At 42.9% G+C, this 72,089-nt stretch overlaps 1 protein-coding gene, 1 long non-coding RNA gene and 1 pseudogene across 3 annotated transcripts; 2 read left to right on the forward strand and 1 right to left on the reverse strand.

Annotated features, from left to right (window-relative positions):
* Positions 1-596: 596 nt before the first annotated feature.
* Positions 597-15,436, reverse strand: LOC310748685 (annotated as a pseudogene). Its single transcript, XR_014552309.1, has 5 exons — positions 15,321-15,436; positions 14,759-15,129; positions 3,338-3,381; positions 1,222-1,319; positions 597-1,135 (listed from the first exon to the last, which is right to left on the reverse strand). The product of XR_014552309.1 is annotated as an uncharacterized misc_RNA (transcript).
* Positions 15,437-28,378: 12,942 nt separating this feature from the next.
* On the forward strand, positions 28,379-32,259 carry LOC310747073 (plasma membrane calcium-transporting ATPase 1-like). Its single transcript, XM_083581381.1, has one exon. It carries the CDS (start codon positions 28,901-28,903, stop codon positions 32,228-32,230), a length of 3,330 nt encoding a protein of 1,109 aa, XP_083437507.1. The 5' UTR covers positions 28,379-28,900; the 3' UTR covers positions 32,231-32,259.
* An 8,041-nt stretch (positions 32,260-40,300) lies between these two features.
* Positions 40,301-49,747, forward strand: LOC310747217. The gene is made up of 2 exons (XR_014540909.1): positions 40,301-41,233; positions 48,164-49,747. It is a non-coding gene; the product is annotated as an uncharacterized lncRNA (long non-coding RNA).
* Positions 49,748-72,089: the final 22,342 nt, after the last annotated feature.

The raw sequence follows: 72,089 nt of genomic DNA on the forward strand, positions 1-72,089 counted from the left end.
AGTATAAGCTGAGGGGGGCTTTTTCAGCAGAAAAAATCTGCTGAAAAAGCCGACTTATACTCGAGTATATACGGTAATTAAGCAACAAGTTTGGTAGAGCCTTCCTGTGATGTCTGGGAATCCCAAGTCAGATCCTGGCACGCAGGGGAGTGCCTGCCCACAATGAGGTACACTGCAGAGGGCGAGCACACTTCTCACAGTATCCTCTCCCCCCAATAGAAATTTCAAAGAAGCTCTTTAGCGTAACCAATAGAACAAGCTGTGGTGTGTGGCTGGTTGTGGTGCTTGTGTGTAGTGCCCATTGCAGAATGTTTGATGGTCCTTGGTGTAAATTAAAGATTCATAGAACTGATCCAGACACTGAAATCACCATTTGAGGCCCTTTTTTCATGTTCCTCCTCCACATGATGTCTGGAGGGTGAGAAAATGAGAAGGAGCCTTTTCTGCAATGGCTCCCTGTTTGTGGAATGCTCTCCCCAGTGAGAATCGCCTGGAACCATAACTCAGAGGTGTGACCAGACAAAACACACATAATCATGTATTTACAAAATTCGATACTGATTTTGCAGCAAAGTCCCTTGATACAGCGTTGTACTGATCCACATTTTTCTATTTCTATTGTGTGTTACTTATGTAGGTTTCCATCAGTATAATCATTTCTGGATTAAGTTACAGATTGAAGAGGCAGGCAGTTTGGATGTTGTTCCGCATCATCTGTGGAATGTAGAATTGCTCTGTCAAAACTTTCACAGTCTATTTGTTTATAGAAGCAGGACTTCTACTTTTTGAACAGGGCCCAATAGGCTTTGTCTCACTGTGTCTTCTCGGGCACAGAAATATACAGCGGAGTCTGCAGCTGTCAGGGAGTTCAGCTGGAGGGAGAACTCATTCTTTGAGGCATCTGAAGAAATGCTTGCTCGGCTCTTCAGAGAAGGGGCATATCTTGTTTCTCCATTATAGGGGTATATCCATGCAATCCATTCCAGACCTTTCCCAGGAGCTTGACGGATCCAACTCCACCAATAGGACTGAGTAGAGATGGAGAAACCTGTGACTTTACAAAGCAGGTTGAGATTCTCTTCAGGTCTCACTACTCCTGGCCCAGATGATACAAGCTGAATGTCTGAGGAGACCCCTTGGAAAGAGAAAAGATGGCAATGAATGGGTGTTCGTCATCTAATGGCCCCCTGAAGTAAATTAACATTGCAGAACTTCCCTTACCTTTAGAAAACACCACCAAAGAAAACAAGAGCAACAAGAGCTCCATAATATTGATGAATAAATGTGTGCTAGCGATACAGGAAAGAGGGGACTGTGGGCTGGGAAGCAAGTGAAGATTTTATATTCAGGGCTTTTCATCTGAAACTACTCCCAACTGGTGGTATTTACATGAGACCTCCCCAGTGAGGCGCAAGAGGCAGATAAAAGCCATTTTGGCGATCAGGGTTTGCTCCTGGTTTCCTCTTTGTCCCCTGCACACACACAAACACACACAGGCAAATGCACACAGAATGGTGTTCTAATCGAGGGGGCATAGATGGAATGCAAAATTCAATCAAAGACGTTGGTGTTGGAGGAAGGTTTGGAAGAGATTCATGTACTGGGGATGGATTTTTATATATATACTTTAAAACTGCTGGTTGTGGTGGAAAGTTAACGGGAATGGCATTTATTTATTTATTTATTTATTTATTTACTTACTTACTTACTTACTTACTTACTTATTATTTCATAGTCAATGGAAAGAGACAAAGTTGTGCCAATCCCACCCACCCCTCTCCCTTTTGCTTGGTGAGGGGTTGACTGACAAGAAGTCATAAGCAAGCAAGGGTTGTGGTTCAGGATGTAGCAGGAGTGTGGAGGTTGTCTGGGTGAATTAAGAAGAAGTCCTCCTCACCAGCATTTGTCTTTGGACAGGTGTGGGGAACCCAATGCCATTCCAGTTATTGCAGATGGAATTTTCTGTTCTTCACACCATGGCTGCCCCCTTGTGGGCAGCAGGAAGAATTGTAAATGGATCTTGGTTTCTGACTGGAAGATTAATTTGCAAAATGGCATTTGGCATAGATTTGTGGTTGTAGCTTTTAGTGACATTGGGAAGAGCAAAGCAGCACCGAACATGTAGTTGCATCAAAAACACATTTCAAGTTTTAGATCTTGATTTTTAAAGTTATTATTCTTTCAGTTAATTCACCTGTTAGTATACCACAGAACACACCAGTGCCGAACATACCTGTCTAACCATATGTTTTCCAAATGTGATTCTTCTCTTCACCACAATGGAGAGGTAAGTGTGTGGACATGAGTAATCTGATCAGCTCCACCAACTTGACTGTGGTATGCATGCATGCATGCACATAAACACCATTCCCATGGAATTTATTCTATTTATTCATTGTATTTTATCCCAGATTTTCCTTCGAAGAATTCAAGGTGCTATACATTATATCCCTCTCCTCATATCCTCACAACACTCCGATATCCCCCTCCTCATATATTCTTCATAACACCCCAGTAAGGTAGGTCAGGCTGAGAGGCCGTGACTGACCCATGGTCATCTAGTGAGCTTCATGGACAAGTAGGGATTTGAACCCGGGTTTCCCAGGTTGTATGTGCTGCAGAGGAGGTTTCATGCCATTCCAAGGGACGATGGGATGAAGAAAGGCAGAATGGCAAATTCACAATTTTGTTAAAAGTCCACATTTCTACTTGAGGTCTATCGCAGCCTGAAACATAGCTCATAGTTATGAGCAGACAAAACACAAATAACAAAACAGGATATTGATTTTAGGTGCTAGGAGAAAATGTTGCAGCAAAGTCATTTTGTAGAGCATTGTACTGATCCACATAAGTCTACTTCCATCGTGTATTCCTTCTGTAGGTTTTTTCATCGGTATAATCATTTCTGCATTATATTACAGATTCAAGAGGCAGGCCGTTTGGATGTTGTTCCGCATCATCTGTGGAAAGTAGAATTGCTCTGTCAAAACTTTCACAGTCTATTTGTTTATAGAAGCAGGACTTCTACTTTTTGAACAGGGCCCAATAGGCTTTGTCTCACTGTGCTATCTTGGACACAGAAATACACAGCGGAGTCTGCAGCTGTCAAGGAGTTCAGCTGCAGAGAGAATTCGTTCTTTGAGGCATCTGAAGAAATGGTTGCTCGGCTACTTAGAGAAGGGGCATATGCCTTTCCTCCATCATAGGGGTATATCCGTGTAATCCATTCTAGACCTTTCCCAGGAGCTTGACGGATTCAACTCCACCAAGAGTACTGAGTAGAGATGGAGAAACCTGTGACTTTACAAAGGAGATCTAGATTCTCTCCTGGTCTCACTATTCCTGGCCCAGTTGATACAAGCTGAATGTCTGAGGAGACCCCTTGGAAAGAGAGAAAAGAGGGCAATGAATGATTGGACATCATCCAATCACCACATGAAGTAAATTAATACAGTAAAGCTTCCCGTACCTTTAGAAAAAGCCACCAAAGAAAACAAGAGCAACAAAAGCTCCATGTTGATGAATGGATGTCCTAGAGATATAGGAAAGAGGGGACTCTGGGCTGGGAAGCAAGTGAAGAGTTTATATTCAGGGCTTTTCATCCGAAACTATTCTCAACTTCATGGTGGAATTTACATGAGACCTCCCCATTGAGGCAGATAAAAGCAGTTTGGGGGAATCAGGGTTTCAGCTGGCTTCCTCTTTGTCCCCTGCACACACACAACCACATAGAGACAAAAGCACACAGAGTGGAGTTTTAATGGAGGGGGCATAGATGGAATGCAAAATTAAATCAAAGACGGTGTTGGAGGAAGGTTTGGAAGAGATTAATATACTAGGGATGGATTTTTCTCTCTTTTATACTTTAAAACTGATGATGATGATTTCAGCCTCTCTTCCCCATGCTCCTATAGAGATGCTGTTGGTGTGTTGCAATTATAATTTCAGATGCAGCTTGTGAAAAAATTAGGCTGGGAGGGAGCTCTGCTGTGGCAACAGAAGAGGATTTTTTATGTAAATAAAAGAAAATGTAAGATATAGGTACTGCCTTTATATTCACAGCCCAGTGCACCCTTCCCCCACCCCTGGAATGCCCACCACCCTCCCAAATGCAACACTGTAATTTATTACCTCCCCTCATGAAATCCCATCAAGAGTCTTTTTTTGGGGGGGGTGCTTGCACTGCAAGGAGCGAGATATTTCAAAGTTTCCTTTGGATAAATATTTAGAATAATCCTCTACATTTGAAAGGAGGGTGTTCGCCTTCATAGGCAAAGGAAAGAGACATAGTTCAGCCAATTCCACCTTCCCCCCCTTTTGCTTGGGGAAGGGTTGTCTGACAACAAGTCATAAGCACACTAGGGTTGTGGCTAAGGATGTCGCAGGAGTGCAGAGGTTGTCTGGGTGAATTAAGATGGAGTCGTCCTCACCAGCATTTGCCTTTGGACAGGGGTTGGGAAACTCATCCAAAGTTTTGGGAGTCCAACGCCTTTCATCCTAGGGGTAGCCATTGTGATGTCATCCAGTAGTTATTGGTCTCCAAGTCACATCAGTCTTGCCATCAAAGCAAATTATCAGGGTCAGTAGGAGCAGGAGCCCAGGAACATTTTCAGGGCCACAAGTTCCACTCCCCTGCCATTGGATAAAAGAGAAAGACTGCCAATTTTTTGCCATCTATGACTGGAGGCAGGAGTGGAAAAGGTCTGGAAGTAGTTTGAGGATAGGCTCACTGTGTATGCCAGGCACACTGCTCCTACTTTTCCTTCTTGGAAACAGATTTCTCAGGTTCTCCACTAATCTTCCACCCCCTGCAGTCTAGGCTGAAGATAAAAAGACCCTAGGATCCCAAGAATCATGATGAGTAACCATATCACAGATTATATTATGAAAAAGAGGGTCCGAAGCAAGAATTATACTAGGCAATTCTGAGAGTCAGGGTCACACTCTGTCATGCAATAGAGATGTCACCCTTCCCCTGATCTAATGTCTAGCTGAATATTGCAACTGAGGGCTTATCCACACTAAGCTTTCCTTCGCATTTACCAGGCACAGTCCGTGATTTAAAGCTCTGTGTCCAAACACTTCTTTTCTGGCTCCAAATTTTTCCCCATGAAAACCTGCTCTTTGAAGCTGAATTGGAGCAAATGTCAATCCTCGGAAAACCTGAATCGACAATTGCTCCTATTCAACTTTAAAGAGCAGGTTTTTGCGGGGAAGTTTCCAGAGCAAAAAAAGAGTGCTCAGACAGAGAGGTTTAACTGCAAGGGTAGATCAGCCCTGAGAGTGACATGAAGTGTAGGGGAAATACATTCCCACCAACATTTCTTTGATGGAAATAGGGACATCATATTCCATAATAATAATGTTACTATTTATACTCTCCCCCCCCCCATCTTACTGGGTTGCTCCAGCTACTCTGGTCAGCTTCCAACATATATAAAAACATAATAAAACCCTAAACAATAAAAAAACTTCCCTATACAGGGCTGCCTTCAGATGACTCGGGGGGTCAGGTAATTCCATACCCTCCAACATTTCTCTGGGGGAAATAGTGACTTCCTATGGAAAAGCGGGACATTCTGGTATCAAATCACATACAGAGATGGCTTCTGTAAATCCAGGACTGTACCTGGACAATAGGGACACTTGGAGGTCTGGAAATAGTAGGAGCCTCAGGGTACTGCTGGAACCTGTGCAAAAACATGACTTTCAATGTGTTTGAGGGTCTCATAGACTTACATGCAAAATGTGATGGTGAATTCTGGGGTGCAAAAGGGGACATGAAAATATTTATCTTCACTGTAAGTTGCAATGTTTGTTCCTCAAGATTGTAATTGAGAGCAGCCATGAGAAAAGTAGGGTTTTTGCTTGGCTTCAGATTCACTTCCTCTCACTGTGTCTCTTGCACAGTAATACACAGCTGTGTCTTCCGATTTAAGGCTGTTCATTTGCAGAGAGAGGAGGCTGTTGGAATTGTCCCTGGAGACGGTGAATCTTCCCTTCACTTTATCCAAGTAGGAAATTGTACCTGAATTGTAGTTTATGTAGGCCACCCATTCCAGGCCCTTCCCTGGAACCTGTCTCACCCAGTGCATGCCATAGTCCCCAAAGTTGAATCCAGAGGCTCAACAGGAGAGGCGGAGGGACTCCCCAGGCCTTTTCACGTCTCCTCCAGACTCCACCAGCCGGACCTCCGATTGGACACCTAGAAAGAAAGGCGTTTTAAGAGTTCTGCTGCATGTTGCTAACACCCAGAATGTACTAGCCTTCTTCAACTGAAAGGATGATATTACCTCCCCAAACTGCTGCAAAGCAAACTAGCTGAAGCAAAGCTATCATTTTCTTTATTGTAATCCTTTGAAAGGTTGAGTGAAGTGTTGTCCCAAGTATGCAAGGAAAGGGAGGATGTCTGACTGCTTTAAATAGGAAGCTCTCTCTGAATATTTACATAATCACCAGGATAAATGCACCAACGGAAACATTTGGCAAAACAGGACTGGAGGCGTGTCTGGATTTGCAAAAATCTCATTCTCTGTACTGTGTGCACAGCTTCTTGGAGTGGTGGATGTGTGTATTCCTCTCGTGTGAAATGAGCAACACAGGCTTTTGGAAACTGTGTCATTTTGAACATGCACAGAGCTTGTACAGTCATACCTCATGTTACGTTTGCTTCATGTTACGTTCTTTCAGGTTACGTCCCACAGTGACCTGGAAGTACCGGAAAGGGTTACTTCCAGGTTTCGCTGCTCGTGCATGCGCAGATGCATAAAATGACATCACGCGCATGCGCAGAAGCAGCGAATTGCAACCCGTGCCGCGTCGCTGCGGGTTGCACTCTTTTCATGTTGCGACCGGGCCTCGGAACGAATCCCGTTCACAACCAAAGGTACCACTGTACTATGGAAGATGGTGTGTGTGTGTGTGTGTGTGTGTGGTACTTTCCCTGGAAGAAATACCAATTTCCTCCTAGAGAAAGGGAAACAGACTCTCGAGACAAGGCTCAACATAATTTACATAGCTAAATAGAATCCAACCCTTTGGCTTGCACCAGAAAATAGGGTGGATTGCTGACATCAGCAAAGCAAATCCCATGTACAATTCTGAAATATACTCGGAGTCGAGAGTGGATTTCATGCTCTTTATTCAGCTCATAGTGGTGAGGAGGAATGGAAGTTCCCCAGGATGTCTGCTTTATATACATTATTTACACAATGGGCCCCACGTGATTGGCTAATTCCGGGATTCTCCTGTAGGCCAATTAGGTTGTGGATTCACCTCCACCTGGAGCTGGATTGGGTAGCTCCTGCGGACCAATCATACTGCTGCATTGTTCTAGGACCAATCAGACTGCTGCATTCTGTGTCCTATTGTTCTAGGACCAATCAGACTGCTGCATTTTGGATCCTATTGTTCTAGGACCAATCAGACTGCTGCATTTTGGATCCTATTGTTCTAGGACCAATCAGACTGCTGCATTTTGGATCCTATTTGACTCAGTACATAACAAATTCCAAATGCAACACCTGTAGCTACTTCCATGCACCCAAACCACAAAAATGATCTTAGCTGGATTTCTTCTGCAGGCTACTTGTTTTTTTCCTGCCGATTCATTAAAAACCCAAGGGTCTACTGCCTATTATTCCTCAGCGGCCAAACATGCAGTTCATGAGATAACAAGGCCCTGAAAGGCCTTGAGACTTTCTAATCAACAAGCATAGAATTGTAGTGTTGGGAGGCACACCAAGGGTCATCCAGCCCACCCCCTGCAGTGAAACGTGCTGCAGCTTTAATCTAACAATGGCGAACAATTCCTTGACATAGTTGTAGGTAGGAATTGGGCTGCAGCAATGTGAACGCACGAAATGGGAGGTTTATTTTAAAAGTTGTAGCCTGGCAGAGAAAGTAAATGCTTGTGGAATGTCCTCCCTTAGAGGTTTCAAACAAAATGATAGCTGGAGAGTTTGTGCATAAGTATATTGTGTTAATGTAGGAATATTAGAGCATTTGACAAGTCATTCTGATTATTCCTTGTTGCTGCACTTCTCAGAGTATGGGGAATCCTGTCTTATAAATGAATGAGCAAATATAAAAGCTGAGTTTGCATCAAAGACTGCCACCTGGGTGCGTGTGGGTGCAATTACATCTAAGGGAACCTTCCCGGGTTTTCATATGGTCCCCTCCCCTTGACTAAAATTAGAATTTAAATAATCATTTTGTTGTATCTAATATATAGAGTGTTGCATGTGTTTGGTTGCAGTGCTTGTGGGTGGTGCCAATGGCATTTCCCCCCCTGATTTTCAAACATGCCCAGGTGTCTAGATTAACAGCCCCTGGTCTATATAGCATTGGCACTTTGTCATCTAAAACATATTACTATAGGTATCTCTAAAGTAGAACTAGGCACAAATTGCATATATCTTGTTTACACATAATCTTCTCCATGGATGGATTACAAAAACGTCATATGCTCATGCCCTTGGACGAATCACCGTGTTCTGGACTTCTCTTGCTTTTATTTTGATGCTCACAATCCAGAAATCACCCAAATCACGCCACAAATCCCCCCTTAATGAATTGTTACCAGTGGACTGTCAACATTGAGAGAATAGTGAGAAAGTTTATCAGGGACTCAAAGTCTCAAAGGGCTTGTACAATGTTAGTTCTGAAGGAAATCTCTGAGGAAATAAGTAGCCTCACAAGTGAAACCACCACGAGCACCACGAGCACCATCTTATTTCAGTCATGCTGCATGGTTTTTCTGTTCTTCAAGCCATGCCTGCCCCCTTGTGGGAAACAGGAGAAGAGAGTTCTGAGTCTTGGTTTTATGACAAATTGCTTATTGTGTGAAATGTTCTTTATCAGAGATTTGTGAATTCTCCTTCCACCGAAGGGGAATGCTCTCTCAAGGGAGGCTTGCCTGGCATCTTCATTATGTTGTTGTTGTTGTTTAGTCATTTAGTCATGTCCGACTCTTTGTGACCCCCTGGACCAGAGCACGCCAGGCACTTCTGTCTTCCACTGCCTCCCGCAGTTTAGTCAAACTCATGCTGGTAGCCTCAAGAACACTATCCAACCATCTTGTCCTCTGTCGTCCCCTTCTCCTTGTGCCCATCTTTCCCAACATCAGGGTCTTCTCCAGGGAGTCTTCTCTTCTCATGAGGTGGCCAAAGTACTGGAGCCTCAGCTTCAGGATCTGTCCTTCCAGTAAGCACTCAGGGCTGATTTCCTTAAGAATGGATAGGTTTGATCTTCTTGCAGGTCATAATGGAGAGTTTTGACCAAACGTGATCCACCTGGAGGAGGAACTGGCAAGCCACTCCAGTATCCCTGCCAAGAAAACTCCATGGACAAAGACAACAGGTATCTTCATTATACACCAGGGGAAAAGGGTTCCTCTTCAACCAGGTCTTTGGCTGACTAACAAGCTATATCCTTTGTGGACGAGGGGGTTATTGTTTCGTTTTGGTTCTTGTTTTGTCCTTTATTTTGTGGGTTTCTTTTTGTTATGCATTTTGCGCATGGGTCCATAATGAAGGTCCTGCAGGAACAGGCAAATACCCATGTAGTCCAGCATTGTGTTCTCAACTGTGGCCAAACAGATGCAGAACTTGAATGCAAGAGCCCTTTCCTCACTTGTGCTGTCCACTGACTGGTGGTCAGAGACATGCCGCCTCCTAATGTGGAGCGAGGACATAGACATTCTGATTCAGCAAGGGCCACATTCATACCATACATTTAAAGGGCTATGATATAGAGTCTTGGGAGCCGTAGTTTGTTAAGGCTGTTGAGAGTGTTTAGGAGACCCCTATTTCCCATCCATAGCTACCATTTCCAGTGTTCTGCGGAAAGAGGGATTGATTGTTAAACCACTCTGAAATCATAGCTCTGTGAGGGTAATATGGCTCCCTTAACAACTCTCATCACCACTGACAAATTGTGTCCTCCAAATCATGGAGAGCAATGTGTTGTGGTGAGATCACCCAACTGCCTTCTTGTTGCTGGGGCAGGCCTGTTTGAATGACCACCTCACATCATTGGTTACCCATTTGTTGCTGGGGAAAATTTTCTGTCAGCTGGGGTTTGATTGGCAACTAAAGGGGCTGCACGAGGTGAAATACTTTCTCTTTTGCATCGTGCAGTGGATCTCCCACCCTCCCTCCCTATAATTTAAGGTTGTGTTTTTGTCCTTGCAATGCCTATCTAGGGGTCACCTGTTTTTGGAGCAGGGTCCCAGTAGGAATTTTGCCACTTGGCTGATTGGCTGGTGCCATTTGGTTTTGCCTACCATGTAGCAAATTGTCACAACTTTCTAAGGTTGGTGATTAGGCATTGGTGCATTCTTTGGTGGAGGAGATTATGGATTGGCTGTGCCTGCCCCTCATTTTTGTTGCTGCTGCTAGGGAATTCTGTTAAATGAATCCAGGGGCTCAATTTGCTCTGTCCGATCCCGTCTCAGGGGTAGGGCCATGCCAGAGTTCCTGGGAGCATCTGGCGTGAACTAAGAGGCAAAAATCCACCTCTGTGCTCCCCCAGTATGTTTTGCCTTACTGACCTCTGGAGGTTCCAGTTGTCAGTCCTGTTCCTGCCGGTGCAGGTTCAGGTAGTCTGACCCAATGCCTAAGCAACCAATCACATGCTGTAATGAATAAAGTTGTGGCCAAATTAATGCCAAATAATCTTAAACAAATATTCTGTGTCCTGTGTGATTTATTTCAGAGGGGGCTTGGGAGTCTTCACACACAAACTTCAGCTCCCATAATGCTTGTGATTTATTTATTTTTTGTCTTCTTGGTTCCTGAGCTGCATCAAAGTGTTTTAAATGTGTGGTGTGAATGTGGTTTTTTTTCTCTTCCAGCTGGACCTCACCAGAACTCAGTTCCAGCATCTCTCAGGTGGGCGCCATTGTTATTCTAAGAGAAGGAGAGATGCATTTATGGAGAACTCCAACACCTCATTTTCTAGAAAAATAGCACTGGTCACTCCACAATGGTGGCCACAGAGCTGTTGCTATACCAAAGTGAGATTTCCTCCAAGGTTAAATATCACAAAAGCCTAATTAGTCAGGTTTGTGCAGTTTCAACTATATGGCTAATTGTTTCTTCACTTCTTTCCTGGAAAACTGATGTTGTAGTGAACTTCTGAGGTCTTGACTGAGGACCGTCCAATATTCATTATTAAAAGAAAGTGACAGCCTTAATTCTCATAAATTTCCAAACACGACTGCTTACAGTTTAACAAAGAGATGGAGAGAGTGTCTGTGGAAGGCCAGTGTGACACTTTTATCTGTATGTAAATGTAGGGTTAGCTTCCTGTTTAAAACAGCCAGACACCTTTCCAGCCATAGCTAGAACCCTTTGTAGATACAGGATCACTTTCAGTGAACCCCTCTCAAATCCCAAGTGGGGAAAATGCTACATATATTTCCAATTCTTTTCATTTTAGTCATCTTGGGAGGTGATTTTTTTCTCAGTTCCAGTGCAGATTATTGGTCTAAATTATCTGAATAATTTTTTTTCCTGTCTCTTACAGCTGGATCAACTCAGAGAGCAGCTATGAGCAAACGAAGGTTTTTGCCAGGCTTCAGATTCACTTTCACTCACTGTGCCTTTCTCTCTCTTACACAGTAATACACAGCCGTGTCCTCAGGTTTAAGGCTGTTCATTTGCAGATAGAGCAGGCTTCTGGAATTGTCCCTGGAGATGTTGAAGTGTCCCTTCACTTTATCCAAGTAGTAAATGTAATTTGAAGTGGGGTGTATGAAAGCCACCCATTCCAGGCCTTTCCTAGGAGCCTGTCTCACCCAGTGCATGTAAGTGTCCCCAAAGTTGAACCCAGAAGCTTGGCTGGAGAGGCGGAGGGACTCCCCATGCCTTTTCACATCTCCCCCAGACTCAACCAGCTGGACCTCCAATTGGACACCTAGAAAGAAAGGCATATTGAGAGACCAGATCCATGTTATTAACACCCAGAATGTACCAGCTTTCTTCAACTGGAAGGGTGAATTTACCTCCCCAAGCTGCTGAAAAGAAAACAAGTTGAAGGAAAACTATCTTTTTTCTTGTCTGATTCTTTGAGAGACTTGAGAGAAAAGCAGTCCCAAGTATGCAGTAGAAGAAACGGTGTCTGATTGCTTAAAAGAAGAAGATCTCTCTGAAGATTTGCATACCTATCAGTATAGAAGCAACAACGGAGAATTTCAGCAATGGAGGACTAGAAACACAGCTGGATGGACTTTGTAAAATAATAATAATCATTCTTTGCTGCTGTACAGTTTGCACAGTGCTTTACAGTAGTGTGTTTATGTATCCCTTTCACTATAAAAGAGCAACACAGGGTTTTGGGAACTTTGTCACTTTATGCATGCCCTGTGCCTGTACTCTGGAGGGTGAGGAGTAATTTCTTAGCGCACCTGGGCAGGAGCTATATGATAAAATCAAGTGGGAGAAAGTATAGATTAAAAATTAAGTAATAACATAGCTCAGCAAAGAAAGAAGATTATTGTGGAATGGATAGTTTATGCATAAATATCTTGCTTTGAGCAAGAATATTAGAACATATGGCAAGGCATTTTGACAGTTCCTTGTTTCAGCCCACCTGAAAGCAAGGAGAACCCTGTGTCCTAAAATCCTTCAACTGCCGAAACTTTGTTTCTATTAAGGGTTGCCCATATAGCTGCAGAAACCCATTCCCTGCAGGCTTGAAAAGAGCACTCTTTTGTAGGTTAACAGAATACCGTATTTTTCGCCCTATAGGACGCACTTTTCCCCCTCCAAAAATGAAGGGGAAATGTGTGTGCATCCTATGGGGCGAATGCAGGCTTTCGCTGAAGCTTGGAGAGCGAGAGGGGTCGGTGCGCACCGACCCCTCTCACTCTCCAGGCTTCAGGAACACATCCACAGCCTAGACAGCCCTGCGGGAGTTCCCACAGGGCTGTCTAGGCTGCGGATAGCAGCCTGCTTCCCGGAGCGTCGGGCGCCCTGAAAGCAGAGCGCCGGCTGCTTCGGGAACACATCCGCAGCCTAGGCAGGGCAACCTCCCGCAGGGCTCCCCACGCTGCGGATAGCAGCCTGCCGCCCAGCGCGAGAGGCGCCCTGGAGCAGAGCGCCCCTCGCGCCGGGCAGAGATCCGCAGCCTGCCACCCGGTGCGCCCCGCGCGCCGGACAGACATCGGCCAGCCCCACAAGCTCGGACGACAGCAAGGAGGCGCAGCGCCGCCATCCCGCTGTTCCTCGACCTGGTTCAGTTTCCCCGACCTGGTTTTGGGGGGGAAATAAAGGGGGGGGGAAATTCCCTTTATTTCCCCCCTCAAAAAACTAGGTGCGTCCTATGGGACGGAGCGTCCTATGGGACGAAAAATACGGTAGGTCATGTAGCTGGCTGTTTTGCCAGCAATGGGTGAGGCAGGAAAAGTGCTATAATGGTTTCCAGCTGACGTCACAATTTATGGTGGTAGCTCTCCAAAGTGGGGAGGTTTTGGCAGGAGAAAGCCAGGATTTATGAGGTAAAATTCCTGGCAATGCTCCCCTATGGGTTCTGGGGAGTTCACTGCATACAGCTGTGCCACTTAAGCCCATGTCTGCCAACTCAAATAGCAGAGCGGGTGTGACCTGTGAGTGTGTTCCTGCTATGGTTGAACCACCAAGAGATGAAGTGGCTACAGGAGGAAGTGATGGACATATGTTTGCAACAGGAGCGGGAAACCTGATATCTTTCCTAAGAAATTGTATTAAATGAAAGTAATTTGGTCCGATCTGTAATAATTTGGAAAACCAATAAAAAATAATATAAAAAATAGAAGTGCTATAATGCTCCTTTCATAGATGAAGAGGGAAATTCACTGCCAGCTGGGAAATGAGAATGGATGTGTGAAGAACTTGCCTAGAGAGATGCAGGAATGGCCACCCTTTTTTGAGAGGAGGTCTGGAAATGGAGTAATCAAACCCTTCCTCTCAGTTGTTGTCAATAGTTTTATTCATTTCCTTGCAGTGAGCAAATGAAGCTTTTTGCCTGGCTTCAAATTCACTTCCACTCTCTGTATGTCTTACACAGTAATACATGGATGTGTCCTCAGGTTCAAGGCTGAATCATACCTTCTCTTTATCCAAGTAGCTTGGTTTATGTGTCCCATGAATTCTGGTCCCCTCCCTGGACACTGTCACACCCAGATCATCCAGGGAACCCAGACATGTAGGGAGAGTAGACCTCAGATTGAACACCTATCTGGAAAGTGGTACATTAGAAGGCCTTGTTCAGGAATTGAACAGCCCCCCGTTCTGAAAATGAGAAGGAGGGGAGGAAACTGCAAAGATGGCTGGAGGGGAAATTGAGGGAAAGGTAGCATTTCCCCCACTTGTGCTTCTAGAGGCATTTACTGAACATTGTCCCAGGTCTCACAGAGAGTTCTGCCTTTCACTGTAGCAGTGGCTGAGAGGGAGTCTGCCTGATTTAAACAGGAAGATGACCCTGTTTACATACGTCTCTAGATAATAATAATAAAAAAAATCACAGGTCCAACTTTCACCACATACCATAACTGTATCAAAAGCAAAAATGTTGGTGCCAATAATACACACACACACACACACACACACACACACACACACACACACGTAACTATTTGGAGATACCTTCATTAGGTCAACCAAAATGCTGCAACCTAGCTTTCCCTTCCCCGGCATCAGTTGAGTTTAGAATTACTCTGTTAATTGTCTTTATGCAGTAGAGTTTATTAGTCTTTGAATAGAAGCAGGGATTCTACATTCTGAAAGCTTCCTGTTTTTGCACACAACTCAATAGATCTTGATTCACTGTGGTATTCTCGGACACAGAAATACATGGCTGAGTCTGCAGCTGTCAGGGAGTTCAGCTGGAGAGAGAGCTCATTCTTGGACTTGTCTGAAGAAACAGCTGTACGGCTCTTCAGGGAAGGAGTATACCACTTTCTCCCATCATTGGGGTCTGTTCCTGCAATAAAATCAAGACCTTTCCCAGGTGCTTGGCGGACCCAGTGCCACACGTAATGCTGAGTGGAGATGGAGAAACCCGTGACTTTACAGAGCAGGCTGAGGTTCTCTCCTGGTCTCTTCATTCCTGGCCCAGACAATTCAAGCTGAATGTCTGATAAGACCCCTTGAAAACAGAGAATTTTCCAATTAATGCTTGAACAGCATTCAATCCACACATGAAATGAATCAATACTGTACTTGAAATAAATTAACACCCCTTGAGAACAGAGGTTTCAGTGAGCACTTGAAAAATCATCTAATCACCACATGAAATAGATGCATATTTCTGGACTTCCCACAGTTAAAAACACTTACATTTTTGAGAGGCCACCAAAGAAAACCAAAACAACAAGAACTTCATCATGTTAGCACAGTAATGCCCTAACAAGAGAGGAAAGAAGGGATCTTGAAGTGGGAAGCAAGGGAAGATTTTATATTGAAGTGGATTCTTTTTTAAAACTCTTGGAGATATTTGCATGAGGCCTTCCCCCTGTGACTCCTAACATAAAAGGAGGTACTAGAATCAATTCTGGTTATAGGGTTTGTTGCTGGCTTCCTCGCTGACTCTCCTCCCTTCCCAAAGTTGTAATAGAGGAACTATTTGCAGAAAGCAAAACCCAATATTTACAATTGAAAATGGCTGGTTGTGGCAGGCTTTTCACAGTCATGCTTTCATCTCACTGCCCAAATTACCCTGAGGCCATATCCAGACCATGCAGTTAAAAGCACTGTGACACCACTTTAAACAGCTGAACCTTCTCATAAAGCATTATGGGAGCTGTGCATTGTGAACGGTGCTGAGAGCCGTTAAGAGATCCCAATTCTATTCCCAGAGCTACAATTCCCAGAATGGTTTAACAATTGGTCCCTCTTCCTAGGAAGTCAGGGAATAATAGCTGGGGGAGGGAGTAGGGGTCTGTTAACAACTCAGGCACATTTAACAACCATGTACAGTGGTACCTCCATTTATGAACTTAATGCATTCCAGAAGCCCATTCTTAAGCTGAAAACGTTCTTAAACCAAGGTGTGCTTTCCCCAATGAAGCTTCCCATCACCGGTGCCCTTCCATCGGTCAGCTTCCATTCATCTCTTGGACTTTCTTCGCCAACCAAGTTTGCGCAGCGACTGGGGATACAGAATAAAAATGTGCCCGCAATATTTTTCTTGCTTTATTTTTAAATAATAACCAAACAGCTGCAACTCGCAACTCTACACCAGCCAGTACCATACAAAGCATTTGGTCAACTTAAATACAGTTTTCAAAATAATCAATTACCGTATCACATTGCTGCATTCGGTGCAGCAGGTAAACTCCCCCTGCTAATTAGTTAAATTGTTAAAATACTACAGGTGTGTTGAATTGTTAAGCGCTCACAGATGTGCCACCATGCAGGTTATAATTACAAACACACACCTCTGAGTAGCACCATTGACCACATCAATATTAAGAAAACTCAACATCGTCTTCCGGGGCAAAGTTCGCTAGCCGGAACACCTGCTTCTGGTTTTGCGGAATGTGTTGCCCGAATCATTCGTTAACAGGACTGTTCTTAGACCAAGGTATCACTAAGCACAGGCTGAAGAAACAGAGACAAATTTGAGAAAGTCTCTCAGGGAGTCAACCTCTCCTGGGATTTGCACATAAATAGTTATCAAGGAAACGTCTAAAAAATAACTAGACTCACAGCTGGAAACAGCAACAGTACTTGGATTGTGGTTTTATTTCAGTTACAGCTGAAGGCATCTTGATTTCTCCACACCATGCCTGCCCCCTTTTGAGAAACAGGGAGAAGAAGCAAAGAGTTCTGAGGCCCAGTTTTGGGAGAAGATGCTTAATGTGTGAAATTATGGGTTAGTAGAGATGGATGAATTTTCTGTCCAGTGAAGTTGGGCAGGGTGGAGGAGCACCAAGCATACAGCTGTACTGAAAACAAATTTAGATAATTTAACTTTGAGCTGTTGATATTTTGAATGAGGAATTGGAGGGTGGGAAGAGAGGTCTAATGAAGTTCCTTTAATGATTCTGAATGTTTTCTGAACAGGGAATTCACTTGTAGTGTGGAGAACTGACAGGACTTTCATTATGCTCTTATGCTCATGTTAAATAGTCTTGGCATTCCTTATTACAAAAGCCTAGATATGTCAATTTTTGTTGCAGAATAAATCACCAGCTATCTGAGAACCACTTCCCCAAGATGGGAGCCATGGGCACACACATAGCGAATGTCATAGCTTAACAGACACTGTTGTTTTCCACCTTGGTTCTTATCCTTGAGTTGGGCGAAGTGGTGAGTGGGTGGGAAATGTCACACATGGCTGTAGTACATAGACACATAGACACACTAACAACATCTGAATAGACCTGTGGAATCCCCCAACAGGTGTGTGTTAAGCTGCAACCCCAATTTACTCCAGAACAAGGGTCCACAGTTCACCAACCATAACACCCGTCCTGAAAGACCTACACTGGCTCCCAGTATGTTTCCAAGCATAATTCAGAGTGTTGCTCCTGACCTTTAAAGCCCTAAACGGCCTTGGCCCAGTATACCTGAAGGAGCGTCTTAACCCCCATCATTCAGCCCAGACACTGAGGTCCAACACCCTCCCTGGGAGAAGTGAGGTTACAGAGAACCAGGCAAAGGGCCTTCTCGGTGGTGGTGCCCACCCTGTGGAACATCCTCCCATCAGATGTCAAGGAAATAAATAACTATCCGACTTTTAGAAGACTTCTGAAGGCAGCCCTGTTTATGGAGGTTTTTAATGTGTGATGCTTTATTATGCTTTTAATTTGTGGGAGCCGCCAAGAGTGGGCGGGATATGTATATATGTATGTATGTATGAATGAATGAAATAATTTTACCAGAGTTCAACCTCAGCTTTTGAAAGATGGTATCATTTGCATCTCCAGCTAGATATGGAGAACAGACATACTGGTTTCCTCCTCACCCATCATGCATAGCATAACCTTTTTAAAGTCCTGTCATTTGATGAAGGAGAAAGGCCAGGACCGCTTTTGGTTTTGTATATTTGGATTGAGAGATTGGGGAATGATGGGAGAAGTACCATAAGGTTTCTTTTATCGCTTTGTTTTCTGAAAAGCATTGTGAGAGTGTTCTGCACCTTTGTGTTTGAGAAAAGCAGGTTGCGAAAAGAGAAGCACAGAAAGAGGAGATGTGAGATGTGAGAATTGTCATTCTTGATGCCATTCAGATGCCCAGTCTGAAAGAAGAGCATCATTGTGATGGCAGGATTTGCCCTGACAAAGAATTTCCATTGTAACTTGACTAATGACAGTCCACACATTTACAGCTGTATCAGTGGGTGGATATCTCTTTCTGAATGGGAACCCAAGAAAAGACAAGATCAAACTTGTCTCAGTTATCTGAATACAGTTGTGCCTTGGATCCCGAACACCTTGTGAATCGAAAGTTTTTGCTTCCAAATGCTGCAAACCTGGAAGTGAGTGTTCTAGTTTGTGAACGTTCTTTGGAAGCCAAACATCCAACGGGGTTTCCACGAGTTCCAATTGCCTGTGGGAGCTTCCTGCAGCCAGTTGGAAGCCGCATGTTGGTTTCCAAACATTTTGAAAGTCGAACAGACTTCCGGAACGAATTCCATTTAACTTCCGAGGTAACCACTGTAGTTTTCTCCGGTCTCTTGCAGCTGAATGAACTTAGCTGCCATAAGCAGAGGGCGGTTTTTGCCTGCCTTCAGATTCACTTCCTCTCACTGTGCGTCTTGCACAGTAATACACAGCCGTGTCCTCAGGTTTCAAGTTGTACATTTGCAGATACAACAAGCTGTTTGAATTGTCCCTGGAGATGGTGAATCGTCCTTTGAATTTATCCAAGTAGGTAATGCTGGCTGAATCTGGCTGTATTTCTCCCACCCATTCGACGCCCTTCCCAGGAGCCTTTTTCACCCAGCTCATCCAGTAGCTGCCAAAGGTGAACTCGAAGGCTCGACAGGAGAGGCGGGTAGACTCCCCAGGCCTTCTGACATCTCCTCCAGATTCCTCCAGCCGAACCTCTGATTGGGCACCTAGGGAGAAAGAGATATACTATTAAGACCCCCTTCATGTTAACCTCAAGATCTGGACACACCCCTAATAGGGAATGGAGAAAAATTACCCCCAAAGATGGAAAGGAAAACAACTGGAAATAAAAGCAGCATTTTCCCAACTTGAGCTTTGAGATGCATTGACTGAAAGTGATCCTGTATCTACAGAGCGTTCTGCCTTTTGGTGTAGCTCTATCTGGGAGGGAGTCTGGCTGATTTAAACAGGAAGCTGACCGTGCATTTACATATACCTCCAGATAAAAGAGTCAATCAGGCCTTCCACAAATGCTCTCTGTTTTTATACAGTACGTATAAAATGTTTTCAAGTATAAAATGAAGGCATGATTTCAGGAATGGCAAACAATTTCTCATGAAATCTACAGAGCAAAGCTGTCAACGCTTCCCTTTTTTTAAAGGGAAATTCTCTTATTCCGGATAGGGTTCCTCACAAGAAAAGGGAAAAGTTGACAGCTATGCTACAGAGAGCTGTAGGGTAGGAGGTGTGAGTTCAATGCCAAAAATGGCACTTTTAGGTTCCCAATTCATTAGAAACTATGAGGAATAGTTCAGCAATGAAAGAGAAATATTATTGTGGAATTGTCTGCCAGTGGTTGTTAACAAAAGGAAAGATGGACATTCACCACAGATTCCTGACACTGATGCCAAAGATTTGGTTGTAAAATGCTGGAAATGTAAGAAAACTGCTATATGATGATGCAAGACAGCAACTGGAATAAAGCCTTACACCAGGGGTGCCCAAGCTTTTTTCCAACAAGGGCCAGATTTGATGAAGTGAATGTGCATGAGGGCTGACCAAAGTTCTTGAGCTTCTTTTAGGATTTTACCCCAAAGTTCTTGAGCTTTTTTTAGGATTGTACTTGTTGAGCTTTTCTAAGGATTTGACCCCAGATAAAACCAGCCAGGGAGCCGGATTAGGCCCCCCAAATGGACTTTGGACATGCCTGTCTTTCACAGAACAAAGTTTGACTCCTGGGTGCTTCATGGGGTTTCCGTCGGTACAAATATTTCAGCAAATGTGTCAGTTGATAAATGGCTTGTAGGACAAGAACATCGTTGGAGCAACTTGCACAATAGCAAGCAGTCTTTAGTTCTTCATCAGGCTGCATGTGAAGTGGAATACGGATGGAAACATTTAAAAAACTGGTTGGTGTTAAAAGCGTCATGTTTCTATTGTTATTCATCTGGGAATCAAGTTTTGATTAATTTGCAATCTAATTGCTGCCGTCATTTTGGCCAATTCAAGGAATTCACAAAATTTAATTGGCCATTCTGCCACTGACGGGACTTTATCTAATCGAAACTTAATAATAATAATAATAATAAATTTTATTTATATCCCGCCCTCCCCAGCCGAAGCTGGGCTCAGGGCGGCTAACAACAATCAAAATAATCCAACATTCTAAAAACATTCATTATAAAATTAATTAAAATCAAATTAAAATCAAATTGATGGCAACCATTAAGCAAAATTCTGTGCAGATTGCCAGAGGAGGGGGTCAGGCTGCGCCCTGATCAAAGGCCTGGTGGAACAGCTCTGTCTTGCAGGCCCTGTGGAAAGATGTCAGGTCCCGCAGGGCCCTAGTCTCTTGTGACAGAGCGTTCCACCAGATTGGAGCCGCGGCCGAGAAAGCCCTGGCTGTAGTTGAGGCCAGCCTAACCTCTCTGTGGCCTGGGATCTTCAGGATGTTTTTATTTGCAGACCGTAAATTTCTCTGTGGGACATACCAGGAGAGGCGGTCCCGTAGGTACGAGGGTCCTAGGCCGTATAGGGCTTTAAAGGTTAAAACCAGCACCTTAAACCTGATCCTGTACTCCACTGGGAGCCAGTGCAGCTGGCATAGTACCGGATGAATGTGGTCTCACAGCGAAGACCCCATAAGGAGTCTCGCCGCGGCATTCTGCACCCGCTGGAGTTTCTGGGTCAGTCTCAAGGGCAGTCCCACGTAGAGCGAGTTACAATAATCCAGTCTGGAGGTGACTGTCGCGTGGATCACAGTGGCTAGGTCAGGGCGAGAGAGATAAGGAGCCAACTGCTTAGCTTGGCGGAGATGAAAAAAGAAAGAATGGGAATGTGTAGGTGAAAATATGGTAAAACAGTTCCAAAAGAATGATATGTTTAGTCTGAAATCCACAAAGTTATGATAAAAGAGGTACAATATGTTATGGTTAATATTTTAAATATATTGTTTAAACAAATTAAAGGATACAGTAACAAACTTAATGATGCCAAACACAGGTGGAGGGAAGTCACAGCAGTGGCGTAGCGTGGGTTGTCAGCACCCGGGGCAAGGCAAGTAATTTGCACCCCCTAACCCGTGGATTTGCACCCCCTAACCCATGGATTTGCCCTAACCCCCAGATGTTGCGCCCGGTGCGGCCAGCCCCCGTGCACCCCCCACGCTACGCCACTGAGTCACAGGGATATAAAAGGGTGAAATTAATCAAGGGTAATTGGGGGGGGGGAGAGAGAAAGAGAATGTAATGCAAAAAATGTTAAAAGATGGTTTTTTATTGTAACATTGTAGTAATGTAAGAGTAAAATAAAATAAATGGAAAATCATCATCATCATCATCATCATCATCTGGGAATGTGAGGAAGCTGGCTTACTTGATGGAGCTCTGCTAGCTCCTACAAATGCAGTTTTGAGGTTATGCCTAATAATGCTAAGGCAAAGAAACACACAGTCCCAAACACAGGCAGAAGGAGTGGTGTCGGAGGATTGAGGATGACCATTGTATGTGAAGTCTCTGAGAGTGGGGCTTGTGTGCATGTCCTTGCCACTTCCCTGCTAGGCTTTGGGTCCAACATTCACCACATCTCATAATTTCATCGAAAGCAAAGATGTTGAGTCACATAGTAAATGTTCATACCATGCCTTCATTAGGCTAATAACCAAAATGCTGCAACATAATTGTTCCCTCCCCAGCATCAGCAGAGCACAGGATTGCTCGGTTAAGTATCTTTACACAGCATATTTATTACTCAGCAATTACAAGCGGGGATTCTGCATTCGGAAGCAGTTCCTCCTTTTTTATACACAGCCCCAGTAGACCTTATCTCACTGTGGTGTTCTCGGACACAGAAATACACGGCCGAATCTGCAGCTGTGAGGGTGTTCAGCTGGAGGGAGACCTCGTTCCTGGATTTGTCTGATGAAATGGTTGCACGATTCTTCAGAGAAGGGGCATACCACTTTCCCCCGTCATAGGGGTATGTGCTTCCAGTCCATTCTAGCCCTTTCCCAGGTGCTTGGCGGACCCAGTGCCACACACAATGCTGAGTGGAGATGGAGAAACCTGTGACCTTACAGAGCAGGTTGAGGTTCTCTCCTGGCCTCACCATTCCTGACCCAGACAATACAAGCTGAACGTCTGAGAAGACCCCTAAAAGCAGAGAATGTTTCAATTAATGTTTGAGCATCATCCAATCATCTCCAATACTTCTCAACTTTCCACCGAAAACACACTTACATTTTGGAAAGGCTGCCAAAGAAAACAAGAATAAGAAAAACTTCATAATGTTAATGAAGTAATGTCTTAGTGATTTGGGGAGTGGAAGCATGTGAAACTTTTATATTGAAGGAGATTCTTTTGAAACCTCCTGGAGATATTTGCATGAGGCCTTCCCCCCAGTGGCTCATGACACATAAAGAGGGTATCTGGAAACAGATTTGACATGAAGGTTTATTGATGGCTTTGCCACTGCTTCAATGCAAACGCGTGCATAGAGATAATTTGTAATGGATGGTGTATGGGTGGAATGTAAAATCCAGTATTTTGGATGTGCAGGTTGCTTTGAAAGGTTTTTGGTACTAGTGACAGATTTTTATTTCCTTTTTTATTTTATACCTCAGACCTGCTGATGGTGGCTGGCCTAGGTTTCCAGCCCATTGCCCCATACCATGAGGCCACACTCACACCGTGCAGTTAAAGCACTGTATCACCATTTTTAAAATGCATTGTTGTTGTTTAGTTGTTTAGTCGTGTCCAACTCTTCATGACCCCATGGACCAGAGCACGCCAGGCACTCCTGTTTTCCACTGCCTCCCGCAGTTTGGTCAGACTCATGTTTGTATCTTTTTTTTTCTTTTTTTTTTAAAGTAATATTTATTAAGAGTTTAAAGATTACAAAAAGAAGAAAAAGAGTTAAACAATGCAAAACAGTACAATACAATACATAAAAAACAAAAAAAACCACTACTTATCTTAACAAAACAAAAACAGAAACAGAAACAATTAAAAACACATCCAATATTTCCATATCTTATCTTTCATTTACTTGTTTCGACGACCTCCTCATACGACCTCCTTTTTTGTATTCTAGTTCAGTTAGCTATTTCAGCAAATCCTTTCCATCTTTCTCAGTTTTTGTCCTATAATTTACCTTAACACAATCTAACCTTATTCTTTCTCCTTTGGCCCATTAACAGTCTATTTTTACTTAATTCTTTATAACATTTCTGCTAAAGCCATATAACTTCATTCCAGCATCCTTCTAACATTCATTAATTTTACAGTGTTTCTGTGAATAGTCTTTAAATTTTTTCCAATCTTCTTCCACCGACTCTTCTCCCTGGTCTCGGATTCTGCCAGTCATTTCCGCCAGTTCCATGTAGTCCATCAACTTCATCTGCCATTCTTCCCGGGTGGGTAAATCTTGTGTCTTCCAATACTTTGCGATAAGTATTCTTGCTGCTGTTGTAGCATACATAAAAAAAGTTCTATCCTTCTTTGTCACCAATTGGCCGACCATGCCCAGGACAGACTCATGTTTGTAGCTTCGAGAACACTGTCCAGCCATCTCGTCCTCTGTCGTCCCCTTCTCCTTGTGCCCTCCATCTTTCCCAACATCAGGGTCTTTTCCAGGGAGTCTTCTCTTCTCGTGAGGTGGCCAAAGTATTGGAGCCTCAGCTTCACGATCTGTCCTCCCAGTGAACACTCAGGGCTAATTTCCTTAAGAATGGATGCATTTGATCTTCTTGCAGTCCATGGGTCTCTCAAGAGTCTCCTCCAGCACCATAATTCAAAAGCATCAATTCTTCGGTGGTCAGCCTTCTTTATGGTCCAGCTCTCACTTCCATACATCACTACTGGGAAAACCATGGCTTTAACTATACGGACCTTTGTTGGCAAGGTGATGTCTCTACTTTTTAAAATGCATAGGTTCCCTCAAAGCATTATGGGAGCTGTGGTTTGTGAAGAGTGCTAGGTGTTGTTAGGAGACCCCTATTCACCTCCCAGAGCTACAATTCTCATTCACTTTCTCTTCCCAAGGAGCTCTGGGAATTGTATATCTGGGAGTAGGAATATTGTTCTTCTAACAACTCAGATACATTTCCCCACCATGAATCATTATCCAAGGACTGAAAAAACAGAGATGAGTGTGGGTAAGTCTCTCAGGGAGTCAATCTCTCCTGGGATGTGTACATAAACAGTTATCAAGGAAATGTCTAAAATATAATTAGACTCACAGCTGAAAACAGCAACAGTACTAGGATTGTTGTTTTATTTCAGTTACAGCCGAAGGCATCCTGTATTCTCCACACCATGCCTGCCCCCTTGTGACAAGCAGTAGGAAGAATTGAAGAGTTCAGGGGTCCAGTTTTATGAGTATATGTTTAATGTGTGAAATTATGGGTTAGAAGAGATGGGTGGATTTTCCTTCTAGTGAAGTTGGGCATTGTAGAGGACCACCAAGCATGCAGCTGTACTGAAAACAAATGTGGATATTTTAATTTTGAGTTGTTGTTCTTTTGAATGAGGAATTGGAGTATGGGGAGAGAAGTACTATAAACTTCCTTTCATGGCTTTGAATGTTTCTGTTTTCTGAACAGGGGATTCAGTTGTCGGGTGGGGAACTGACAGCGTTATGCATAGGATGTGTGGGCATGTGTAAAACAAAGATTTGGTAGTTTGTGAGTAGAGAGATAGTGAAAGGGGAGAATTTCCTTCTGGATCCCATTCAGATGACCATAATAAAGGAAGAACAGCAGCAGCATGATGGCAGGCTTTGCACCTATCCTAGGTGCTCATTATATCATGGCTGGAGAGACCTGTGGCATGTCCTGCTGAATGGAGGGGTAGCTGTCTTTCTTGAGTACTGAACTTTAAGTTGCTGATCATTTTTGTAGATTTCACATTCTTCCCCTCTAAAGTTATATAAAGAACTCATTATTAATTTGCTGGTGCCTGGATGTTACTGCTTTCTCCTGTTAGAGAAGAAATGAATGGTTTTGGGAGACTCGTTTGCTGAGGACAGATGTTGCTGGATCAGACCTCTCATCAGACCCAAGTGGCATGGCCAGCTCTATTGGGGACCACATTCCCAATAGTCCAAGCCAGGATGGAGCCCTCAACCAAACACAGGAAATAGTATTCCTGAATAGTGTGCCCCTCGACTTGATTCTTATCCATCTCAGTGGAGTGGTGAGTGGGTGTCACACATGCCTGTGGTACACAGACACAGGTACACACAAACCACATCTGGGTGCACCTAGGGAAATGAGTTGTGTGCTAAGCCGCCCACCTCAACTTACTCCAGAAGAGGGGTCCACAAACCACCAAACACAACAGTTTAGCAGAGTTCCATTTCAGTTCCATTCTCATCTCCAGGTGGCTATGGAGGACAGATATTTTGATTTCATTTTGGTCCATCAGCCACAACATCTCCTTTTAATTCCTGTTGATACATGAAGGAGACTGACCAGGTTCACTTTTCATTTTGTATATTTTGGATGAGGGGTTGGGGAATGAGGGGAGAAGTACTATAAAATGCCTTTTGTGTCTTTGAATCTTTTCTATTTATATTATTTTTTTAAAAAAAATATTAAAGATTTTCTTGGTTTACAAAAGTACGTTCATTGTCTCTTTTTCAGGGTGTAAAGTCTTTTCAATTACATTTAATATGAGATTTTCTGAATGGGGAATAAATCTATCCTGCAGGGAACTAGCAATTACTCTCTCTGTGTGAAAAGCAAGTGTAGCTTGGTAGCTCGTGAATAGAGAGACAAAGAGAGAGGAAAGGTGAGAATCGTTTTTCTGGATCCCGTTCATATCTGAAACAATCACAATCTGAATTAAGAGCAGCATTATAATGGCAGGCTTTGCCCCTGACCTAGCTATGTATGTATTATAACATGTCTAGAGAGAGCCCACACATTTACCGCTGTAGAGATGGATTTCTCTCTATCTCTGAATGGTAACACAAGATCAAACGATTGTCCCAGCGACCGGAATCAATCTCTTTAGTCTCTTGCAGCTTAATAAATTTAGCAGCCATGAGTGAAGGGGGTTTTTTGCCAGGCTTCAGATTCACTTCCTCTGACTGTGTGCTCTTGTACAGTAATACACAGCCGTGTCCTCGGGCTTCAGGTTGTTCATTTGCAGATACAACAAACTGTTTGAATTGTCCCTTCACTTTATCCCCGTAGCGAAAGGTAGTGGACTCTGGATTTATTTCTGCCACATATTCCAGACCCTTCCTGGGAGCCTGTCTTACCCAGCTCATCCAGTGGCTGCTAAAGGTGTACCCGGAGGCTCGACAGGAGAGACAGAGAGACTCGCTAGGCCTTTTGGCATCTCCTCCAGACTCCTCCAGCCGAACCTCTGATTGGACACCTAGGAGAAAGAGATATACTATTAAGACCCCCTTCATGTTTACCCTAGAACTGAACACCCTAGAACTGATGAAATGGAGAAAAATTACCCCCAAAGATGGTTGAAAGGAAAACAATTGGAAATAAAAGCAGCATTTTCCCAACTTGAGCTTTGAGACACATTCTGCCTTTTGCTGTACATGTGGCTGCGTTGGAGTCTGGCTGATTTAAACAGGAAGCTGACCCTACATTTACATACAGCTTCAGATAAAAGAGTCACACAAGCCTTCCACAAACTCTCCCTCTCTGTTCTTATACAGTAAGCAGGCATGTTTTTGGGAATGGCAAAGTATTTCCCATCAATGGGGAATAGAGTAGGGCAGCATACCATCCAACATTTCTCCAATGAAAATAGGGACATCTATTATTATTATTATTATTATTATTATTATTATTATTATTATTATTATTATTTTATGCACCACCAATCTGACTGGGTTGCCCTAGCCACTCTCAGTGGATTCCAATATATATAAAATCATTTGTTGTTGTTGTTTCATCATTTAGTTGTGTCCGACTCTTCGTGACCCCATGGACCAGAGCACACCAGGCACTCCTGTCTTCCACTGCCTCTGGTATAAAATCATAATAACACCATAAACATTAAACATTAAACAATATCCCTATACTGGGCTCCCTTCAGATGTCTTCTAAAGGTTGTATAGTTATTTTTCTCCCTGGCTCGAGGGGTCACATAACTTCATACCCTCCAACCGGGGGTGTTCACCAGCACCCGGGGCAGGTGTGTGTGCATGCATACCAGGTGGGGGAAGAGTGTGCTTGCCCAGCCCTCGCCACCACCAGGCAAAATTCCTTGTATATCTGTCACTCCTAGATTCATTGCTCCCGCCAACCACAGAGGCTGATGATAGTTCCCTTTTGTGGCTGAAGAGGAATGGGATGCCGGCATGCTCACCATTCCTGGCCGGTCGCTAGGCTGAAGCCATAACCTCAGTTCATGACAGCTCCAAATTGTTCTTGGCCACCCAACCTGACCCATGGTGACCTGTACCTGTCTAAATGTGACTCAGAGGAGGCTCAAATCCCTCTGGATATGTCCAATTTGACTTGGGATTCAACTGTATCCAGTGCACAGCATTATTGGTTATTCATAATCTTTTCCTCCCACAAATGTTCTGTTTTATTTTTCATCCCACTTAAGGTGCAAGGGTGCCCCTACAGATGGTAATAATGCAGTAACACTGGGGAAGCATCTCAGAAGAACTAATAATGTAGAAGTGTCTTGTGAGTGAATCCAGTATAAATCTACCACTATTACAGTAGATACACCCTCCCCCCCTTAAAAAAGCCCTGTCTGTTGGGGTCCACAGCTTCAGAATCTATCTTTCATAGTGAAGGTAATCAGAGAACAGCATGAGAGAATTAACCCCCCTCCCCTCCCAAAAAAAGTTTAGACTGGGTGTGTGGAGGGCGAGAATAAGAATTCACGAAGCAAAGTTAAGGCCACCTGGAAACAGCCTCATAATTCACCAGGGAAACTTAAAGCGATGACAAAACAGCAGCAGAATTCATCAACAAAGTGAAAGAGATAAGAAAACAGAATCAGAATTTAGAATTCTGAACTCTACTCACCACACCTATGAGTGACATGTACGCTCAGAGCTGAGGAAATGTGACACAAGCCATGATTCATTGGCTGCTGGCAGGATTCCGATTCCATTTCTCATCCTCCTGTAACTGCCGCTTTGAGGAGACATAAACCAACATGGGGAAATGAAAGAGCCTGAAATACAGAGCTGTGTTTTACACCCTTTTCCTGAAACGTAGAGCTAGTGATCCCAGGCTGTCGGGACAGGGCTGAGCTGGGAACATGGAGCAAGAAAAGAACTGAAGCAAACACACAGAACATGTGTCTCTAGGTGTGGAAATTGAGAATAAATGAAGACCTGAGCCTATCGTTCTTGCCTGGTTTTAAAAAAAATAATACAGAAGGTAATCTAAAAGAACTTGTGTAGATACGTAAATGATGATGGATCTCTGAATTTAAAAGGCCCCCCGCTATTGAGCTGACAGTACCCCCTGCTGTCCTCTGTACAGACCAAGTGGGGGTGGGGGTGGGGAAAAACCCCTTCCTTGATTGTGGATACAGAATAGCAGCCATCTTGATTCTCTCATTTCTTTCTGTGGAAGAAGACAGGATGATGGTCACTAGAGACACTGCTGATAAAAACTTTGGGGTCACTCTCTCAGAGCTGCGACACCTGATGGAATACCGCAAGTCCGAGGCAGTGGAGAAAATAAAGGAACTTTATGGCGATATCTTTGAAATCTGCAAAAGACTGAAGACTTCACCCACACTTGGAATCGTTGGTACCCAATCAGAAGTAGAGCTACGGAAAGCTGTATTCGGAAGTAACTTTATACCACCTAAGAAGCCCCTAACTTTCCTGGAATTAATGTGGGAAGCACTCCAGGATATGACACTATGTATCTTAGAAGTTGCAGCCATCATCTCCCTGGGACTCTCCTTTTACAAGCCACCTGGAGGGAATATTGCAGCATGCCATGCGGAAGGTCCCGGAGGGGAAGAGGAAGACGAGGAGGCTGACTGGATTGAAGGGTTTGCAATACTTTTATCTGTCATGTGTGTGGTGTTGGTAACTGCCTTCAATGACTGGAGTAAGGAAAAACAATTTAGGGGGTTGCAGAGTCGCATTGAAAGTGAGCAGAAGTTTACTGTTATCAGGCACGGGGAGTGCAAGCAGGTGCTAGTAGCTGAATTAGTGGTTGGGGACATTGCACAGATCAAATATGGTGACCTTTTGCCAGCTGATGGTTTGCTTATCCAGGGGCATGATCTGAAAGTTGACGAGAGCTCCCTCACAGGGGAATCAGATCACGTCAAGAAGTCATTGACAGAGGACCCAATGTTACTTTCAGGTACCCATGTGATGGAAGGCTCTGGGAGAATGGTTGTTACAGCTGTGGGCATAAACTCACAAACAGGGATCATCCTCACTTTACTCGGAGTCGGAGATGACCAGCCAGAGAAGAAGCAGAAAAATTCAGGAGACATGACTCCTGGACACAGCAAGGAATCTGCCCCAAAGCCCCACAAAGTGTCTGGAAACCAGGTTGAGGACGAGGAAAGTGCCCAGAAGCATACATCACACCCGAAAGAAAAATCAGTTCTGCAAGCAAAACTCACACGGTTAGCCCTTCAGATTGGCAAAGCAGGCCTGGCAATGTCAGTGATCACAGTCCTCGTCCTTATTGTTTTTTTCCTTGTTCAAACCTTTGCAATTGAGAAGCGTGCTTGGACTGTTGAATGCACACCAATTTATATACAACACATGGTGAAGTTCTTTATTATTGGAGTGACCATTTTGGTCGTAGCTGTTCCAGAGGGTCTGCCACTGGCTGTCACCATCTCCCTTGCCTATTCTGTGAAGCAAATGATGAAGGATAATAACCTCGTGAGGCACCTGGATGCCTGTGAAACCATGGGAAATGCAACTGCAATATGTTCTGATAAAACAGGGACTTTGACCATGAACAGAATGACAGTAGTTCAGATTTTTATTGGTAGCGCACATTATAAAGTTGTCCCCACCCCTGAAATGATTCGGCCCACCATACTGAGTTACTTGCTTGAAGGCATTGCTGTAAATTGTGCTTATACATCTACAATCCTGCCTCCTGAAAAGGAAGGAGGACTCCCTCGCCAAATTGGCAATAAAACGGAATGTGCCTTACTTGGTTTGCTATTGGAACTGAACCAGAATTTCGAAGCTGTAAGGGCTAGGATAACGGAAGAGACGCTGCACAAAGTGTACACCTTCAACTCCGACCGGAAATCGATGAGCACAGTGGTGAAGAAACCCAATGGCAGCTTTCGGCTGTACAGCAAAGGAGCTTCTGAAATACTGCTTAAGAAATGCACCCGCATTTTGGATGCCAGTGGGCATTCAGGCCCTTTTTCCAAAAAAGACAGAGAAAACGTGATCAATAATGTGATTGAACCAATGGCCTCTGAGGGACTCCGCACCATAGGCCTGACATTCAAGGAATTCCCAGCTGCCTACTCAGAACCCAACTGGGACAACGAGGATGAGATTTTCAAGGACTTGACCTGTATTGCAATTGTAGGCATCGAAGATCCGGTGAGACCTGAAGTTCCTGATGCAATAAGAAAATGCCAGAAAGCTGGCATTGTCGTACGTATGATTACTGGGGATAACATCAACACAGCTCGGGCAATTGCTACAAAATGTGGTATTCTGAAACAAGGGGAAGCCTCTGTGTGCATGGAGGGTCATGATTTTAATCGGCTGATACGTGGCCCAGATGGAGAGATTAAACAAGAGCTAATGGACAGAGTTTGGCCTACTCTTTGTGTCCTTGCAAGGTCCTCACCTGCAGACAAGTACAACTTGGTCACAGGGATCATTAACAGCAACATCACCGAACAAAGGCAGGTGGTAGCAGTGACTGGAGATGGTACCAATGACGGGCCTGCATTGAAGAAAGCCGACGTTGGCTTTGCAATGGGCATCGCTGGAACTGATGTTGCCAAAGAAGCTTCTGATATCATTATCACCGACGACAACTTCTCAAGCATTGTCAAAGCTGTCATGTGGGGTCGGAATGTGTATGACAGCATCTCCAAATTCCTTCAGTTTCAGCTCACTGTTAACGTGGTAGCCGTTGTAGTCGCTTTTACTGGTGCGTGTGTCACCCAGAATTCCCCTCTGAAAGCTGTCCAGATGTTGTGGGTCAACCTCATAATGGATACCTTTGCTTCTCTTGCTTTAGCAACAGAAAAGCCAACTGAAGCTCTGCTGTTACGCAAGCCTTATGGGAGAAATAAGCCTCTTATCTCCCGCACGATGCTGAAAAACATTTTGTTCCACGCCATTTACCAGATGGTCGTTGTATTTTCCCTTGTTTTTGCAGGTGAAAAATTCTTCGATATAGAAAACGCAAGAAATGTGCCCATGAATTACCCTCCCACCGAGCATTACACCATTGTATTTAACACATTTGTAATGATGCAGATTTTTAACGAAGTCAACGCCCGGAAGATTCATGGGGAAAGGAATGTTTTCTCGGGGATATTCAGTAATACCATTTTTTGCTTTATCAGCTTGGGAACGTTGGTCGTACAGGTCATCATTGTTCAGCTTGGAGGGAAGCCCTTTAGCTGCACAAAGCTTTCACTGGAGCAGTGGTTGTGGTCCATCTTTTTTGGTCTAGGGACATTGATATGGGGACAAGTGATCGTATTTTTCCCAAATCGTTATCTGTGGTTCCTGCCAACGTTTGGTGACAGACCACCGAAAGAGGACATTATTCAAGAAGAAGAAATGTATGAAGAGATTGACTATGGTGAGCTGGAAATGCGTCGAATCAGCCAGGCTTCATGGTGTAGGGGTGTGAACAGAGTACAAACTCAGTACAAAGTAGTAAATACGTTCCGTACTCCCCCTTATGAGTTACACCACTCAGCTAGTAATAAAACCATCTAACAGAACACAAGTAGTGATTCTGAAACCTCCTTCACTTGTTGCTGCAGTTGATTTTTTTAAAAAGAGAGTTATGTGCACAGTAGCTCTAGTAAGAAACAGATGGGAATTTCTCCAGCACGGTGAGCATGGCATCTTTTTTTTTTTTAAAGCTCTCTTACAAAATAGAAATGAATTTACTAGAAGACACTGGTGGTGCGGGTGGACGTAAAGAACCAAAATAGCAACTCAGCTCAACCTTACATCCTAGATGGGTCCGAATATTATGTTAGCAGACCTTTGCTGGATCTTGAGACTTTAAATGTATTTTTTTGCACTGGGTGTCTTCAAAACAGTACTGAAGTGCCTCTCTCTGTCCCCTCTCTCTGTATATATATAGATAGATAGATGAATATTGCATAACCTTTTAGTTTGGTGCCTGTTCATGCTTTCAACTGATATCAAATGGCTGAGTTGCTCGAGGCCCTCAACTGCCTGCTTGGAAATGTGCTGTTTCCCTCAGTATTTCAGACCATTTTATTTTATTTTAGCTGCTGGGCTCCAATTCATATGAGAGTTGAGATGGGATAGATCTGTCTACAAGTAGGCTAAGTGTATTTGCTTGTTGTTCTTAATAGTTGCTTATGGGAGAAGATGATTAAATAATAAAGATTGCTAAAAAAAACTTTTTATAAGAAAAAGAATCCAGTCAAATATGTTATAAAGTCTTAGGATCATAGGATTGGGAAGCAACTCAGACGTCATCTGGTCTAAGCCCTTGCTATTGCAGGAATCCTGCTGCTGCAGCATCCCAGAGATATGGCCCTAAAGACTCTGCTTAAAAATGGTCCTCTGTACAGTGGTACCTCAGGTTAAGTACTTAATTCGTTCTGGAGGTCCGTTGTTAACCTGAAACTGTTCTTAACCTGAAGCACCACTTTAGCTAATGAGGCCTCCTGCTGCTGCCGCGCTGCCAGAGCACTATTTCTGTTGTCATTCTGAAGCAAAGTTCTTAACCATAAGCACTATTTCTGGGTTAGCAGAGTCTGTAAACTGAAGCGTATGTAACCTGAAGTGTATGTAACCCGAAGTACCACTGTAAATCCCCCGAGTGCACACCCAAGTGAAGCCTGCCGGCTCTGTTGGGCCTGTCCCCTGAAGAGTGCCCACCTCCATGGCTGCCAACAATTGGTCTAATTGAACAGGTGCTGGGATTCAATTCTCCTGGCCAGTAAGGAGGCCTTTTCTGGCTCCCATTGGCTAGGAAAATACCTCCGCACAGCCATCACCTGCTGAGACAGCATTCAGGGAAGGTGGCAGCTGACCTGGAATGCAGACCCTCCAAGTGTCCTATTTCCCAGGGACATCCCTAATTTAGAGAAGCCGTCCCAATTTCTGATTTCATCCTGGAATGTCCCACTTTTCCTTGGGATGTCCCTATTTTCATTGGAGAAATGTTGGACGGTATGGAGTTATCCAATCTCCAAGCCGTCTGAAGGCAATCCTGTATAGGGAAGGGTTTTTAAAAAATGTTTATTGTTTTATTATGGTTTTATATATGTTGGAAGCTGCCCAGAGTGGCTGGGGCAACCCAGTAAGGTGTGTTGAGTATAAATAGTAAAATTATCATTATGGAATGGGACGTCCCTATTTTCATCGAAGAAATGTTGGAGGGTATGGGAATGCCCTTTTGTTCAGTTCATAATGCAGGATGTCAGACTTCAAAGAGCTGAGTCAAGTGATGCAGTGGAGGGGAGGAACATATAGCATAGGGTACTAGCAGAACTCTCTCAACTTTCAACACACGAGAGAGCCTGCTGGACCAGGACAAAGGCCCATCTACACCAGCATCCTGTTTTGCAGTGGCGAGATACCTATGTTGTTTATTAAATTTGTTTATCTCCCTATATCTGTAGATCTCAGGGTGGTCACAACATAAAATTACAAATACAAAATACATCATAAAAATAAGAACAAAAGCAAGCCAATAATCTCCCTCCCCATAACACATTTAAAAGGGCATCAGATGTACCCTGCCTATTTGTCTGTCTATATCCACCTGCCATTTAACTCATCCAGATACCTTATGAATGGCAGTAATGTGCCCTGTAGAGTCCATGTGTGTCTACTGCAGAATTTCATTTGCTCTTCTCCACCACCAGATCTTCTCATCCTACCCCAAATCCTCCTGCTTTCTCTTTCTATCAGCTCCTCTTCATGTTGCCATACTCCACCACCCTCTTTTTCTGTTCTCTGTGGCCGCTTCCAGAGATGGGGAGCCTCCTATGGCTATTGGACTACAACTTCCAACACCCCCAACCATTGTTTGTGCTAGACTAACTAGTGTTGTATTAGTGTACAACAAACGTAGGGAGATTTGGAAAGTCAGAGGTTGCCAAACCATTGCTTATATCAGGGGCTGGAGAACCAATTTTACCCAAGAGTCACATACCCCTTTTGGCAAGCTCCCGAGAGCCACATGTCAAGGTCCAGAGACAAGAGTAGTGGTGACAGCAAATGTGATTACAGTGGTACCTCAGGTTACATACGCTTCAGGTTACAGACTCGTTACCATAGAAATAGTGCTTCAGGTTAAGAACTTTTCTTCAGGATGAGAACAGAAATCATGCTTTGGTGGCGCGGCAGCAGCAGGAGGCCCCATTAGCTAAAGTGGTGCTTCAGGTTAAGAACAGTTTCAGGTTAAGAACGGACCTCCGGAATGAATTAAGTACTTAACCCGAGGTACCACTGTACTAGTTTGGTACAGTAAGCTAGTGTCTGTTCAACTTTGCATATCCCTTTTGGTCCTCCATGCAGATAAGCAAGAGACTGTACAGTATTAGAATTCACAGGGACATTCTTTACAGGGAGAATCATATAACTGTAGATTCCAACCCCCTGCAATGTAAGAATCCTGTCCACAGCCATCCCTGGGTGGGTTCAAATCAACAACCTTCTGGTTACCAGCCAGACACACTGACCCATCCTCCACAGGAGGGCAACATTTGTATGCAAAACAGGATTAGTGTGGGATGTAGCCTGTGATGAGTTCCAAGGACCAAATAAAGAGGCCTGGAAGCCTAAGATTCCCCACATCTGGGTTATACAGTAAAGAAAAAGAGCACCATGAAGAAGCTCAGCTTCTACTGTAAGCAAGCAAGAAGATAGCAGCACTGGTGGCAAGATGGCTAGGCGATTATCATCAGAGGCTGAGCAGGGATTACATCCCTCTGCCTTGGTTGTATGTGCCTGTGCCCTGCCATAAACTGGGCAGACAGTCAATGCAAGATTAAACCCTGTCTCCTCGTCCATCAGAGGACCTCAGCAGTGACATCAGATGAGGGGCAAGATACCACAGTATGGGGAAAACGGCCTCATGGGACACATTGTAATACCTGGTGGACCAAAATTAGACTAGTGGTTTCCCAGCTCTGGTATAAAACATAGGCAGCCCAGGTAATGCACTGCCACAAGACATGGTGATGGCCAACCAACCTATGCATTTTAAGACTAATTCACCACTGCCAGAAATAAGCAGCAGGGAATTGCTATTGTCCTGTACAGTACATGGAATTCCTATAGGTATCTGTGGTTGACCACTGGTGCAAACAGGACGCTGGATTACATAGATATTTCATCCACCACAACAGGCCCCTTACTGTGTTGCTATCATGGGCAACGGGTTCCAGTTGTGTCATTGCCACATCTAGGCTGAATATTTCATCACTTTATCGGATGCAACCCAAGAGCCAAAACTTGAAGCTGGTGTTTGCTCACTTGATTCTGTTGACTCTTCCTCCCAGTGGCGTAGCGTGGGGGGTGCAGGTGGGGCCGGCCGCAACATCTGGGGTTAGGGCAAATCCATGGGTTAGGGGGCGCAAATCCACGGGTTAGGGGGCGCAAATCCACGGGTTAGGGAGCGCAAATTACTTGCCTTGCCCCGGGTGCTGACAACCCACGCTACGCCACTGCTTCCTCCCAGTTACTTTGCCATCAGAGAGCAGAGGAGGGGGGAATTTTTACAAGTGGTGTCCGCCAGAGGCCAATATTTCATCAAATGTAATTATCTCCACCGCAATTATCTCAATCACTGTATTTCATTGTCTTAGCCGGCTGTTTCCAGTGTATGGTTGAAAAACACACAACAATGTATATGCAACTCTGATGTGGCTATAAATCCTTCCACATGTGTGGTCCAGGGCAGGGTTGGGGTGGGGGGCACAATTCAAGTTTTCTGCTGCACAAGGCATGTACTTTCCAACTTTGTTGTTGAAGATAAGATTGGTCCAGTTCTGACTACTGCCGTTCATTATAATTGAAGCAGAAGAAGAAGAAGACTGATGCTAATCATTAGCGTATAGATGAATGCAGAAGAACCTGCTCCAGGGAGAAGCTTTGGTAGTGTAATTGCAAGGCTCCGTGTGTTCCAGTTTCTCCTACTGTTCATAAAGTGCACAAGAGAAATCATGCAATGTGCCGAAAACAATCCCTTCCATGGTCCGCAAAGCTGGTACCAATCAGGGGACCTCATCATTGGTGGAGTTGCCTCTCAGACAACATCTCCATTTCCCGAACTTTTCTTTAAGATACACCCTTCTGAAGATCAGCCGTTTGATATTCCAATGTAAGTAACCCCCCCCCTTTCCATGTCATGTGAGCTTGGAATCTTTAATACAGGCACAGAAGATGTCAAATGCATCCAGAACATTGCTTTATATATCCCAGGGCCCCTGCAGAACATTTGTTCAGTGAAGTTTCACCCTGAAAAGCTTCACAAAACTTACACATAAGCTTTACATGATATGTTATTTATTGAGCTTTCGTCCTCGTTAGTTTTCACGATGGTTTCGCACCTTTCCATCAATTGATCAGTATCACACACTTGTTCATGCATTTCCATATCACTTCCCTTTACCAGGAAGAAAAACTGCTTCAAAAAAATAAATAGAGAAAGAAGTGACTTCTCCCCCATAAATATTTTAATCGTTTTTATTAATGCACAGAAAAAATTCAGGTATATGATTTAGAGACTGACTAGAGGTGACCATAGGCATGTAAACATGCACATGTTGTGCCCAGACTTTCCCATTGCATTGAAATGGGGGACTCAGTGTTGTCTCAAATCATTCTGATTTTACATATAGAGAAATGTATTTTTTCTGAGCAATACCAATTATTGAAAAAAAGTTGGGAAAGGACAAGTATCTGAAAATGACACTCAGGCTGGGGAATGGGGAATTGCAGCGAAGTGCAGGAGATTCCAGCGTACACTGACATGGGGGGGGGGGATTATAGCAAAATGCACCCACCTTGAAAATGAGCTTTTGGAGGAGTATCTGGTTTGTAGGAGAAAAAACCAAGACTCCAGAAATTGATGGACAATGAAAGGAAGGAACGAAAGAAGGGTTTCCCAGCTTTTTTTGACTGCTGAATTTTAGGAGACTTCCTGCCACAATGCACTTGTATAGTACCCCCTCCCCTATATTTTCCTATTATCCTGCAAACTCTATGGATTCTGAGCTAGGAAAATCCAACAAAGCACTTTGATTTCACTAAATATGACTCATTTCCAAAAGGTACTTCTTTCCAGGTGGGTCTATACACATTAACAAATTCTCTTTTTTAAATACATTATTCAGATTCTTTGTCTCTGGTTACAATTGCCATTTCTGACTATAGTTCAGTTTCTAAACCATTGGAATTTTCTTTTTAAGACACACAATGGAAATATATATATAGTAATAAGCACAATATGAGTTCAAAATTAAAATTGATTTGATAACAACAACAACAACAACAACAACAACAACAACAACAACAACAACAATTTACTATTTACATCCCCACCCATCTGGCTGGGTTTAATGTAAGAGTGGCCCAGCATTCCAAAAAAATATTTACATGCACTGTAGTATTAGTTTAAAAAGGATCTTTGGATCTATTCACAGTATGGTGACAAAGTTCTACCAGCACATCCTGGCCTTAGCATTTGCCATAAATGTCATCAACGAGAATCCCAAGATCTTACCGAATGTGACACTCGGTTTCCACATCTGTGACAGCTACTATGATGCAAAACTGACCTATCACACCACTTTGGAGATAGTCTGCAAATTGCACAGATTTGTCCCCAACTATAGATGTGATACTCAGAAAAACCTAATAGCCATTATTGGGGCACTCGTCTTTGATGTCTCCTTCCACATGGCAGACATCCTACGTCTCTACAAAATTCCACAGGTAAGATCTGTGCATTTTCTTCACCTGATGTCCGATTCCTGTCTCATTGTGAGGTTGATTTTGTGGTTCCAAAAAAGAGAGAACAATTATGGACTGAATTTTTTTTTTGTAAATATGAATAACCAGGCAAAATCATGTTTCAAGACCTAGAGGAACAGAAAGAATGGCTTAGAAGCAGGTATGTATATAAGACTTATTCACTGTGGTTGCTGTCAGGGATCAACATCAACAATATTTGTCAAGTTCTTGACTATAATGCTGTGAATGTTAACCAAAGCTAGAAATGCATAAATGCTTAAAAATGGATTTACATGCATTCAGGTACACATCTCCTATATCCCTAAAGCACATGTACATTTTCTTTCAGCTCACTTATGGATCTTTTGCCAAAGAACTGATAGATACAACACAAGTTCCTTTTGTTTTTAACATGGTACTCAGTGAAGCCCACCAGCACCTGGGCATTGTAAGGTTACTCAAGCATTTCAGGTGGACATGGGTTGGACTCTTAGCTGTGGACAGTGACAGTGGAGACCATTTCTTACATGCCATTGAGCTATTGTTTTCCAACAATGGAATTTGCTCAGCTTTCACACAAAGGATCACAAGTCAAGGCCATACCTTTACTCCTGATGAGATTGGAAGATTTGAGCTACATAAATATGCCAACGATCCAAAAGCCAGAGCAGTTGTGCTCTATGGTGAAACTATGACATACCTGTTACTGAACACAATAATATCTTTGTCATTTCCTGTGCTAAAGTTAGACCCATCTTTTACCAAGGTGTGGATTTTGACAGCCCAGATAGATGTTGCAGTAACACCTCTTTTAAGGAGATGGGATTTTCAATTTTTCCAAGGCACCATTTCCTTTGCAATTCACTCAAATGAACCTCGAGGGTTCCAAACATTTCTTCAAAACAGAAATCCTTACTCGCCACAAGGAGATGGTTTTCTCAGAGATTTTTGGGAGCAGGTTTTTGAATGTTCACTTCCAAATTCTCTGGGATTAATGGAAGATAATGATGATGAACGCTGTTCTGGGGAAGAGAAGCTGGAAAGCGTTCCTAGCTCTGTTTTTGAAATGGCAATGAGTGGGCACAGCTACAGTATCTACACTGCAGTCCACGCCATAGCTCACGCATTGCATGCAATGTGTACATTCAGGACCAAGCACCAAGGAACATTGTGTAGCACAGGACTTGAATTACAGAATCTTCAGCCATGGCAGGTAACATTTTGACAGGTAATCACTCATAGGAACATATGAATCTACTTTATTATAAAATGTATGAATTTACATTTTTCCTATAACTGAAATCTGGAAAAACAACAACCCTACATTTTGGTATTAGCTTTCTATAAATAAAAAAGAAGGAATGTTCATGAATATATAATAGCAGCAAAGGTGTTCATAAAGATTCAGAAGAAAAATTCCAGGAAGTTGTTCTTATTTTATTTTTTCTCTCCCCACCAGCTGCACCTGTTTCTTCAAGGCATTTTGTTTAACAACTCAGCAGGTGAAAAGGTGTCTTTTGATGATCATGGGGAATTTGTACCCAGCTTTGACATAATGAATATGTACATATTCCCAAACAACTCCTTTCTAAAAACAGAAGTTGGAAGAGTGGTTCCACATGCTCTTGAAGGGGAACAATTCATCATTAATGAGGATCTCATAATGTGGCACAGAAACTTCAACCAGGTATGGATTCTTTGGTATTTGAGAAAGCCGCTCTGTTATCCAGATAGATGATTCAGGGTAGATAATGGTGTGAAGTTTCCTTCAGTCTGTAACGGATCTGTATCATAGCTGGGCCTGATTCTATAATAATCCCTTTGGTTGTTTGTCAGGGAATAATATGCCACACCCCACTGCTAGGGGAAGCAGTAGAAGACTTGAATCAATGGGGGTGGGGAATGAAGCTATTATACCACTTTAAAAAGGAACTATTGCCTGCAACATGCAACATGACATCTTTGTATTTAAGCAAGCTCAGAAAGCAATGTGTGAGTAGACTGTCACCATTGGGGGCCAAGCATTATTTTTTAGTCTGAACCCCCCTTTTCTCCTATTTTTCTTTGAGAAGGCGATAAGGCACCTTTTCCTAGTGAGCATTCGCAAGTATTGTTTGAGTGACAGCAGCATAACCAACTCTGCTCCCTGTGCTGCTGAATCTGATTTTTGGGATGCTCTTGGACCTTGGAGGCTTTAGCCGGCTGAATGGTAAGCAGTAAGAGTGAGATGGAGGAATCAGGATGTATGCTGCATTGGTCAAAACACTGAAGGCCTGGGCCATTAGCTAAGGTGGTGTAATCTTCCACATTCTGCATCACTTTATCAGAGGGACGTCTGTCTATTCCTTGAGACTCTCAAACAACCCTAATACGTTAGTGAGACAGGACTTGGTGTTATAAAAGCCAGGCTGGTTCTAGTTCTAGCAAAGCTTGTTCTTCTATATGCTGAGTTGTTTTATCTTTAAAAATAGTTTCCACCAGTTTTCCCAGGACAGATATTGAATAACTAAATTTATTGTTAATGTGCCAAATTTACTGAGGTTTAACTGTTCACTTCCTTATCTGACTTTCAGATGTTTAACGTTTTTCTCAAACATTTTCTCTCTCATCTTGAGCTCTCTCGCCTTTTTTTTTATGGATAGGTGGTTCCCATTTCTGTATGTAGTGATTCCTGCCTCCCTGGTCAGCAGAAGAAAAAAGAGGAAGGGAAGAAATTTTGCTGCTTTAGTTGTGATCTGTGCCCAGAAGGGAAGTTTTCAAACCAAACAAGTATGTAATGGAGAGCATCAAATATTGATACATACAGGATTAACATGCATGAAATTTAGTACCAGTCAGGATACATGAACATGTTGGGGTTTGTCAACATATGTTCAAGGGGTGTTATGGGTATTTGGAGACAATGCACACTTGGGTGGACAGCTGGGCCAAGTATGCATGTTAAGTTTACATACCCCAGGCTCACATTGCTAGTTGGGAGAAATTTGTTCCCAATCCATGGCTAGGGAGTCACAGATTGCAGCTCTCAACGTGCCCTGACAGACCAGTGGGTGCCATGTCTTCTACCTGCCAGTTCTTTCTGAATTTGGCTAATCAGGTTGTAGATCTGCTAACTGTTATGTGTAATATATAGGATCCATCAACCACTCCATTGTTTCTCTTTTTTTTTTTAAAAAAAATATTTTTATTTTTCCATAAAACACAATACAACAAACATAAACATACAAAAACAAAAACAAAACAAAAAACATGTATCATTTCATATCCTAATTTCATATCCTATCTTCCCCGACTTCCTCATGCTTCCCCTTTCTGTATTCCAAATTCTTATCGATTGTTCAGCAAATCTTCCCTTGTTTTAATTTAAATTTAGACTAATCTTCCTTATTTTCCTTGTCTTAACCATTGCTAATAGTAACCATTTACTTTCCAGTCCAACATCATTCTAACTTTCATTAACTTTATGATATTTCTTTAAATAGTCCTTGAATTTTTTCCATTCTTCTTGCGCTGCTTCTCTTCCCTGGTTTCGGATTCTGCTCGTCATTTCTGCCAAGCCCATATAGTCTATCACCTTCATCTGCCATTCTTCCAGTGTGGGTAGTTCTTGCGTCTTCCAGTACTTCGCAATGAGTATTCTAGCTGCTGTTGTAGCATACATAAAGAAAGTTATATCCGTCTTTAACACCCCTTGGCCGACAATACCCAAGAGAAAGGCCTCTGGTTTCTTGGTGAAAGTATATTTAAATACCTTTTTAAGTTCATTATAGATCATTTCCCAGAATGCCTTAATCTTCGGGCAGGTCCACCAAAGATGAAAAAATGTACCTTCAGTTTCTTTACATTTCCAACATTTATTGTCAGGCACATGGTAAATCTTTGCAAGCTTGACTGGGGTTATGTACCACCTATATATCATTTTCATAATGTTTTCTCTTAAGGCATTACATGCCGTAAATTTTATCCCGGTGGTCCACAACTTTTCCCAATCAGCAAACAAAATATTATGACCAATGTCCTGAGCCCATTTAATCATGACCGATTTGACCGTTTCATCTTGTGTATTCCATTTCAGCAGCAGATTGTACATTTTGGACAAGTTCTTAGTACTGGGTTCTAACAGTTCTGTCTCCAATTTTGATTTTTCCACCTGGAAGCCAATTTTACTGTCCAGTTTAAACGCTTCATTAATTTGATGGTAGTGAAACCAATCTCTCACCTTCCCTTTTAATTTCTCAAAACTCTGCAATCTCATTTTGTCCCCTTCCTTTTCCAAAATTTCCCAGTATCTTGGCCACTTGGGCTCCATATTTAACTTTTTAACTGCCTTAGCTTCCATTGGCGACAGCCACCTTGGAGTTTTATTTTCCAGCAAGTCTTTATATCTGTCCCAGACATTTAGTAGTGCTTTTCTGACAATATGATTTTTAAAACTTTTATGTGCTTTAACCTTGTCATACCACAAATATGCATGCCACCCAAAAATGTTATTAAAACCTTCCAAATCCAAAATGTCTGTGTTTTCAAGAAGTAGCCATTCTTTCAGCCAGCAGAAAGCTGCCGCTTCATAATAAAGTTTAAAGTCTGGCAGGGCAAACCCCCCTCTTTCCTTTGAATCCGTTAGTATCTTAAATTTAATTCTGGGCTTTTTGCCCTGCCAGACAAATTTAGATATGTCTTTTTGCCACCTCTTGAAACAATCCATTTTATCAATTATTTGCAATGCTTGGAACAAAAACAACATTCTTGGCAATACATTCATCTTTATAGCTGCAATACGGCCTAACAAGGAAAGCTTCAAGTTGGACCAAATCTCCAAATCTTTCTTCACTTCTCTCCAAGTTTTTTCATAATTATCTTTAAACAAATTCACATTTTTAGCTGTCATATTTATACCCAAATATTTCACTTTTTTAACCACAGTCAACCCTGTCTCATTCTGGAACCTTTCCTTTTCTATCTGTGTCAAATTTTTCTCCAAAACCTTTGTCTTAGACTTATTCAATTTAAATCCTGCCATTTGACCAAACTCTTGAATTATTTCCAAAACTCTTTTCGTGCTAGCTTCTGGCTCTTGCAATGTAAGTACCAAGTCATCTGCAAATGCTCTCAATTTATATTGTTTGGCTCCGACCTGAATCCCTTTAACCAACTGGTCCCTCCTAATCATATTAAGCAAAACCTCCAGGACCGATATAAAAAGTAATGGGGAGATAGGGCATCCCTGACGTGTCCCTTTTTCAATCTTGAACTCTTCTGTAACCACATTATTTACAATTAGTTTGGCTTTCTGTTCAGAGTATATTGCACCTATACCATTTTCAAACCCTTGGCCTACCCCCATCCCCCGGAGGTTCTTCAACATAAAACTCCAAGAAATGTTGTCAAAGGCTTTCTCGGCATCCACAAATATCAAAACAGCTTTAGTGTTTATGTTCACTTCCAGCTTTTCCAAAATGTCAATTATATTCCTTACATTGTTCGACAAGTGCCTTTTTGGGAGAAAACCCGCTTGGTCCCCGTGAATCTCCTCCATCAAAACTCTCTTCAGTCTTTTTGCCAAAATATCAGCAAAGATTTTGTAATCCACATTCAATAACGAGATGGGCCGGTAGTTTTTAAGTTGGGTCTTTTCAGTCTCTGTCTTTGGTATAAGTGTAATGTAGGCCTCTCTCCACGTATCAGGTGCCCTTTTCCCCTCCATAATCTCATTGCAGACTTCCTTCAAAGGTTGTATCAACCCTTCCTTCAAAACTTTGTAGTATTTGGAAGTCAGTCCATCCGGTCCAGGGGATTTGCCCAGCGTCATGCCTTGAATGGCATCTTCTATTTCTTGTGCTGATATCTCCTGGTTCAATATTATCTTACTTTCATGCGAAACCTTTTTCAGCCCATTTTCCTCGAGGAACTGTTGTATGTCCATTTCTTTTTGCGGCCCTTGTGTGTAAAGTTGCCTAAAGTAGTTCTGAAAACAATTCCTAATTTCCGCTGGGTTGCTTATGTTTTTTCCTTCCACTTCTATATTTGTTACCGTGTTGAGTTTTTGTCTCTTCTTTATTTGCCAAGCCAGTAACTTGCCACATTTATCAGCAGATTCAAAAGTCTTTTGTCTCATTTGTTTAATTCTCCACTCTAATTCTTGATTCATCAGTTCCATATATTGTGTTTGATGAAATTTGATTTCTCTTAGAATCTCTTGGGATTTTGGCTTCGATCTTAATTGTTTTTCCCCTTCTTTTATCTTTTCCAAAATTCTCTCCTTTTTCTCATTTTGCTTTCTCTTCTTTAAAGTATTTTGCTGAATCAAAAACCCTCTCATCACGGCTTTACTTGCGTCCCATACTATTCTTTTTTCTACTTCAGACCTTAAGTTGATTTCAAAATAGTCTTTCAAGGTTTTTTGGGCCTTCTTACAGATCTCCTCGTCTCTAAATAAGGTGTCATTCATTCTCCATCTGAAGGAACCAGTTGTTGTTTGCCTCATCACCATCTTTACAGCATTATGGTCGGAGAAAGTTTTTGGGCAGATTTCTACTTTTTTTATATTCGGAGCCATACTGCTAGTCACCCAGATTTGGTCAATCCTTGTCCATGTCATTTTGGCTTCAGAAAAGAAGGTTCCCTCTCTTTCTAATGGGTGTTTTGTTCTCCAAATATCAATCAAGTCCATATTGTCAGTCATTTCAAAAAAAGTCTTTGGTAGTCTTCCATCTTTTGTTATTACCTGTCTTTGTGCCTTGTCCATATTTGTTGAAACCACTCCATTCATATCTCCCATCAAAATTAAGTTGTAATCCATATGGTCCATCAAAGTTTCATGCAACTTCTTAAAAAATTCAGCTTTCCCTTCGTTTGGTGCGTAGATTCCCACTATCAAATACTTCTCTCCTTGAAATTGAATTTCAATTGCCAAATATCTTCCTTGATCATCTTTAAAAATTTGTTTCGGTTGCAATTTTTCTTTTGCATAGATCACCACTCCTCTCTTTTTTACTCTGTCTGAAGATATAAATTCCTGTCCCAGTCTTTTGTTTATTAATAATTTTCTGTGTGCTCTTGTCACGTGGGTCTCTTGTAGGCAAATCAAGTCCAATTGGTCTTTCTTTAAGGCATGAAATATATTTTTTCTCTTCCTGGGAATATTTAAGCCATTACAATTCCAGGTTAGAAGTTGCAGAGCCATGATGGGATTATTTACTCCTTCCTCCTACAGCTCCCTGTTTTTGTTCCTCGTCTGTCGGTGGTACCGTGTTCGTGTCCAGTGATGGATGCCCTTGTCCTGGAAATGTCTCTTTCTGTAGGTCTTCTTCGTGTTCTCCCAAGAACTTGTCTTTATCACTTACAGTCTTTATTCTTCTCTTCTTTCCCTTATATTTAAAAGACAAGCCTTGGGGAAATTCCCACCTGAATGGTATGTAGTTCTTCTTCAGCAGTGTCACCAGGTCTTTATAATGTCCTCTTGCGTCCAAGATACTCTTAGGGATGTCTTTAAAGATCTCAATGAAAAAGTCTTCAATTCGAAGGGCTGTTTGGTAGTGCAGGTTCAATATTTTATCTCGCTCCTCCTTTGATCTTAAGGTAATAAGACAATCTCTGGGTCGATTTCTCTTCTGTCTTATTCCCAATCTAAATGCACTTTCTATCTTGAAATCTTCTTTCTTCAGCTCCTGCTTCCAAAAGTCAGAAAATTCTTTTGTCAAATCATCCACCAAGTTCTCTCCTTCCTTTTCCGGCACAAGTCTGATCCTCAGGTTCCTCTCCTTGCGTTGCATATCCTGCATAGAGAGTGCCAGTTCATATTCATCCAATTTCTTGTAAACTGGTGGAAATTTTTCCTCCGCGGCAGTTGCAATTTCCTTAGCTTCCTCGGCTATCTTTCGTGTTGTAGATGAATCTTCCAATAATTTCCCAATTGCTTCTGCATTTGAGTTCACTTTATTCCCTAGGTCAGTTATACTTTTAGTATTTAAGTCAATTTTCCCAGAGATTTCTTCAATTTTTTTATTTGTTTCAGCAACTTGTACTTTAGTTTCAGCAACTTGCAATTTAGTCTCCGCACCTTGCTTTTTTAGTTCCTCCAAAGAGTCATTTATCTTCTCCAATACCTTGGCAAATGATTCTTCTGTAGACATTGCTTTCGCTTTTGGCTTTGCAGCCACTATAGTTCCAGAGGCTCCTGTTACAGAAGCCCTTCTTTGCATGTAAGTGTCAATTTTGTATTGTCTGCCAGATCTCAAGGTTGTTTCTTGTAACTCCCCTTTCTCTTTACCATCTGCCATAACAAAGTCTTTTAGTCAAGGTCATTCCCAGACTTTGAAAATCACAAACAAAGTTCTCAAATTTTAAACTCCACTTGTTGCTGAAACAATTTGTAGGTCCTCTAGGGGGCGTAGAGTCAGTTCTGTACTTCTCAAAGTAATCCCACACTCTTCAAAAAAGAAGGAATAAAAGTTTCCTAGTCCCTTTCAATTTTTTTCATGGGGATCCCAGTCAATAGTGTCCTGTAGGTAACTTTGTAATACCACAGAAACAGTGTTTCAAATTGGAAGTAACCAAAGTCAATTTAAGATATTTTTTAGCTTCTTATAGCAACAGTCCTTAGCCGGTTCCTTTTCTCCGGCAGTCCGATCCCAGGTTAAAGAGCAGCGATACTTAATCCAATTCTTTTAAATTGGCAGGGAAACACTTTTAAAATCTTCTTCCCCCCCCTCCTGCCTTCGGGGGGGGGGAGTTCTTTGCTTTGGTGGTGGATTTCTTAAATCCCACAAGTTTCCTCTCAAGCAGTTACAGCTAGAGTGCCTTTCGCTTTGATCTTGCTACAGAACGGAAAGCAGACTTCCTTTTTAGTGCTTGTCCGTCTCGGTGCCCAATTTCTTTACTTTTAGTGTCCAGTTATATTTTAACGGTCAATCCTACTCACGGATAGTTGTTCTTTTAATCCAATTTCCCGGGAAGAAGTCAGCGCTCTCCGCTAATGGCGACGCGGCTTCGCTTCGCAGGCTGGGTGAAGACGACTCTCAGCACCGCTCCAAAACCCCTCCGCTCCTCCGGAGCCTTTAAAAAGGCTATTTCGCAGCGTCGGGGGGGCGCAAAGGTGCCCGCCGAGTCTCCAGTTCACAGGCAACGCGCCTGTGATTTTTAAGGGTCCCCGCTTCGCCGTAGCTGACAGGACCCGAACCCACGAAGCAGATCTCTCCCGGAGCTCCGGTTGAGATCCGCCATTAAGCGCCGGCGCTAACCGGAAGTGCACTCCATTGTTTCTCAAGTACAGTCATACCTCGGGTTACAGTCGCTTCAGGTTGCATTTTTTCAGGTTACGGATGCACCAAAACCTGGAAGTACTGGAATGGGTTACTTCCAGGTTTCGGTGGCCACGCATGCGCAGAAGCACTAAATTGTGCTTTGCGTGTGTGCAAAAGGGTCAAATAGCAACCCGCGCATGCGCAGACGTGCCGCTGCGGGTTGTGAACGCACGGGTTGCGAACATGAATCCCGCACGGATCACGTTCACAACCCAAGCATTCACTGTATTCATTATTAGTGTGGAGGGAAGGAATGTAGTTAATACTAAAATGATTAACTCCATGTGTGGAAACTGGAAGTAGCAGCGACAATGGCCTTCAACATCCACACTGAACATTTCTGAGGCCTGGCTTTGTATGTAATTTGACCCTGTGATGGCATTTCTTGCTTTTTCAGACCTGAAAGAATGCTTCAAATGCCCAGAAGATCAATATCCAAACAAGAACAGAGATAGATGCATCCCCAAAGTAATAACCTATCTTTCTTATGAAGACTCTTTGGGAATCAGTTTGACTTCAGCTGCTCTTTCTTTTTCCCTCATCACGGCTTTGGTGCTCAAAACTTTTATAAGGCACAAAGATACCCCCATAGTCATAGCCAACAACAGAGACCTCACCTATGCTCTCCTCATTTCCCTCCTACTCTGCTTCCTCTGTTCCTTACTCTTTCTTGGGCAACCCAGGAAGTTGACCTGCCTTCTACGACAATCTGCTTTTGGCATCATCTTCTCTGTGGCTGTATCATGTGTGTTGGCCAAAACCATCACGGTGGTTGTTGCTTTCATGGCCACCAAACCAGGATCCAGCATGAGAAAGTGGGTGGGGAAAAGATTGGCCAACTCCATTGTGTTTTCCTGCTCAATGATTCAAGCAGGCATTTGTATGGTGTGGCTGGCAACCTCTCCCCCATTCCCAGATATGGACATACACTCACAGACTACAGAGATTGTCATGGAATGCAATGAAGGGTCTGTCCTCATGTTTTATCTTGTCTTAGGCTACTTGGGCCTTCTGGCTATCATCAGCTTCACTGTGGCTTTCTTGGCTAGGAAGTTGCCAGACACATTCAATGAAGCCAAGTTCATAACCTTCAGCATGTTGCTGTTTTGCAGCGTTTGGGTATCTTTTGTCCCAACCTACCTGAGCACCAAGGGGAAATACATGGTAGCTGTGGAGATTTTCTCCATCTTAGGTTCTAGTGCTGGTTTACTGTGTTGTATCTTTTTCCCCAAATGCTACATTATTATTATGAGGCCCGAACTGAACAGCAAGGAACAACTAATAAAAAGAAAGTTTTAGATCACTGTATTTGCCTGTTATATGTTTTCGTACTGTGGAGTGGGTGCTTAGGGCTTATTCTAGGAGTAAGCATCAAGCAATGCATATGTTTCACATAGAAGTGGTTCACTGGATTGTCCTGAGTTATGTTAGATGGGCTGTTGCTTACTATGAGGGTCAGGAATGAGGCACTGGGGAGGCCCATGTTGTACAAACACACCCCGAACTTACAAGTATGCACTACATGAGTGGAACCAATATATGTTGGAGAATAAAATCTTTGGATGATGACTGTTTATTGATTAGCAAATGTTTTGTTTGTTATGGTGGCTGTAGAGATCTCCATATGCCAAATTATTGTGAAAAGAGGGAGCTGCTAATAAGAAGAAAAGATTAGAGTACAATTCACTGTGTTATATATTTGCTGCCCTATGGATTCCAAACTGTGAGCTTAATCTAGCAGTAAGCACCTGTTCCTATATATGGTAAAATAAATATTTATTTTTCTTAATGTGCACTCCTGTCCTAAGCCGATGGAACATATATATCTTAAATTCACAAAATGTGAAAGTTTAGCATACAATTTGTATATATCAGCCCTCTTGTGTCCATGTACTGGTCAGGGTGACTTGCAACCATTTTAATTATAACACAATAAAATTTATTAAAATACCTGCAAGAAATAAAATACACGTTAAATCAATTTAGTAATGGCTGGTTATTGTACAGTGATTTTTTCTTCTTTTAATTTCACTCTTGAACATAATGTATAATTGTGAGAGCAATACCATCCATGTCTTCTTGAATGTCATCCTCATTCAGTTCAGTGCAGTTTTCTCCCAGGCAATTGGATACAGGTTTGCAGCCCTAGTCAGTGAAATATATGTTCTATTGGTCATACTCAGAGTAGGTTCAAAATCAAGGGGCGGGGGCTTATGACATTTAGATCTACAATTTCATACGGGCAAGATTATAAAACAGGATCAGCGTGGTCAGATAATTATGCATACTATGTTACCTGCAACACAAATGCTTCTTGCTGGCCACTGGAAGCAGCTAAAGCTTCTATCAACAGAGGAATAATCAGGAATTATCTCACAATTTTGAACCTGGCTTATACTAAGTCAGAGCATTAGTTTACAGAGCATTACTACAATGACTAAGAGTAAATCTCCAGGAATTGAGACAGGATAAATTCCCAGCCATGGAAGATTGAATCTTGAACAGTCTTTTTGCCAAGCAGATGCTCTGCCATTGAACTGTGGCCCTTTCTTATCCTGATTTAGCATATCAGTGATGTGGACAATAGGGAAATAGGAAACTGCATTATGCTGAATCAGACCACTGGACTATCTAGATCAGCACTGTTGATACTGAGTGTCAGTAACTCTCTAGGTTTTCAGGATGGAGTTCAGGAAATTAAGAACTATCCCTCTTTCAGTTGGAACACCTCTTTCAACACCCATTTCAACGTTGTAGGCAAGATCAGCAAATAGTAGACCACATTCATGGCCCTTTCTTATCATGATTTAGCATATCAATGATGTGGTTTCCCACCCAAATGTGAATATTTGCACTTCAACTTTTCTTCCACCCACCTGTGGATATTTGCATTTCATCTGTTTTTGTGTGCAAACTGTATGTGCTTCTACCACTGATCTATAAAGTCTTTTCTTTTCAATGCTCTCCTATGATTCCTCAAGAAAGTGCGTCCCAGACATCATGGTGTCACTGTGTGCCCTCATGCAGAAGTGCCTAATAACACACACAAACTTAGCATGAAATGGCAGACCTGCCTGGAGAACAAGCAATAAACATAACACCAGGCTTCATCTCTAAAATGGAGATATATTAATGAAACAGACCATTCAAACGTGCTGGGGACTTTCACAAGGAGTGGACTGTGGCTGGAGTTAGTGCATCAAGAGCCACCACACACAGGCAGATCCTGGAGATGGGCTTCAAATGTCGTATTCCTCTTGTCAAGCCGCTCCTGAACAAGAAACAACGTCAGAAGTGTCTTACCTGGGCTAAAGAAAAAAAGAACTGGTCTGTTGCTCAGTGGTCCCAAGTACGCTTTTCTGATGAGAGCAACTTTGGCATCTGATTTGGAAACCAAGGACCCAGAGTCTGGAGGAAGAATGGGGAGGCACACAATGCTTGAAGTCCAGTGTGAAGTTTTCACAGTCTGTGTTGATTTGGGGAGCCATGTCATCAGCTGGTGTTGGTCCACTATGCTTCATTAAGTCCAGGGTCAATGCAGCCATCTACCAGGAGATTTTGGAGTACTTGACCTGGAATGTGTAACAGAGACTTGGTTGGATGAAGCAGATGGGCCTGTCCTTGCCACTGCTTGTCCACCAGGTTTCTCTTATGCACAGCAACCCAAGCCTTGAGGGCGGGGAGGGGGGGGTTGCAGTGATTTTTAGGAAGTCATTAGTTTGCACCAGGCATCCTATTGGGAAGACCCAGTTCTCTGAATGTATGTTCTGGAAGTTGGGCAATAGGGGCAGTACAGGATTCCTTTTGGTGTACCGACTTCCCCACTGCACCAAGGATTCCCTGCCCGAGCTGCTTCAGGTCGTGGCAGATGATCTCCTAGAGACACCTAGTTTGGTTGTCCTAGGGGATTTTAACATCCATGCCAACACGACCTTACAAGGGGCCGCTCGGGACTTCATGGAAAGCATGGCCTCCATGGGGCTGTCCCTGAATAAGTCTGGCCCAACTCATAGCCACGGACATGCCTTGGACCTGGTGTTCACCTCTATGGATGTTGGTGATCTGACACTAAGTAAAAGCAAAACTGATTTGGAGGGTCCCCCCCCCCACCACTTAATGGATCCAAATGGTTTCCAGAGAGTGGTAGGGGAATGCTCTATCCCATGTTGATGGCCTCTCAGCTGATTCCCTGGTGGCCCACTCGAATGTGGAGATAACCAGGGCTATTGACTGTTTGGCTCCGAAGCGCCCTCTCCGATTGCATGGAGCCCGGACAGCCCTGTGGTTTTCCGCGGATCTGAGGGCAATGAAACAATCACTGAGATGGCCAGAGCGCTGGTGGCAGATAACTCATTCTGAAGCTGACTGGACACAGGTTAGAGCTCAATGTTGAACCTACTAAGTGGTGGTAGCGACGGCGAAGAAGACTTTCTTCACCACCTCTATTGCATCTGCAGATAACAGCAGTAGGAGACTCTTTCAGGTGGTTCGCAATTTAGCAGAACCACCTGCTACATCGGGGCCCAGTACGGGCCACATGATCTCCTGCAATGATTTTGCAAAATTTTCTGCAGATAAAGTTGCTCAGATTCGGGAAGAGGTAGACTCCCCCATGGGAGCAGGGCGGGAGAGTGCTAGAGTCCTGTCTAGTCAAGTTGTGTGGGATCAGTTCCAATCTGTTACCTCCGAGGATGCGTACAGGCTGCTTGGACGAGAGAAACCAACCACCTGTCTCATTGATCCTTGCCCATCCTGGCTTTTAAAAGCTAGCCGGGAAGGGCTGGGCGATGGGCTTCGTGTGGTGGTAAATGCTTCTCTCTGTGTGGGAGCCTTCCCAGATCCACTGAAAGAGGAGGTTATCAAACCGCTTCTTAAAAAAACATCTTTTTTATTGTTGTTGTTGTTTAGTCGTTTAGTCGTGTCCGACTCTTCGTGACCCCATGGACCAGAGCACGCCAGGCACTTCTGTCTTCTGCTGCCTCCCGCAGTTTGGTCCCCTTCATGGATCACTGTCTTGCCGTGGCGAAGGGGCTTGAAGAACTCAGAGAAGCTATGAGCTATGCCGTGCAGGGCCACCCAAGATGGACAGGTCATAGTGGAGAGTTTTGACCAAACGTGATCCACCTGGAGCAGGAACCGGCAAGCCACTCCAGTATCCCTGCCAAGAAAACTCCATGGACAAAGGCAACAGGCATATAAAAAAAACATCTTTAGATGCTGCCAATATGGCCAACTCTCGCCCAGTCTCAGATCTTCCATACTTGGATAAGGTGATTGAGCGAGTGGCTGCTGAACAATTCCAGACACGCCTGGAAGAAGTGGACCATCCAGTCTGGGTTCAGGCCTCACCATGGGACTGAAACTGCCTTGGTCGCGCTGGTTGATGATCTCCAGCAGGCTAGGGACAAAGTGAGAGCTGTTTCCTAGTTCTGCTGAATCTCTCAGTGGCTTTTGACACCATCGACCATAACATCCTTCTGGACCGTCTCGAAGGGTTGGGAGCTGCGGGCACTGTTATACAGTGGTTTCGCTCCTTCCTCCTGGGCCGTGTTCAGAAAGTGGTGGGGGGGGATGAGTGTTCAGACTCCTGGGCTCTCACTTGTGGGGTGCCTCAGGGTTCTGTCCTCTCCCCCATGCTTTTCAACATCTACATGCAGCCGCTGGGAGAGATCATCAGGGGGTTTGGGCTGGGTGTTCATCAGTATGCGGATGATACCCAGCTCTACCTCTCTTTTAAATCAGAACCAATGAAGGCGGTGAAGGTCCTGTGTGAGTGTCTGGAGGCGGATGGAGGATGGATGGCAGCTAACAGATGGAGGTTGAATCCTGACAAGACAGAAGTACTGTTTTGGGGGGACAGGGGGCAGGCTGGTGTGGAGGACTCCCTGGTCCTGAATGGGGTAACTGTGCCCTGAAGGACCAGGTGCACAGCCTGGGAGTCATTTTGGACTCACAGCTGTCCATGGAGGCGCAGGTCAATTCTGTGTCCAGGGCAGCTGTTTATCAGCTCCATTTGGTACACAGGCTGAGACCCTACCTGCCTGCAGACTGTCTCACCAGAGTGGTGCATGCTCAAGTTATCTCTCACTTGGACTACTGCAATGTGCTCTATGTGGGGCTACCTTTGAAGGTGATCCGGTAACTACAACTAATCCAGAATGCCGCAGCTAGACTGGTGACTGGGAGTGGCCGCTGAGACCATATAACACCGCTCTTGAAAGACCTACACTGGCTCCCAGTACGTATCCAAGCACAATTCAAAGTGTTGGTGCTGACCTTGAAAGCCCTAAACTGCCTCGGTCCAGCCTACCTGAAGGAGCGTCTCCACCCCCATTATTCTGCCCAGACACTGAGGTCCAGTGCTGAGGGCCTTCTGGCTGTTCCCTTGCTGCAAGAAGCCAAGTTGCAGGGAACCAGGCAGAGGGCCTTCTCGGTAGTGGCACCCACCCTTTGGAGTGCCCTCCCACCAGACGTCAAAGAGAAAAACAACTACCAGACTTTTAGAAGACATCTGAAGGCAGCCTTGTTTGAAGAAGCTTTTAATGTTTAATAGGTTATTGCATTTTAATATGTTGTTGGAAGCCGCCCAGAGTGGCTGGGCAAACCCAGCCAGATGGGTGGGGTATAAATAAATAAATAAATAAATAAATAAATAAATAATAACAACTCCATGCTTCCTTCCGCAGATGAGCTTTATGGGGATGCTGACTTCATTTTCGAGCAGGACTTGGCACCTGCCCACACTGCCAAAAGTACCAAAACCTGGTTCAGTGCCCATGGGATTACTGTGCTTGATTGGCCAGCAAACTCACCTGACCTGAACCCCATAGAGGATCTATGGGGCATTGCCAAGAGAAAGATGAGAGACATGAGACTGAGCAATGCAGAAGAGCTGAAGGCTGCTATTGAAGCATCCTGGTCTTCCATAACACCTCAGCAGTGCCACAGGCTGATAGCATCCATGCCACGCTGCATTGAGGCAGTAATTGATACAAAAGGGGTCCAAACCAAGTACTGAGTACATATGCATGCTTCTACTTCTCAGAGGTCCAACATTGCTCTATTTGCAATCCTTGTTTTGCTGGTTTGATTTAATATTCTAATTTTCTGAGCTTGTTAATTTGGGGTTTTCATCAGCTGTACGCCATAATCATCACAATTATAACAAATAAAGGCTTGACATATCTCACTTTGCATGTCATAAGTATCTCATATATTAGTTTCACCTTTTAAGTTGAATAACTGAAATAAATGAACTTTTCCACAATATTCTAATTTTCGAGTTTCACCTGTATACGGAATTGGCCTCCTATCCAAGGAGGGAAAAACATGTTGACTACCCAAAGTGACCCCCTGGCCCAAACTCTATACAAGTAATTATTCCCCCCTGCTGTTATGTAGTTTACACTAATTGGCACACCTGACTGAAGCTGTTCCCAATGGCACTAAAAATGAAGGTATCTGAAAGGAGACCTAGAAGGCAAATAAAATAGAGTTGAATGGCAATAGGCACACAGGTAGCCTTGATGATGCTAAATATAAGGTGATGAGTTTCTCTTTATTGACAGGTCTCAACCTATGTAGCCTCTTCATGCCAGGCTGAATGCTAGAGCAAGGCAATGCAGAGAGCAACTTTACTGCAATGTTGGTGAGTCTGGAGGTGTTGTTGCTGCTGCTGCTTGTAGCATGCAAAGTATATACTAATCAGTGCTTGATGAAGAAACCTTGCCCTGTTCCACATGAGTGGTATCAGCCAGCTGACCTCCTCATTGGTGAGATGACTTCTCAGATCTCCTACAATTTCCATGAACTATTCTTCAGGGAGCCTCCTTCTCGGGATATATTTGATGTACCAAAGTAAGGATTTGCTTCTTGTGAGCTTGGCCTGGGGTGCTAAAAGAATAGACGGAATATAGGGGGGAACAAAATTGTAAATTGCTAGTGAAAAATAGAAAACTGCAGTTAAAAAGAGGAATTTGAGAGGTAATTGGCCAACCTACAAAGAACTGATGGAAGAAAAAGATGATGGGCTAAAATTAATTTTTTTAAAGAAATCTGAAATCACCTGACAGACTGGATGCAATATTTCTGCTTGAATGAGACCTTCCAAAAAATAAATAAATCAGTTTTTCCACAGAACCTTCGAGACTTGAAAAAAGATTTGATTTAAATTAAATATAAACCACTCTCTAAAATGCATAGGCTACTCCTTGACTGGGAGGTCAAGAAGGAAGAAGTCAAATCTGTAATGGTGCAATGGGCCTGGGACTTTGGCTACAATATCCAAATGGAATCATGGGAGAGGTTTTGGAGGGAAGATATTAATTCATGGCATGCTATGATTTAAGAGAGAAGTGCATGAAAATGCTCTACATGTGGTATTTAACACTTGTCAAGCTGTCCAAAATGTTCAGATCTAGGCCAAACACCTGTTGGAAATGCAGGGATAATCAAGAGGAGGCAAAGTTTAGTGTGCAGATAAAGAATGTAATCTGTTAAGCACAATTGGGGGACCAGAGGTCATGTTGAATCCAGCTACAAATTGTTACATACAGCAAACACCAACTATGGAATGAATGTTTGTTTATTTTTGTTTTTATTTTCTGTTGATTACTTATGTTACATAGTTTTTAAAACCAATAGTGTGTGTGTGTGTGTGTGTGTGTGTGTGTGTGTGTGTGTAGATAGAAAACTGCATATTGGAATAATATTTTTTTTAAAAAAACTGAGAGAACATAAAGCAACAGATTCTACCAGCACTACTTTTTAGATAGATAGATAGATGATAGATAGATAGATAGATAGATAGATAGATAGATAGATAGATGATAGATAGATTGATGATGATAGATAGATAGATAGATAGATAGATAGATAGATAGATGATAGATAGATAGATAGATAGATGATAGATATCCTTCTGTATTGTAAGGTTTTGACATCATGGTGCATGCAGCTCTGGAATAGTGCAATGATACTCATCCTGCTGCTGCTATGAAACTAACACTAATACTAATGATAAATGGAAAAGAAAATATTGGTATCATAATTATTGTTACATTTTAGGCAAAGGAAGCCAGGGTAGAGGATTATTGCTCTACATATCTGCTCGTTGCACTGAGGAATTCCCTTCCGAAAGAGTACTTAACTTTCTTTGCAGTGTTGTGACAAAGTACTACCAGCATATCTTGTCCTTGGTGTTTGCCATCAACGAGATCAATAAGAATCCAATGATCTTGCCCAATTTCACACTTGGGTTCCACATCTTTGACAGCTACTATGATGCGAGGCTGACGTATCATACCACTCTTGAGCTACTCTTCAAATCACAGACGTTTGTCTCCAACTACAGATGTGACACCCGGAAAAAGATCATATCCATCATTGGAGGACTTGGCTCTGATGTCTCTTTCCGTATGGCAGACATATTGAGTCTCTACAAGATTCCACAGGTAGGCTTTATACATGGATGGATGGGAGATATTCACAAATTATATTATTCTTTTGGAATGCTGAGAATGATTTTGAAAGATAGAAGAAGGAGAGGAATGGCAGAGAGAAGATTAGGCTTACCTGTTGTTGTTTTTTTTAAAAAAAGAACCAGAACCAGAATAGCATAAAGTAATGTAGCTGAAAGAGGAAGTACAGGATCACGCATTATGCTTTGATGAGACATATGACAGTTCTCCTGAAATTGTATCATACTTTGTCAATTTTAGCAAACTGAGCCAGGAGGGCCCCTAAGTGTAATTCTTGAAAAATCTGTATGCTTGATCTGCAAATGTTCCTTATTTTCCTAGGCATGTGCATTGAGATACACCAACTAAAATAAAAAAAATTTTGTTTCAACTAAAATATGTGTACCTTCTCTTTTAGCTCACTTATGGCTCAGTTATCCCAGAGGAAAGAGAGAAAATGAGGATAGCTTCCTTTTACAGCATGGTCCCAAATGAAGCCCATCAGTACATGGGAATTATTAGCTTGCTTAAACATTTTGGATGGACATGGGTTGGGCTGTTTGCTGTGGATGATGATAATGGAGAACATTTTATGCAGGCCCTGGAATGGTTGCTTTCTCAGAATGGGATGTGCTCAGCCTTCACTCAAAAAATCCCCAACCAAAACAATATGAATACTATTAATGAGATCAATGATATAGTCTCAGATATTTATCTAGCTTTCACAGAGAGCAAAGCCAATACATTTGTTATTTATGGTGGATCCATTACTATTCTGTGGCTAAATACATATGTATTCCTAGGATTTCCTGGATATAAGGAAGATAGATCGTTTGGAAAGGTGTGGATTGTGACCGCCCAGTTTGAATTTACATTGACAGGTTTTGAGAGAGGCACTGATTTTCAGTTATTTGAAGGTGCTCTTTCTTTCAAAATCCACTCCAATGAGATTCAAGGATCCCAGCAATTCCTTCATACCATAAGACCAGGCTGGGCACAAGGAGATGGTTTTTTCAAAGTATTCTGGGAGCAAGCATTTGACTGTTTATTTCCAGATCCTGAAGAACCACTGGAGACTGATGGAAAATGTACTGGGAAGGAGAAGCTGGAGCGCCTTCCTAGGTTTGCTTTTGAAATGAGCATGAGTGGCCACAGCTACAGTATCTATAATGCTGTCTATGTCATAGCACATGCTCTGGAAGACATGTACTTATCTACATCCAAGGACATAGCAATGGCCAGAGGCAAGAGCCTTGAACATCAAGTTCTCCAGCCATGGAAGGTAATGAAATAATCTTATATATGTAAACAGATTTGTACTAGGCTAGAGTGGTTCCAATGTTACTCTGCATGGATAATTGATATGATGGTGTTGTACATCCTACTCATTGGGAGGGATCACATGTCATAATATCATGGAGCTGGGAGAGACATTGGAGCTCATCTAATCCATCACTCAGTGATGAGTGTCAAACCAGATATGCAATATGGGAAGACCATAAGCAAGATGGTTATTAGTCTGACAAGGGAAGCTGCTCTGTGCCACACAGCAAATGGGTGCCACCCTCCCCTGGCTGGTAGTGAGTAAGACAAAAGCCAGAGAAGTGTGTGACAGAGCAGGACTAGAAACAGGCAGAAGCCAGTGAGTGAGAGCCATGTTTGATTTTTGCTAGAAGCCAAGGCTGTGACTATGGAAGTAGCAAGACCTTCTAGGGAGCTAATGATGTGAGCCCATCCATTTTAGGCTCAGATTGTCTGTTGTTGTTTAGTCGTTTAGTCGTGTCTGACTCTTCGTGACCCCATGGACCAGAGCACGCCAGGCACTTCTGTCCTCCACTGCCTCCTGCAGTTTGGTCAGACTCATGTTCGTAGCCTCGAGAACACCGTCCAACCATCTCATCCTCTGTCGTCCCCTTCTTCTTGTGCCCTCCATCTTTCCCAACATCAGGGTCTTTCCCAGGGAGTCTTCTCTTCTCATGAGGCGGCCAAAGTATTGGAGCCTCAGCTTCACGATCTGTCCTTCCAGTGAGCACTCAGGGCTGATTTCCTTAAGAATGGATACATTTGATCTTCTTGCAGTCCATGGGACTCTCAAGAGTCTCCTCCAGCACCATAATTCAAAAGCATCAATTCTTCGGCGATCAGCCTTCTTTATGGTCCAGCTCTCGCTTCCATACATCACTACTGGGAAAACCATGGCTTTTACAATACGGACCTTTGTTGGCAAGGTGATGTCTCTGCTTTTTAAGATGTTGTTTAGGTTTGCCATCGCCTTTCTCCCAAGGAGCAGGCATCTTTTAATTTCGTGACTACTGTCACCATCTGCAGTGATCATGGAGCCCAAGAAAGTAAAATCTCTCACTGCCCCTTCTATTTGCCAGGAGGTGATGGGCCCAGTGGCCATGATCTTCGTTTTTTTGATGTTGAGCTTCAGATTGTCTATATGTGTGAATAAACGATACATCATAATAGCACCAGGGTGTCAAACGTGCCTCTATCCCACATGAATCCTCACACTGCTCAGAGATTGGTGTAGCATGAAGCAATACAACCATCTGTCTTGGGAGATAATGGAGGAGTGTGTCCTTGGGGATGAAGTCAAACTGTTGGCAGGTTGCAGCGTCTGCTGTGGTTGTAGAAACTGATAAGGGAGAGACATGGCTTGTTGCAGCTGGGGCAAGTGAAGGTGTTGGGTTGTGCACATATATCAGCATGTAGACTCCAACTTAGCAAATATTTATCCTTGCTTTTAGCCCAAAGTCTGCAAAGTGTTTATTCTTTGATTGTCTTTTCCCTCTTGTCCAACCAGCTCAATGCATTTTTGCAAGCTACTTCGTTCAACAACTCAGCTGGAGAAACATTGTCCTTCCACAATAGCAAGGAAATGGAGGGTGGATTTGATATAATGAATGTGATCACATTTCCGAACAGGTCCTTCCAGAGAGTGAAAGTTGGAACTGTTCTTGAGGGGAAAGAATTACTCATTAATGAGGAGATAATAACATGGCCCAGGAGCTTCAATCAGGTCTGGATTCTAGGGTATTTTAATGGGTGGGTGTTCTCCATAAGGGCAGTGCAGGGTACCTGATATTCGACTTCAGGGATGGAGGCGAAGGATGGAGAACCTGAGACAGCCTCCCCACTACCAGACCAGTGTTGCTAGACTGCAGCTCCCCGGACCATTGGACTGGGGTACCTGGAGCTGAAGAGAGTTGGATCCCCCATGCCTGTTTTAGGTTTCAGCAGAGAAGATATTGATCATCAGGATATTCCTGTTGAAGACTCTTCAGATTTTGAATTTGCCAGATTAACACCCTCCTACTTTTTTTTTTTTTTTTTTGCTTTTGAAACATTCTAACACACACAAGAGTAAGGAACAGCAGCCGTGCCGGATTTACATATAAGCTAAACAAGCTATAGCTTAGGGCCCCACTCTAAAAAATTAAAGGAAAAAAACCTGGATGTACATTTCTAAAATATAAGATAAAAAAACAAATAAAATAAAACCTACATACAGCAACAGTGTTTTGTGTTGTGTAGGTTTCTATGATGTAAGTAAGCCTGCTCACCTGCTCCCTAAAATGTCACTGGTTTGCTCATTTCTATATATAGGGTGCCTACATTCTGCTATTTATAATTATTAGCAGCTTGCATCATATATTTACACCTATTATTATTTCAAGTCATAGCAATTTTCTAAAGACTAGATTATGAGTCTTTGTAAATTGTGTTTCTAAAGGAACTTATGTTATTGCCAAAGGCCAATGTGTTTGCATTATTAAGTTTGTTATGAATAAAAAATATTTTTTAAGTTAGAGGTTAATAATTATTTCACTATTAATTTACTTCTTCTTAATTGTATTTCACTATTAATATACTTCTTCTTAATTGTATTTCGCTTCAACAATTACTTTGATAAAATACGTATTTTATCTAATGCAAATGGTTTTAGATACCTATTAGGTTCATAAATTACCATATAGCATATATATGGTATATTACCATATACCATATAGCATATATTCAACACAAAAAACAGCGACCATTTGTTGTTGACAAAGGACAGCTGGACATATAAAGGGCCCCATTACGTTCACTAGCTAAAGCCTCATCAAACCTAAATCCAGCACTGAACAGGAGTGAGGAACAGGAGTGAGAGAAGTCATTGGGTTGAGTGTTGCTCCAGTTTCTGCCTTCAACCAAACAGTAAACTGCAAAAAATAAGCTCTGATGTGCTGAGGATTTTTTTTTTTTTTTTTTTTTTTTTTGTAAATTGTGGCATTCGCATGTAACATGCACAACGTTCCAAATTCTTCCATGCCAGTTCATCATTTGTTTATTGTTAGGGTAAATGTGACTATATATTTAAAGGCATCTCTTGTATCTAGTTTAGGAGGGAAGGTCAAGAAGGAGGCAGAGCTGGAGGCAGAAAGAGAAAGAAGCAAAAGGGGTGGGGGAGACCTGTTGTACATAGTCCTTTAATGAAACTGTTTCTTATTCAGCTCCTCTGAAAGCTCACCATTAGAGAAAATGACATTTACTGGGTAAATGAGCAGGTGGGCATCCTACTAAGCTGTTCTTCAATCTTCATCTTTATGGGCAGGTGAAGCCTGTTTCTGTGTGTAGCGATTCTTGTCATCCCGGTTATCAGAAAAAAAGGAAAGAAGGAGAGAAATTTTGCTGTCATGATTGTGCATCATGTCCGGAAGGGAAGATTTCAACACAGAGAGGTAAGTAATGGGACCCTTCTGCCCCTCAAAGATTTCCGGTATTGTCAGTTCACAGCCAGTTGTTTCTGCTGCTGTAATTTTATTTATGGATTGCATCCCATATGTGATTTTATGTTTTAACCACCCTGAGACCTACAAATATAGGGCAGTATACATATTAAATAAATAAATAATAGATAAATAAATAATCCTATAAAGCATACTGATATGATTTACAATATAATAAAACATATCTAAAAGAGTTACATATAGAAAAACAGTAAAAACAGCCAGATATATATATGTAAGCATTTTTAAAAGAGAAGGTATATATACACATATGTATTTTGGCACTGAGATGGCAATTCTTCTCATTTTTCAGATATGGATGACTGTTTCAAATGCCCCCAAAAGGAATACCCAAGCAGAGACCAAGATAAATGTATTCCCAAAACTGTAACCTTTCTGTCTCTTGAAGAACCTTTGGGGATCAGTTTAGCCTCTATTGCTTTTGCTTTTTCCCTGATCACAGTTTCAGTGCTAGGGATTTTTATTAAGCTTCAAGATACTCCCATAGTCAAAGCCAACAACCGGGACCTCACCTACATTCTCCTGTTCTCTCTCCTGCTCTGCTTCCTCTGTTCTTTACTCTTTCTTGGAAGACCTAACCAAGTGACCTGCTTTCTCCGTCAGCCTGCTTTTGGCATCGTCTTCTCAGTGGCTGTTTCTTGTGTATTAGCCAAAACCATCACAGTGGTTGTTGCTTTCATGGCCACCAAACCAGGGTCTGGCATGAGGAAGTGGGTGGGGAAAAGACCGGCCAACTCCATTGTCCTTTCCTGCTCACTTATTCAAGCAGGCATTTGTGTGGTGTGCTTAGCAATCTCTCCTCCATTCCCAGATCTGGACATGGAGTCCTTAACTAAACAGATCATAGTGGAATGCAATGAAGGTTCTGCCATCATGTTTTATCTCATCCTGGGTTACCTGGGACTTCTAGCCATCATCAGCTTCACTGTGGCTTTCATTGCCAGGACCTTGCCGGATGCTTTCAATGAAGCCAAGTTCATCACCTTCAGTATGTTGATTTTTTGCAGTGTTTGGTTTTCCTTTGTTCCAACCTACCTGAGCACCAAGGGGAAATACATGGTAGCTGTGGAGATTTTCTCAATCATAGCCTCCAGTCTTGGGTTGCTGGTCTGTATCTTTTCCCCAAAATGCTACATTATTGTGTTGAGGCCTGATCTAAACACCAAGGAGCAGCTAACAAGGAGAAAGAATTAGCGAATTTAAAGTCATATGCATCTTCAATTGAACGGGCCTCTTGAAGGAGTGAGTTGGAACTACAACAGGTGCAGAGTGTAATGTTCTGTTGTGAATGCTGTGTAGGAAAGAGCAGAAACACACTGTGCTTAAAAAGGTAAAAGTAAAGGACCCCTGACAGTTAAGTCCAGTCACAAATAACTCTGGGGTTGCGGCACTCATCTCGCTTTACAGGCCAATGGAGCCGACGTTTGTCCACAGACAGTTTTTCTGGGCCATGTGGCCAGCATGACTGAGCTTCTGGCGAAACCAGAGCAGTGCACAGAAATGCCGTTTACCTAAGCGGTACCTAATTATCTAATTTCACTTTGACGTGCTTTCGAACTGCTAGGTTGGCAGGAGCTTGGACGGAGCAATGGGAGCTCACCCCATCATGGGGATTCGGACCGCCAACCTTCCGATTGGCAAGCCGTAGGCTCAGTGGTTTAGACCACAGAGTCAAATGACACTTTGATACACAGTACTTTCCAACTTTTCAATTGTTTTATTCTATCTTACATAGCTCTGATACCACTAGCACCAACTAGGGACATTAATTATATTTGTACTAGAAATCTAAACCAGCATTTTGAATTGGACCTGGAAACACATTGGCAGCCAGTGCACTCAGCTCAGGACTGGGGATTATTGAAAGAGGCCTGAAAGATTCACAGTCGAGATGTTCTCCAGAAAGTGCAAGGTTACTGGTCTCTGCAGCCACCACAGTTGCTGTGACTCTCCCGCAGTTTGACTTCACTCCTGGAGTTGCACCTCATTGTCTCTCAAGACAGTTGGATGCCAGCAACAACAATGGACTAGATGACCCTTTGGGTCCCTTCCAGCTCTACAATGTTGTGATTATATTCATTGATTTCCAGCCTGGTTAGGGGATTAATAAGTGAATATCATCCATTTCTAATCCCATTTTCTTGTGCTGCAAATTCTCCATCATGCCTATGACCCAGTAGTGGGCCCTGACCCAGTATCTTACAAAATTGTGTTTCCATTTATCATCACTGAATTTCTGTCCTGGGACCATTTTGTGAAGGACAGATTAAAACTCTGCTAATATGAGAAAATAAATAAATAATAGTGTTGGTTTTGGTATTCTCAAAATGAGTTCTTTAGAAATAGCTTCTTCAGCAATTAAGAGACAAGCATAGGAAACTCTCTTGGGTAGTCCATATCTCAAGGGAACCACACAGTGTTTGTGATCAAGTGTACATCTATTGTCTTACTGTTGATGCCACAAGCCAGCTTGCTCATCTGTCTCTTTTGTTTCTCTCATGGTAAATGGAGTTTTGCTCCCCCCCCCCTTTTGATGGATGAGGAAAGTTTTAAGACCTGGTTTGGGGGAGATATATTTCTGCTTTGGAAGTTCGGGTGAAAGGATGCAGAGCTCAATGGCAGAGCAGAGTGCATGCTGTTCAGCAAAGGCTGCCAGGACCAATTGCTGGCATCACCAAGGAGAGCTTGGAAATGCTCCTGCCTGAACTCCTGGAGAGCCAATGCCTATCTGGATGGACAATGTTGAGCTAAATGGACAGATGGTCTGACTTGGTATGTGGCATCTTCCCAAGTAACCTAGGTCTTAAATGGGCACCAACTCCCAAAGTCATTTAGGGTTACAGGGCGTACCAGTGGCGTAGCGTGGGTTGTCAGCACCCGGGGCAAGGCAAGTAATTTGCGCCCCCTAACCCGTGGATTTGCGCCCCCTAACCCGTGGATTTGCCCTAACCCCAGATGTTGCGCCCGGTGCGGCCGGCCCCCCTGCACCCCCCACGCTACGCCACTGGGGCATACTACTAGTGTATTATGATATTTCAGCTGACTCTTGTTAGGCAGAAATTATTAAAGAAGTTTTAATTACCTGAAGCTGTGACTTGATTAGGAAGCAGCTAAAACTTCTATCAAGAGAGGAATAATCTGGAATTATCTCACAGTGAAAGGAACTTTGAACCTGGCTTATACCTTATGCACTGGTATATTCTACAATGACTAAGAGTAAATCTCCAGGAATTGAGACAGGAGAAAATCCCAGCCCTATCTGGAGCCATGGAAGATTGAATCTTGAACAGTCTTTTTGCCAGGCGATGCTCTGCCATTGAACTGTGACCCTTTCTGATCATGATTTAGCATATCAGTGATGTAGACAATAGAGAAATAGGAAACTGCATTATGCTGAATCAGACCAGTGTCAGTAACTCTCTAGGTTTTCAGGATGGGGTTCAGGGAATTAAGAACTATCCCTCTTTTGGTTGGAACACCTCTTTCAACACCCATTTCAACGTTGTAGGCAAGATCGGCAAATAGTAGACTACATTCACGCTACGTATATGAATCCAAGAGTGACTGTCACTATCCTCTAGCAAGAAACAGGAAAAACAGATTTCAGCAAATCAAAATTTGGAAGAGTGACTTTCATTGACGACATGTTCTGTGATAGGGTTTATTTCCACTAAACATTTAAAGCACTGCTATGCCACTTTAAACTTCCATGGTTTTCCCCAAAGAATCTTTGGAACTGTAGTATTTAGGGAGTACTGAGAACTGTTAAGAGACCCCTATTTCACACTCAGAACTACATTTCCTAGAGTCCCTGTGAAAGAGGGATTGTAGCTTTGCGAAGGGAATAGGGGGTCTTGAAACAGCACCCTTCACAAACTGCAGTTACCAGGATTCTTTGGGGGGAATCCATGGCTGCATAAAGTGGTATACTGCTGCTTGAAATGTATGGTGCAGATGGATTCTGAAAGTGGGAATGGGGAAAAGAAAGTTCAACTGTTCAAAGTTCAAAGACCCTTCTATCTGTACTCATCTCCAACTTATCTCCCATGTGGTCTCCAATTAGGGTGACAATAGACACACCTGATACCAACTGCCTTTCAGCACTAGAGCTCAGAGGAGGTAATTATATTTCTCTACAATTATCCACATCATCATAATTAGTTCAATGCAACTTCGGTTTTCCAGAAGACACTAGAAACAACATCAATAAGTAATTCAGAAAGTGTCTATAAAACCTTCCTTTTGTGACATATAGAGCTGGGATGAAGGCAAGAGCCCAGTAGGGCTCTGTCAGATTGAACTGAGACAGCTCCCCACATTCAGCACCTTTCATTATATGCTTCTGGCTTCAAATCCATGTGTGCTTCCTGTCATTCAAACCTTGCTTTTCCATGTTTCTTTTTTCATTGTATATTGGAAGTGTGTGTTGGTATCAATTGTCAGCTTATTTTAAAACTGATACTGGTGCCAGTGGTGATACCATAGGTGGACACAGGAGGATCGGCTCAAAAGAAATGTTTTTCTCAAAAATGGTCACACTTTTTCTTCTGGTGCTGCTGCTTCTCCCTCTGAAGGAGTGCAAAATAGATGGCATGAAGTGTCCTGGAATGGACTCCTTCCCTGTTCCCCATGAGTGGCATCGTCTTGGAACCCTCCTCATTGGTGGGATTGCCTCTCAGATACTTTATATTTCTCCCAAAGTTTCCTTCCAGGTATATCCTTCTCAGGAGCTGGGCTTTGAGTTTCCGATGTAAGGACCCCCTCTTTATATCTCATATCATTTGAGCCGGGAAATGTAGGGTTTGTAAAATACAAGAAATAGCCTTAAACATCAACATCTACCTCAGCATATTTCTTTATTGCACAGTCATTAACACTTTCCATTTTTTACATTTGCAGTTTGTCTAACTATTTATCTGCCTATCTACATATATGCTTAGAGTTCTTTGTCTAGTGTCTCTAGAGGGGAAAGTGGTTGTGGTGAACCATATTGAGTGGCATCAGGGAAAAAAGTGGGGAGGAATAATAATAATAATAATAATAATAATAATAATAATAATAATAATGGCTTCTGGGAAACTATGAAGAGAAAGTCAGCACAGTGGATAAAACTGATTTATAACTGTTCCACACTGGGGCCTGGGAAAACTAAGAATAACCCATTCACCCAGTGGCAACTCCATATGATTTTCTTTTTAAGAAAAACACTCCCTCCCTGATGAAAAATGCTACAATTGTTTTCCAAATTGAACCACATTTAAGAGGTCGATTTTCAACCTGTCAGAGAAGAACTGGTCATTAATTCATCATAAAGCATTCACTTTACATCAATAAGTTCTTAGCTTCAGTTCCTGGGAACTGCTAGCATGGTTAACAGATAAACGTTGGATAGCTACTTTTGGATAGCTACACAAATACATCATATATTATGCCATCTATCCGTGGCTATACCTGCACTACATACTTAAAGTTTGTTCATACCACTTTGAACAGTCTTAGATTCTTCCAAACCATTCTGGGAACTGTAGCTGCTTAGTGACACAATTCAAGTGAGTTTTAATAAACAATCCCTCTTTCCAGGGGACTGTGGGAATTGTATCTCTGTGACAGGATTAGGGTCTCCCAACAATTCTTGGCACCCTTAACAAATTCCAGTTCCCTTATGTCTCTGTGGGAAACCATTAAAAGTAAAATGTGGATGTAGTCTGTCTGTCTATCTGTCTGTCTGTCATTACATGGCATATATATTTCCAGATAGTGCCTCTTTTCAGTTGCCATTCAACTTTTTTCCCACTGCCATTTCTCTTTGCTTTATCCTCCCTTCTGTTTCCAGTAACTTTTGAAGCTCCTGACTATAGTTCTTTTTGCAGCCATAATGATGGGTTTTGACAACAGTGGAGAAGCATTATTGTACTATATTTACATAGGAGTATTTCAAAATGTTGGTTGGGTTGTGCAAACCAGCATGGTCCTTGAGCACCGACAAAACCATTGTGCACAGTGCAGAACTCCTTTTTGAAAGGACATATAACTCTATTTGCAGCATGGTGACCAAGTTCTACCAGCACATCCTGGCTTTGGCATTTGCCATCAATGAAATCAACGAGAACCCTAAGATTTTGCCCAATGTCACACTTGGGTTCCACATCTACGACAGCTACTATCAGGAGAAGATATTCCACCGCACTATTCTAGACTTGCTCTTCAAATCAGACCGGTTTGTCCCCAACTATGCATGTGGCACCCAGAAGAACTTAGTAGCCATTATTGGGGCACTTGGCTCTGATATCTCCTTCCACATGGCAGATATCTTAGTCCTCTACAAGATCCCACAGGTAACGAGGGGCTGGAGTTTGCACTAATATTATACCGGTAACTGATGCATGTTTTCTAATACTGAGGGTGATTATGTGGTTATGATGGGAGAGGAAAACGAACTAGAAAGCATTTTCTGTATAATATCTGAAGTTCCAAATCAGAATGAGAATGACTTCTGAAAGTTTGGTGAACATTTCAAAGGGCAGAGTCAGGTGATTCTAGCAGATTCTTTTTAAACAAATCATGTCCATTGCTCAGACATTACATGGGGTGTTAGGGGAGGGGTAGTGCCACTGATGAGGGGCATGTCATGCTTCTCTTGGGGTAGTTAGAGTCCCCACCCTTTGGTCCCCACCCTGCACTCAGCTCTCACCTGTGGCTCCTAAAAGGTGTCAGTATGCAACAGCGGCCACAACCAAGAATGTCTTCAACTGACTGGCTAAGTCAGGTGAGGGTAGCTGATAGGTCTCAAACCACCAGTGACTGGAGGACTTCAACCTGCAAGGGAAGACAGGCTCTGGCAGATTGAGAGGACGAGAGCAATAATGGATCCAACAGCCAAGAAGGCAGTTTCTGCACATGCTGTAGGAGGAAGTGAGGAGCAGATGGGGCTTGTCAACCTGGGAAGGTAGCCCATCTAGGACAAGGAAAACTCTGGTCCTAAAACTCCACTGCCTTGTTTGATATCTTTCTGAGAAGAAAAGGCTACACAAATCAAGAGTGGAGTCGCTAAGACAGTTGGATGGTGTTTTGCATGCCTTCTGCAGTCAAGCTGGTGCCAAACATATTGATCTGCTTTCTTTTGGACCACATTGGTGAGGCCAAGGGGAGGGGTCTTGTCATCTGGGCAGCCCAGGACCCACGAACACACTGCCCAGGCTTGTGCCCCAGGAAGGTCATTTTGCTGCTGCTAATGCAGTGTTTCAACATCTCCTCAGGAGAAGAGGCACCAACTCCAGGGCCCCTGGGGGGTCTCAGCACCCACAAAATATTTTCTGTGGCTGCGCAGCCTCTGCCCCCCTTTGGGAGTCAGTACTCCCAAAGTGCTGACTCCCCCCCTCCTGCTAGCTGTACCCACAGCCAAACAGAAGGAGGTTGCAGTCGGGCAAAATTCTGAGGCACTAAATCACCAAACTTTGGTCTGACTGAGCTTTCTGCCACAGAGTTGTTGAAGTTAACAGAGTAGAAACTCTCTGTAAAAAGGAACTCAAACAAAAATGAACTCAAGTATACCTAGTAACAAAGCTCTAAAATATTTGCATTTTAAAAAAAATTGTTTAGCTTACATACGGAGCATTTGCCCCAGAAGAGGGTCATACAAAACAGGTCCGTTCCTTTTACCACATGGCACCCAGTGAAAACCAGCAGTACACAGGAATTATTCTTCTGCTTCAGCATTTTGGGTGGACCTGGGTCGGGCTCTTTGCTGTGGATGATGACAGTGGAGACCATTTCTTGCAGATCATAGAGCCCCTGTTTTCTCAGAATAAAATTTGTTCAGCTTTCATTCAAAGAATCCCAAACCAGGGGGATTTCCTTTCCTTTGATGAATTTGTTGATATGGGATGGAGTATTAACGTGCCTTTCATGGAGAGCAAAGCCAAAGCATTTGTCACTTATGGTGAAACTATGACCTTCATGTGGCTGACCACCATTGTAGCTTTTTTAATCCCCGACTTGGGGAAAAACACATCTGCTGGAAGAGTGTGGATTATGACAGCTCAGATAGATTTCTCTGTAACATTCATTTTAAGGAGATGGAACTTTCAAATATTTGATGGCACAATATCATTTGCAATTCACTCGAAGGAGCCTCGTGGGTTCCGCACATATATCCAGAACAAAAAAAATTATCCTCCCAAAGAAGATGGATTTTTCAAGGTTTTCTGGGAGCAGGCATTTGAATGTTCTTTTCCAAATCCCAGGTTGCCAGCAAAGTTGAGCATAACATGTACTGGAGAAGAGAGACTGGAGAGCCTTCCCAGGTCTGTGTTTGAAATGAGCATGACTGGCCACAGTTACAATGTCTATAATGCTGTCTATGCCATAGCTTATGCGCTGCATGCCATGGAATCCTCTTGGATCAAATACAGAGCAGTGATGGGGTTTGCAAGGCTTGACCTTCTCAGTGTTCAACCTTGGCAGGTAATATTTCCTCAGTGAAATGGCTTCATTATAATGAAGTAATCAGCATGAAATGAAAGAGCATGTCTCATCAATGTAGTGATGCATTTCTTGTTGTCATTCTTATTGGCTTGTGCCCAAAGGACCTTATAACAATGTTCTTCACTCTTGGGTCCTCCGTGTGTGTGTGTGTGTGTGTGTGTGTGTGTGTGTGTGTGTGCTCAATTTGAGTAGCAAGGAACATATTCATAAAACTACACCAAAAAAGGAGACTCCACTATATTTCCCTGTTTTGTTCCCACCAGCTCCACCAATTTCTTCAAGGCATTTCATTTAACAACTCAGCTGGAGAAAATGTGTCTTTAAATGATTGTGGGGAATTAATAGCCAGCTTTGATATCATGAGCATGGACCTATTCCCAAACAATTCCTTCCTTAAAATGAAAGTTGGAATGGTGAATCTGAATGCTGGTGAAGGGAAACAGTTCATCATTAATGACAAATTCATTGTGTGGCACAGGAGCTTTAATCAGGTGTGGATTCTTCGATACTCTGGGCAAGAACTCCAGTATCAGTGTAGACAATTCAGGATAGGTGATTGGGGTAGAGGTGGGGCTAAAAGTTTCCTTTACTAACTAACTTTACCATGTACTGATCCCATGATAGAGTTGCTGGCACCTATTGCATTCTAGAACTTATGCAGCAAATAAATGAAAGCAATTTGATATGCTCTGTACATGTAACAACATGCTAAATGGGAATATTTACCAGGCCCTTTTCAACTTGGGTAGGACTGAGCAGGAGAAAGATAAACCCTGAGTGAGGTGGTGGGTGGGCTTGAGAGGGGGGGAATTATTTTTATTGATGGCTTTTCACTTTCACTTTCAACCACCCTGAAGGCACTGTTGATTGGGTATGATATAAAGATCTCATTATAGTAACAGGAATAGAATGAGTCCTGAAATCACAAATGACATGTATCAAAAGCCCTGGAAAAAAGATGTTCCTTCAGCCTGCAATGAAACCTCTATAATGAATATTCCAGGGGAGGAATTTCCACAATTGAGTGGCTTCCACAGAGAATGTTGTTTCCCAAGCCAACATCTCCGCAACTTCTGAGTACAGTGACAATGCCAAAGAGGCCCCTTCTTCTGATCTTAATACCTGAGAGTTCTGTAAAGAAGCAGATAGTGTTGCCTATGTTGTTTGCAGCTTTTGACACACCTTAAATGCAGCCCAGAGATGAACTGGCAATCCATGCAGCTGTTTTAGAAATAGGGATTCTACGTGCTCTGAAGGAAACCCTAGCTAGCCAGTAACCTGGCTGTTGCTTTTTGGATCAGGTGGCATATCATGTCAGGAGTTCAGCCTACACTCGAGTAGGACCCTGGCAGAGGCACATGCTTGACTGGCATGTTCCCTCTCTCCTGGTCGATCATTTGGGAGCTTCATAAGCTTTCTTCAGCCTGAACATCATAGTGACTGATGCCAACCGACACTGGAACACTTAGGGATCCACAGAGTCTGCACAGTTGCATAACAGACCTCAGCAATTCAGCATTTTGGCCAATCTACTTCATTTACATATAAACACACACGGAAATCTTCAAGGGCAGCCCCATAC

Source organism: Podarcis filfolensis (assembly GCF_964270895.1).
Source record: "Podarcis filfolensis genome assembly, chromosome: 13".
Taxonomy (NCBI): Eukaryota; Metazoa; Chordata; class Lepidosauria; order Squamata; family Lacertidae; genus Podarcis; species Podarcis filfolensis.

Bases quoted from the DNA above. Each gene is read 5' to 3' on its own strand.
- LOC310747073 (XM_083581381.1), top strand. From the start codon at position 28,901: ATGATGGTCACTAGAGACACTGCTGATAAAAACTTTGGGGTCACTCTC.